This window comes from Megalops cyprinoides, chromosome 7, assembly GCF_013368585.1.
Source record: "Megalops cyprinoides isolate fMegCyp1 chromosome 7, fMegCyp1.pri, whole genome shotgun sequence".
NCBI classification, from domain to species: domain Eukaryota; kingdom Metazoa; phylum Chordata; class Actinopteri; order Elopiformes; family Megalopidae; genus Megalops; species Megalops cyprinoides.
Genome location: NC_050589.1, coordinates 23543469 through 23604416, shown reverse-complemented (window position 1 = coordinate 23604416; position 60948 = coordinate 23543469). Strand labels below are relative to the sequence as shown.

General features: G+C 41.2%; 4 protein-coding genes across 5 annotated transcripts; 2 read left to right on the top strand and 2 right to left on the bottom strand.

Annotated features, from left to right (window-relative positions):
* The first annotated feature begins 1369 nt into the window (after nt 1–1369).
* On the top strand, nt 1370–17399 carry nr2c2 (nuclear receptor subfamily 2, group C, member 2). Of its 2 annotated transcripts, XM_036534045.1 has the most exons (15): nt 1370–1535; nt 4541–4616; nt 10305–10415; nt 10695–10895; nt 11340–11445; nt 11691–11870; nt 12305–12452; nt 13307–13397; nt 13475–13608; nt 14538–14715; nt 14946–15067; nt 15165–15304; nt 15806–15943; nt 16250–16355; nt 17219–17399. In XM_036534045.1, the coding sequence occupies exons 2-15, from the start codon at nt 4566–4568 to the stop codon at nt 17391–17393; spliced, it is 1881 nt and encodes a 626-aa protein (XP_036389938.1). In that variant the 5' UTR covers nt 1370–1535; nt 4541–4565; the 3' UTR covers nt 17394–17399. The 2 variants fall into 2 exon arrangements, with proteins under 2 accessions (XP_036389938.1, XP_036389939.1); XM_036534046.1 differs by lacking the exon at nt 4541–4616.
* A 3297-nt stretch (nt 17400–20696) lies between these two features.
* On the top strand, nt 20697–24067 carry mrps25 (mitochondrial ribosomal protein S25). Its single transcript, XM_036533930.1, has 4 exons — nt 20697–20923; nt 21185–21291; nt 21620–21707; nt 22687–24067. The coding sequence occupies exons 1-4, from the start codon at nt 20790–20792 to the stop codon at nt 22874–22876; spliced, it is 519 nt and encodes a 172-aa protein (XP_036389823.1). The 5' UTR covers nt 20697–20789; the 3' UTR covers nt 22877–24067.
* A 33-nt stretch (nt 24068–24100) lies between these two features.
* Nucleotides 24101–30043, bottom strand: LOC118781372 (rabenosyn-5). The gene is made up of 11 exons (XM_036534375.1): nt 29881–30043; nt 29651–29785; nt 29214–29314; nt 28812–28857; nt 28455–28616; nt 27861–28117; nt 27485–27555; nt 27288–27374; nt 27065–27167; nt 26856–26960; nt 24101–26652 (listed from the first exon to the last, which is right to left on the bottom strand). Exons 1-11 carry the CDS (start codon nt 30041–30043, stop codon nt 25537–25539), a joined length of 2346 nt encoding a protein of 781 aa, XP_036390268.1. The 3' UTR covers nt 24101–25536.
* An 8979-nt stretch (nt 30044–39022) lies between these two features.
* trh (thyrotropin-releasing hormone) lies at nt 39023–41924 on the bottom strand. Its single transcript, XM_036533962.1, has 3 exons — nt 41737–41924; nt 41260–41467; nt 39023–40486 (listed from the first exon to the last, which is right to left on the bottom strand). The coding sequence occupies exons 2-3, from the start codon at nt 41447–41449 to the stop codon at nt 39888–39890; spliced, it is 789 nt and encodes a 262-aa protein (XP_036389855.1). The 5' UTR covers nt 41450–41467; nt 41737–41924; the 3' UTR covers nt 39023–39887.
* Nucleotides 41925–60948: the final 19024 nt, after the last annotated feature.

Genomic DNA, 60948 nt, shown 5'->3' with positions numbered 1-60948 from the left:
AATACCAGGCCATTAAATGCAGGTGTGTGGCTGCAGAGCAGAGGTTTTTGTGTTTGATTGTGCACTCAGGGCTGGTTTGGTTTTATCATTTTAAAATGATTTGATTTTTATTGTGACTTCTACTCCTGCTTATTCCATGAAGTTTTTGCCATCTTGTTTATACATTGCAGACTGAACTACAAACACCTAAGTTATGATGTAAGGAAAAACTTAAATTGGGATGCTCTTTCTAGACTGAGAAGTGTCCTTTAATAAGTATTTGTCTGATGGTCATACTAGGTTTACTCCAGTGAGAAAGACACAAGGCTGCTTTCCTAGCCTCCTCTCTGCACACACATCTAATATTGTACTTAATCCCACTTACTTGCTTTGATATAACAGATTGACATTGCAGCTGGGCAGCAAGATATGTAAAAAATGGTGTCAAACTGAGAATAAAATGCCACTGAAATGGTGTGATACCACTCTGGAAATGCAGATAATAAATCATGTATAAATACATGAATGTTGAAATCTCAAATGCACATATTTCAAAGAATGATTTGACATTTACCATCCCATTACTAACTGAGACATTTATTTTAAAAGGTTTTAACCCCCCACAATTCTGGGTATTCAACATGTATGTGAATATTCAACTGAAAATATATTTCTCAGAGCTTTTCCCAGCTAGACTGATTTCCACCATACAATATTTTTCACTTTCAGAGATGCGAGTATCCGAGAACTTTATGGGACCACTGCATTGATTTAAACTTCTGCTCAACTTTGTGTCAACTGAATGTGTCTCATCTTCCAATGAGCCACCATTCTACACCAACCATACAGCACAATCAGGAAAAAATATTCTGGTTTGAGTTAGTTCTCTCAAACTGTAACCCCAAAGGAACTTGCATCTTGTGCGTATAACTTTTATTACTTAACGTTGACATAACACTGCACAAAGCTACAAATGTTGCTATGTACAATCCAAACCTCATGCAGCACCAAAGCAAAAACAGATAGTGTTTTTTATGATTAGTTAGATCTAGGTCTAACGTTACGTCTCCCCTCGTTTGCTCAGAACCCCAGACTGCTATGCATATGCAGCGATGCATTTATCACACTTTAGTGAACGTTAACATTGACATAACTTTTCACGGTTATATATTGCAAGTCTTCGTTGTGGCCCTATTAAACATCGAAAATCGCCAGCCATGTATTTCCCTCCCCACTTATGAGAGATCTTTGCGTTCCTATTCAGAGACAGCCATTTCAATAAATTGCGTTATATGAATGCAAAAGAATAGACAGAGACATAAGTGTTGGCCAATCAGCGGCGGTCCTTCAGGTGCAGACAGCCTGACGTCAGCGCTGTCTGGCTCGCGCCGCTCGGTGCGCTAGGAAGGAGAAGGGCGCTGGAGGAGGAAGAAGAAAAAACTCCCAGCACGCTGGCGGAACGGGGTCACGAACTATGACCTTTCACAGAAGAAAAACAATAACAAATAATTTTTAAAAACACCGAGATCCAAAGGCGGCGTTGTTTATTGCAGGAGGTAAGGCTCAATTCCTCTTTCAAACCCGCTTACTATATTGAAACCCTATCGCAGCAAAGGGAGGTTAATTTCACTTTAGCTGGCTACTGGCCTGAGCGAACCCCGGCAAGTTACGGCCAAGTCTAGTTTTCAAACCCGGGCGGTGCTGTCATGTCATATTTTACGTTTCGGTTTAACTGATATTGTAGTTTAAATAAACGATTTGCCTGCGCAATCGTAATTATTTTCCACAAAGACTACATATCTTTTCGTACAGGCAGCTAGCTACGTGATCCTGGCGAAGACAAAGACGAGTAGTGGCTGCCAGTGTGGTTTGCTTACGAGCTATCGCGCAGCTGAACCCGACCCTTTTACCTTTGCCATCCGAGGGACAGGGGGTTGCTTTGCAGGGGTTGTATGCATAAACAAAAAGGCGGATGCCTACGATTCGCTTGCCAAGTTTTACAAATGGAAATAACATGACAAATCACGGGCGTCTCGTGTTTTTCAATGCATTTTAAATACATAGTTAAATGGCTGCTCGGCGTACCTTGGCTTAATGCCAGATTCTCCATTTTGTTCCTTTTTTCGGTCTTTGAATTCGTTTTAATGTCGGCAGGAATTAACCGTTGAATGGCTCAGTGCTCGACCTATCAGAGAGTTGTTTAATGGAAAATTCATAATGCTTAGAGCCAATGACAGAGCTGCCAGCGGTTCACGGAATGAATAGCTGCGTACCCTCCTATATTTCGAAAATGAACAGTTGCTCGGAAGAAAGCGATGTTGCATTTTAGCAAACTTTGTGGAGGGGGCAGCTGTCGTTTTGTTGATGCCTGGGTTTGTAGTGTATTTTTAGCAATGCATTTATTAGGAATATGGAGACATCAATTTATTGTCTTTAAACCAGCGTATTGACTCGTATGCAGTAGTGACATCCAGCTTGCCAGTCAGCTCCTGAAATCTCAATGTAACGTTAGTAGATAAATTAACTCATAAATCTAGTCTAGTTATATAGCTGTGCAAGTAGCAATGAATTGGGCAACAACATGTTTTCATTTTATAATCAGCTATTGTCTTTGTATAATGGTGTGTATGATCCAAGATGTATATGAGGAGCTGAACGGATAGCATCATTTTGTTCACTGGCAGCAGTGATGGAACCTTACTCATTCGTTTACTTTTTGTGATGAGGTGTCCAAACTCATTCGTGATTTCCTTAAAACTTACGATGACCGTGTCTCTCCCCCACCCCCCCGTATTCTTGGAAAGTGCATTCTAAGTTAAGAATAGAGCGAACGTTGATAAACACGTCTTTAAACATGTACTGCTTGAGATTCATGTGTCTCATATTAACTCAAAAGTTATACCGTTCCTATGAAACACATTTTCATGGCAGATGCTCTTAGCTGGAGTAAATTAATTATTTTTGCTTTGGATGTTACAATTTGAAGCCTTCTGCGTGATGTGCTATACTCTGTATGTATACAGTGGCATTCGAATTGATGTGGCTTTAGAATGTTGGCAAGGTACGTTTGAACATTATTACAGTACTACTGCTGAACCAAGTGTCTTGTTGCCAGCTCTGGCATTGTAAATCAGCTATACACAACTGAGATCCGGAGGACTGTGACATCTCTCCTTCTTACACTCTTTCCTTCATCCTCTATTCTTCCTCCACTCTCCCTTCCATCACCTTTGGCTGACCTTCCATTCTCCCTCCTCTTTCCCTCCTCTCAGCCCCTTGTGAAGGGTTGATTCAGTGTCTTCTGCTTCAAAAAAAAAAAAAAAAAACTCCATAGGCAACTACTGGTGGGTGCGGCCGTTCCACGCTCTTGTTTAACCTTGTATATGAGTAAGGCTCATGCTGCTGCAGTGAGAGCTTTATTGATTGTTCCGTCTGTAACCGAGAGCCCGGGGAAGATGGCTGTGGTGCAGATCGTACTGTATATTGCACAGAGAATGGGCCATATAAATAGAACGCTCAGGAAACTTGCAAGATGATCTGAAGGGGAAAGTGGCAGAGGCATTTTTGGTTAGGCCCTCTCATTATAATCAAATATTTAGAAAAGGCATCTCAAACCGCACCGGAATCAGAGATGGGAACAATTAAATTTGAGTAACGGCTCATGAACGGTGTGTATCAGATGCCAGCAGGGGTTTTGTATAAGTGATCGTAAGTCCTGAGATGCAGTAGGTCAGAGTCCAGAGGAGATTGGCATCTTCAGTTTTATTGTAACAAAAAAGCAAAGCAAACCTGTCCAGGTGTAATGGCTGCCCATTAATCAACCCCCCTGACTTTAGCCCACAGGCAACTACTCAAACGCCCTGCATTAACCCCAAAAACAATTAATCTATCTGTTAGACAACATCCGTGTAGTTAAGCAGACACAGTTTCTAATCCACAAAGACATAAAAACCTCAGTTTTACTGTGTAATTTATAGAACTCTGTTATTACTTTACAACCAAAGGAAAAAAAACAAACTCAGCATTTACCCCACCAACCTTCATTCAAGCAACTTACTGTCCTTTATTCAACTAATAATCCTGTAATGGTGGGTCTGCATTTATATATTCTACCAGTCTGTGAAACCTCTGATACTTTTTTATATATATATATATATATAATTTTTTGCCTTAGATACAGTTTTGAATGCAGGTTACACATTTCTTGTTTTTGCTCAGAGATTTAAATATGTTATATTAAAATAAATTTGCCATCATAGCATAGGTTATTTGAGATGTATGAATGCTTTATCAAATAGATGTATTACAGTTAAAAGTACTCTATTCTTAGAGTAAAGACTTGTACGCAGTTTAATGTAGGGAAATTCTTTCTTACAGTTCATGTTACAGAATCATGAGGCAGCTTTGGTAAATTTAAGGGCATATTTCATAATTGAATGACCAATTTCAAATGAAATAGAATGGAAAATAAGTGAAATATTGTTTAGAACAACATACATGAAAACAATATTTATTTATTATTTCCAATGCTGATAGAAGCTACTGGCTTCTCTCCAAACAGGTTCCACTAATGATCTTACATCACCATGGCAACCAATATGGAGGTGCTAGCTCAGCAGATAGTGGCCACAGAGCAGGTGAGTGACATGCCACCGACGTTTGGTGGCTTCACCTGACGCTCATGTCCGACAGACACTGATCGCTCAGTGTCCTTTTGCTGGCCCCGTCTTACCCGGTGACACAATGTCAAAAATAAAGCTAGAGCATCTGCCAGGTCTGTCTCCATCAGTCATCTGATTGGAATGATATCTAGGCTGCAAAGGGTAGACCCGTGCGTCGACCCTTTTGTCTCTTTCCCTCCTGCTCTGCCCTGCAGGTGGGCCATTTGTCAGTTACAGAGGTGGTTGGTAGGCTAATGATTAAGGCAGAGATATTTCCAGTTGTGGTAGCTTTCTGTGGAAATTTGCTGAGACGTCCGTTAAATTGGAGCCCTGTTTTCACAGAGCCGCATGTGTCTAACCTCATATCACATGATGCTGCTGGCGGAAAAAAAGGCTTCTTTCTATAGTGAGAGTGTAGAGAGAGAAGACAGAATGTGCATGTCTTAGCACAGTCATGTCTTCCAGAACTGGTACAATGCAGAAATGACCTGTAGGTGTATAAAGCAACCCCAAATTCCTTTGCATCCATCCTGTTATATTGACCTGTGTCATGTAAGTAAAGGTGAAGTTTAAAAAGAGTTGAGAGTGAGTGATATCTATAGGATTTTGCTGGGGTGGAACAGTCTCTACACTCAGGAGAGATTTTTGTGCTTCCCAGAACAGTGTCTTGGAGTCTGATCAGCCACTTTTTAAAGCTTATTGTGTGAATACATGCCGTAAAACAGAGAGACTTGCAAGCAGGAAATGGGTCATGTCTCATTCTTTGTGACATGGTTTTTCTACATTGATAGATGTAAAAAAAAAACATTTTGATATTTGCTGTACTTTAATTCCTTTAATTCTAAGCCTTTTGGCTTTCACAGTATTGTCAAGTGTAGTTTTACATTAAATATTAAATTGTTCTGACACACATGTTGCTGACTTTGGATCTAAAGAAAAGGAAATGAAATGTATTTCTTGTACTGGCATGGTACAATCACAGGCAATGGTAGTGAAAGCCCCTCGTCTTTGTCCAGTCCTGTTTGCAGCCTTTGATTGTCCTCCAGGCAGACGTAGCGTAATAGAGCTTCTCTGTTATCATTGATGTTTCTTGCACAGCCACTAAAGATCCCCAAGTCAATGCGGTGATGAATCAAGATGCTTTTCTAAAGGGACAGCTCTGCTGTGTGGATGCTTTGCAGTTTGTAAGGCAGAAAACTGAGAGCCAGTTCAGAGGTCCTCTGTTTGTACAGTGAGCAGAATGATTGACCAAAACTGTAAGAAGAGTTTAAACATGAAGTGCTGAAGGATGAAGGCAGGCATTCTTTTGTTTTAAAGCCCGTTTGACATGTTAAAATGAATTTACTTTGCGAAATGCTGCTATGCATACTATGTTTAAGTAGGAACATTGGATACTAAAGACTTGCAATAATTAAAAACATCTAATAACATTTTTACAGTATTTACATTATTAACTAACTAACATCCAGGTGGTTTTAATGTGTAATGTCTTGTGAACATATTTCCTGGGATAAAAGAAATATTTACACAGAGGAGAGTTATGGATATGTTTAGGCCCGGGCTAATGTATTTTGACTGCTTGTGGATATTGAGTATATGTGGTTTGTTGTTATCAGTCACAAGCTCAACAAGTACAAATAGTGTACAGTTAGCTAACTGTTAGAAGGTAGCTAACTTGCAGCCAGCAAACTTGATAAGGTAATCTAGCTAGTTAATATTAAATTGACTGTTCGTAAAGCATTACAGAACTTAGCTAACGTGGTAGAATGCATATGATTTTAATTTCGAAGTTTCATACAGAAAAGCCAGAGCTTTTAAATAGGCCAATTCATTAATTTATCTCATTGCATTTCATTAAATTAAAAAAATATAAATTTGTCACTGTTAATTAACATATTTCATTCTTCACCAACAATGATTAACCAATAATTGCTCCTCTCAGGCATCGACCAATCAACATATATATGCATAATTTACATCACTACTAGGGCCATTGGTAGTGTTTCTGTTTGGGGGAATTTGGCAGCGTTGAGGAGCAAGTAGTGATTCATCTCAGTGTATGCAAATGAGTTGTCAGCCATGGATTACCCTCTCTTTGTCTCAGCTGTAATAAGCTTGCATTTAATACTGCACTGATCTGCAGCTCCTGCCATACAGTTCTTCCTTTGAATACGAATGTTTTTTTTTTTCTTTCTTGCCAAATCAGCAGCTCCAAATAAATACGTGTGCTTAAAAATCCCTGATGAAAAACCCAGAAGACGTGAAGGGGAGACGTATTTCTTGATGGCAGTTTGGACAGATAGATCTGTGTAAGGCGAGGCTGGGTGTTGGAGGGACATCTCCTGGGAGGCAGCGTGTGCGGGCACGGCTGGCTGGGACAGGCTGGTTCCACCGCTGGTTACAGACTCCCTCTCATGAAATGAATCCCGCTGTCAGACAAAGTGCCGTGCAGCCGGGCGGAGAGAGGGGATCGTGTAGATTCCGCCTCCCTGGTTACCGGGGAGCGGCGGTGCGCTTGACCTTCAGAGGAGAGTGGGGTCACGGAAAGGGCACGTTTGAGCAGCCGTCGCCCAGCCCGAGCCGTTTGCTCCGCTCTCCCCGGAGCGCGCGCGCGCGCATGGAGACTGGGCTCCCGGTGCGGCCGATGACGGCTGTTCCGTACACCTGGGCACCTTTGTTTAGCTGTCTCTGAAAAGGAGCAGCGCACGCCAGCACAGCGGGAGACTGCGGGCGTGGTGAGTACCCCACTACCCCACGTTCTGTACGGGCCGGAGGGTCCTGGAGGCACAGCGGAGGAGCGTGTGACCAGCTGATGTCTGCAGTGGAGTCAGATGAGGGGGAGGAGGAGGAGAAAGGGGAGGCGTAGTTCAATACAGGGGCACACATGACCCCATGATCAGCCAGGATACATCTTGCTTTGTTCCACTGTCTGGGAAAAGGAAGACTTGTGTTTGCACTGGCGTGTGGTAGTGTAGAGGGAGGTGAAAACCCAGGAGTGCGTGTAGAGGGATGATTATTTCATGGGAGCTGTGTTTCTAATCTAAAGTAGGGCTCAGTGGAATTAGATGCACAAGATACGCTGGAGATGTAGGCTGTAAATAGCAATTTATATCATCAACATTGTTTTAGAGTGCTGGAAAAGCTCATTTAGGAAGCTTTTTCTTGTGAATGAAAAGTCTGTGGTGCGGGTTTGAGAATGAGGGAGTGCCAGTTTCAAGTGATTGCTGAAACACGTACTTTGTATGGTTGAGACAAAGGGAGCAGTCTTAGGGTGTCACACACTGAAATGTACTGAGAATAGGAATCATTTCAGAAGTCGGGGATCAGAATTCTTTTGTCCCTCAGCTCAGGTGCAGATGCGTTCAGAATGTTTACTTTTGTATTTACAAAGTTAGTAATGTGCTTGGAAATAATTATGATGTAAAGTTTTCACATGTTTTCATATTTTCAAATCAAATTATCAGTTTTCTGTCAGTGGTGACATGCACAATGAAATGTTATGATGGTCTAGTTTCCATGTAGTAGCCTATAGATTTAATTAGAAAATTATGTGAAAGACTGTCAAGGTGAAAATAACTAAAACTAGCTTATGACTTCAAATCTTAGCTGACTGGCATTTGGTGCTGGCAGATCTGTTTCTTTTATTTTTACAAAATTTATACCAGTTAATGTTGTGAGAAGATCATTAGGTTGTTGCAACCATAGTTTCCCATTCTCTTGTGAGTACTAAAAAGAACTGAGAAATTAAAAATAACCCTACTCACATGAGAGTTTTCCTGACACTCTTGGGTTATTTTACCTGATATGTCGACCTGAGTAACCTTGCACACCTGGTTTAATGTGTTACCCATATGGGTGTTCCTTTGGCACAGGGACAGGGATCACAACATGCGACTTTTATGACATGACACTCCAGCAGTGACTCACCCTTGTTCACAGTCTTTGCTATGTCGAGGAGCAACTTAATGCTCAATATCAAAGAGGCATTAATAAACAAATCCAACAGCGTATGATGCAGTGTGTATCCTAAGAACATTACATCATTTATTTTAAGACAGTGTTTTTTATATTTCATTGATTCTAATTTTTTTTTTTTTTTTTTTTTTTAACAAGGCAGCTTTCCTCCTTATCCATGGTCAGTGTTGAAGCTGTGTGTACACTGTGACTAAATGGCTTGTGATGAAGCCAGCTGCACTTTGCAAAACCTACTCGCAGGATCTGACTCCAGGACCGCTGAAACACAGTCAGTGATGCAGTCTCGAGGACGTCAGCATGCAAATGTTGAGAACTGCACAGTGGTGGTTTAAACAGATCATTTTACCTGAGATGTCTTGACTGGCCTCAGAAACAAAAATAAATGTCAGCTAAAATTACACCATATACTAAAAAGATGTGCATTGTTGACTGCTTTCAGTTTAGTGTTCATCCAGACATTTCGCGCAATTATGAAAAGCATACTGACCAGTTACTTTAGTTAATTTAATTGATGATATCCCTTCTCCCATCCCACTGACTTTGGCTGGCTGTTCACAGTATTTCTGCAGCTATTAAGTATTATTAAGTTGTTGGTAAGTAAGTTGGTTGAATTATTATTACAATTATTACAAAATATACTCTTAAAGGGCAAAAAAAGCTGTAACAGGTTTATCTGAATATGACAATTAAGTTTTCCCAGTCCATCTAACATTGAAATCAGTGGTTCATGGCAAGTGGTTTTGGAAGGAAAAAATAACTTTATGAGGGTTATATGAGGACATACAACAAGGTGTTATTAACCAGGTTTATCTGTATTTATTCAGTGCTAGGGTACTGAAGGGGACATTGTACATAGAGATACACAGAGTGAATGTGGGAGTAAATTCTGATTAAGAAGCACCCATAACAGTATACAGTACATACCGAAAAATTACCTTAAAATCTGCCTTGGGGCAAGTCAACAGAAATTTTATTATTTTATTCTACACTGTGCAGCGGTGCACTTGGCATTTTGAGCTCTGGATGCTCTGTTAGTGAAGGTTATTGTGATTCAAATATGCTTGTGCACTGTTCTCCATACCATCAATAACATGACGTTAGAATACATTATTTCCTCAAGGTTGGCTGCTACATTTCTCTAAATGGGTATTTGTGTGTTACCTTAACTCTGTAATGTGAAATCATTTTGGTGATTGAAATAGACATTTCTGAAAGGGGCATAGCATTTGAAAATTAAACCTAGGGCAGTTCTTTTGAAAGTTATAATTGATTTGAGAGGGAATGTGATAGAGGTGGAGTACATTACCATTTAATTATTTTATTAGTTCTTTAAAAGCGGTATATTGTGCAGTTCATAAGGACAGAAATCACATTTGCACAATCGTCACAAATAGGTTTTGTTTCCTTTGAGATACAGCATGTGTGCATTTTCAGTGTAGTGCTGGAAAGAGGTCAATGTGGTACAAGAAGCATTAGAAGAATAGTTTCCCAGATGGGTTAAACACAAAATCACCCTGTGTCTGCATGTGTATGTTGTAGGTTCGCTGCGGTGATGTGTGTATGTCACTGTGGTGTGCAGCCTGGAATGCCAGCACTGTCGCAACTGAAATTTGAACCTGCCACCACCTTGGTCCCCCAAACACTTGACCTCATTTGCTGCGTGGTGATTGGTGTTCACTGTGTTCTCAGGTCCAGACAGTGCAGGCCTCCCCCCCAGACTCCTCAGTGATGAGCGGCTCTCCGCAGCGCATCCAGATCATTTCCGCTGACTCCGCTGTCACCACTCCACAGCGCATACAGGTAACTGCCTTCTACTGCCCCCTGTTGCCTGCAGGACAAATGGGTGCCGTCCTCTGCTGCCCCCTGCTGTCACCACAGCACAGTGCATACAATTACTGTGCTTTGTTAAAGCACTCTATCACGAATAACAGTCCAATGGAGACTAACTGTTCTCAGTGGTCTCCACTTCTTACCATGAGCCATTCATGATGTGTGAAGAGGCTGATGTGCACAGAGAATGGTGGTACCTCGAAGAAGTCCTTGAATGTCGAAGCTGATGTTTCCTGTGTTTTCCCCCAGATTGTAACTGACCAGCAGACAGGTCAGAAGATCCAGATTGTCACAGCGGTGGACCCATCCAGCACTTCCAAACAGCAGTTCATCTTGGCCACCCCAGATGGGTCCAGTCCTGGCAAGGTGATCCTGGCCTCTCCAGAGACACAGAACACCAAGCAGCTTATCTTCACCACGGCCGATAGCCTCGTGCCAGGGCGGATACAGGTACTGGCGCTCAGCTCCGAAAACAGAGGTGTTATGGTTTTTAAATCAACACTTTCACTCAGTGAGGTCAGATTACACCCATAGTCATGGAATGAGCTCAATTTTTCAATGAGTCTGGCTTTAGTCCTCTTTTATTTGCTAACAATAAGTGAGTATCTATATTGCAAGTTTTGCTAGATTGAAGACATGGCAGAACACTAGAGTAATAAATACAATCTTAAAAAATTCATGGAAAAAGTTATTTTCTGGATTTGATTAGAGAGCACAGCTCAGTGATGTATTTATTCATGCAAAAATGTTTCATCTGATTTGACAGTTCCATCCTTTGAGATCGGAACAGTGTGCCCTGAGATTCCCTCGCAGCTGAGTTAGCAGAGTTCTGCTCTCGTTCACGGGGAAGTCTCGGATGACTCCCCGGTGTGCTTACCCCCCTGTCTGTCTCAGATTGTGACAGATGCTGCGTCGGTGGAGCGCCTGCTCGGCAAGGCAGGGGATGTGGGCCGGCCGCAGCCGGTGGAGTACTGCGTCGTGTGTGGCGACAAGGCCTCAGGTAGCGGTCACAGCCCCGCACACCCGACCGCCAACGGTCTCCCACAGTCCCACCCATTACACATACCTGATGGTACACAGAGCATGCACACCTTACTGCACTAGAGCTCAGAGTGTCAACCCCACAGCTCAGGTATGCAAAGCCTTATACAATACATTGCACACCTCTGACACACACACACGCACACCCGCCTGTGGTGGTGTTTGTCCGCGGTGTTAGTGTGTTTGTGTTGTGACTGGCCTCAGGGCGACACTATGGCGCCGTGAGCTGTGAGGGCTGCAAAGGCTTCTTCAAAAGGAGCGTCCGCAAGAACCTCACCTACAGCTGCCGCAGCAACCAGGACTGCATCGTCAACAAGCACCACCGCAACCGCTGCCAGTTCTGCCGTCTGCGGAAATGTCTGGAGATGGGCATGAAGATGGAGTGTGAGTCTATACACACACACACACACGGTGTTAGAAGTATATTATATGCTGTTGTCAAAGGCAACAGACAACAGTTTAAATAGTGTTATGATTAAATGTGAGATGTAAATACATTAGATGTATTATTGTTATTATAGTATTTGTACATTGGTCACCTTAATTAGTGTGCAGTTAGTTATGAAATCCTGTATTAAAAATGCTGTATTACTTAGCAACCTCAAAATATTGCTGTGGTGTCCTGACAACAAGCCTTGTGCTTTTTTCCAGTTTAATTCCTACAAAGAAGACCTACATTTATCTCATAGTGTTCGACCATACCTTATAGCGTACAGTGTTCTTTAATACTGTTTTCCATGGTATGTATGTGATTAGTGTGCTGATGGGTTGCAGCGTCCTGTAGCTTCCTGTTGGACTGACTGTCTTCTTGTTCACAGCTGTGCAGAGTGAAAGGAAGCCGATCGACTTGCCAAGAGAAAAACCTGCAAACTGCGCGGCTTCCACTGAAAAAATCTATATCAGAAAGGACTTGCGGAGCCCTCTCATTGCCACGCCCACCTTCATCACAGACAAAGATGGTTCCAGGTGAGGGCCTTCTCTGTCCTCCCACAGGCTGTGTACGGTGCCGCTCTGTCCTGTTAGGAGCCGAAACCAGGATGCAAACCAAAGCTTTGATCTGCTATACTTTAATATCGGTAGATCCTCTTCAGTCAGATGACATCAGAGCTGAGAGCATGCAGGGAGTAAGACAGCAGAGAGCATGCTGGGAATGAGGAAAAAAATGACCAGATATGTTCTTATGGGCCTGTTTGAGAGTTTATTGAAAAATTTGCCATTCTTGCCAAAACTTTGCCATTAGCTTATGGGTGAGACAGGCCAAAAAAGCCTTCGAGTGGCTGCAGTCGGGAAGCATCATTGGCAGACCAGTAAAATGTATCTGTCAATAGCTGGGAGTGATGAACAACAGAGCATGCTGGGATGGAGGGAGGAGAGTGCATCAGACTGAGAGATGCTTAAGATGCTGATAGATTGTTTTTTTGTGTTCAGAAAATCGGTAGGGATAATTGATGCTCTTCTTGGAGGTGCTGTTTGTCTGCCACAGGTCAGAGGGTATGAAGAGGGTGAACGAATAGAGGGTCTAGACGGACAGCACCCCCAAACACTGACCCTGGGCCACTTTTGGATTTGATTATAAAATGGCTGGGGTTGCATTATATCAATCTAGGTCAGTGCTTGGAGGTAATAAATTCATCTGGTGCACAGCACAGTGTATGCTGGGGGTTAAAGAGCAGAGAGAATGTTGGGAGTATGATGGATGGACCCATTTGTGGGGTCGTAGGTTCAGGCCAAGTGATTGACTGAATGGTGAGGGAAGGATGTAATTGGCAGCTAAAAGGAAGGATTGGATTTATCGGGTTTCTGTTTTTAATCCTCTCCAGGTCTAGTCTCCTTGACCCAGGAATGCTGGTCAATATTCAGCAGCCATTGATACAAGCAGACGGAACATTACTTTTAGCTACAGACTCAAAGGTATGTGATTATTCAAGTATTTTTATTATGACTTTACATTTATATTACACCTGTTAATATGAGTGTTTGCATTCCAGGCTGAATCAAGTCAAGGTGACCTGGGGACGCTAGCAAACGTGGTGACCTCTCTGGCCAACCTAAATGAGTCTCTGAACAATGGTGATACCTCAGACGTCCAGCAGGAAGAGCAGTCTGCCAGCGAGATAACACGGTATTCACCCACCCACATGTGCACAGTAGACTGTGATGCCAGTTAGCGGATTTGTGGCCCCACTGAGCCACCCCAGAGATCAACAGCCCGGCTTTTTGGTGCTCAGCAATACGGAGAAAGCGATAATGCCCCTTCAATTTACTGACCTTACACTGTACCCTGAAACTGAGATAAGTACAATCCTTATTATCAACTAATTCTCATACTCACAATATTCCAGTACGTATTTGGATTCTGGAGGTAGGCATTTTAACTTTGTGTAGTGCACTGTAATGTACACAACAGACATTCACTTTAGATAGGGTCAGTGCAATATGTGGCACAGTTTCTTCATATAGCAGTATTTACCTGAAGACCTCCGTCAGGCTGAAATCTCTAGTCGGATTGTTTATTGATACGGAATTCATCTGTTTGGCAGTTGTGTAAGAAACCTGATTCACATGACTGTGTGCCAGCGGTTGCTGTGGTTGGGTTCATGGAACAAATGCTTTGCACTATTTTGAAGGCAGGTCAGCAATCCAGTAAATTTTCCATTAATTTGACATATTACTGGCTGTTCAGTTATCTCAGCTTTTTAAAAATTTTGTAATTCCCTCTTGACCCAGCAATTATCTGCATCTCTTTGTCCATTTTGTGTAAGACCTTCAAATACTGCAAGGCTGCATCCAAGGCTCAGACTAAATATAATTGAACTTTTTAAAAAATAAAGGCCTGTTTCCTCATGATTCTCCTGAGGAATTACATCCTTGCTTACCCTGCGCACCCAGGTATACACTAAAACACTGAGTGCTTACAGACAAACAGGTTTTACAGGCATGTAATTCATTTTCTAGCTGTAAGGAGTTATGTTGAATTTCAGAAAGGGCCTGGGGTGTTATCAAGACATGCATGTTTGTGTTCTAATGCTGTGCATCTCCTCTTCCTCTCAGTGCCTTCGACACCCTGGCCAAAGCCCTTAATCCAACAGACACCAGCGCTGGACAGAACCTTGTAGAGGGTGTGGATGGGGCAGGTGGGGCCACTATACAGGTGATCAGCAGAGACCAGGCCACACCCATCATTGAAGTGGAGGGACCACTACTCACAGACACTCATGTTAGTTTTAAGGTTTGTATTCCTGTGAAACTGAGAGTGTGGTGCTTCACCTACTGAGTGATCATGCTGACCTGCCGCACAGACTCATGTCAGTTTTTAGGTTTGGTTATGCCCCCATGACAAAGACAGGGACATGCGTTTTATAACGTTTTATACAGAGGCAATGGCTGCCTTGTGGGCAAGACACAATACGTGAAAGGGCTGTTGGATGGTGACTTCACTTGTGTATGTCTCTCTGGTAGCTAACGATGCCCAGCCCCATGCCTGAGTACCTGAATGTGCACTACATCTGCGAGTCTGCGTCCCGCCTCCTCTTCCTCTCCATGCATTGGGCGCGCTCCATCCCGGCATTCCAAGCACTCGGGTAAGAACAGCTTCATCCTGGCTGCACCGTGCGATGGGTTCCGCCCCCGTTGGAACCGTGTTGAACCTGCGTGTGTGTGTGTGTGTTTGTGCTTCAGTCAGGACTGCAACACCAGTCTGGTCCGGGCCTGCTGGAATGAGCTCTTCACCCTGGGGCTGGCGCAGTGTGCTCAGGTCATGAGCCTCTCCACCATCCTGGCTGCCATCGTCAACCACCTGCAGAACAGCATACAGGACGGTACGGTTGCCATGCGCATATAATTCGCCATATCGTGTTAACTTAATTCTTTACCCCGAAGTGGACTGCGACAGTGCTGCAGTATTCTGTCTCATCATATATGCACCATATTCATAATATCTGACTCATTTTACAACTAACACACAAGATACTATGATCATTACACATCTGTTTGATCAAAGCAAGATAATTTTCTTATGTATAATTTTGCCATTGCCCTTACTTATGTATCCATGTTTATGTGCTGTAGAGTTGTTAAGCAGTATTTTTTGGGTGAAAAAGTGGGTTTGTGAAGCATGACGAATGGGTGCACACTGGTTATTGGTATAATATTGAGGTATTGTTGATGAATTCAAAATGTATGTATGTGTATATATATATGATAATCCATATTTTTTAACATCTTCATACTTTGAACATTGTAGAACTCTGTGACAGCAAATTTAATTAGATCTTTCCCTTCCGAAGTTACTAGTTCAGCATTCACCTGTTCTACTGCAGACAAGCTGTCAGGTGACCGAATCAAGCTGGTGATGGAGCACATCTGGAAGCTGCAGGAGTTCTGCAACAGCATGGCCAAGCTGGACACGGACGGCTACGAGTACGCCTACCTGAAGGCCATAGTGTTGTTCAGTCCAGGTGAGTTCGGGGTGAATGTGACTGCTTCCGGTATCGGAAAACTGCTCATGACCAGGCATGTCTGAATGTGAAGACCTGAGTCTGGAATGCACTTAACCCATTTCTAAGTCTCCATCATGGTCGCTGCATCACCCCCCCCCCCCCCCCCCCCCCCCAACCGTGCAACTTCAGTCACACACATAGTCCCTGTGGTCAGTCAAATTGGGTCATGTTCAGTTGCTGAATTTTACTTGTCACCTCTGCATGTGATTATGGCAAAGTGTCATAAGATGATGGCTGTTGACTGAAACCCACGCTACCCTGTAGATCACCCAGGACTGAGCAGTACTAGCCAAATTGAGAAGTTCCAGGAAAAAGCCCAGATGGAGCTGCAGGATTATGTTCAGAAGACCTACCCCGATGACACCTACAGGTAAGCTTTGTGGTGCCTGCTGTTGTTCTTGCATCCCTAGGGGTCACCTACAGCAGTGATGCCCACAGGTAAGGTCTACTACCCTGACAGCACATTTATGTCAGGGGGCTCAGGCAGGGGCTCAGGCGCAGACAGGAAGGCACGGTGAATAAGGAGAGTTTACTGTATCCAAACAGTATCCGAAAACGAGGTCAGAACAGGCAAAGTGAAAAAACCAGGGAAAACACGGCGAACAACAACCAGAAAACAGATACAAAAAAAATCGAGGTCAAGAGGAACAAGCAGGGTCGCAAAAATGGGCAGGCAAAACAGAACTAGGAACGGCTGTTAGCGAAACAGGAGGACTGAGGCGAACTAGCAAAAGAGCACGCAACAAACAGGGAATATATAGGGCGAGTCGGATGAGGGGATGAGATGCAGGTGTGCAGGCAGGCAGGTAATCAGGCACAGGTGGGCGGAGACAGGGCGGAGAAGCGGGCAGGGCTGGAATTCAGGGGAAAACGGTAAACATGAGCACATGGACAGTGAAAACAACAAAGCCAGCTAAGAAGCCGTCATACTGACAATTTAGTATTGTCACAATGTGATGCTCTGATAGCACCCTCAGATATTGTCATCATTTCTTATTTGAGTAGACCAAAAGTAAGACAGTAAGTCACTTCCTATCTATCAAGCAATCTATGTAAGGTTAAAATTTATTGGTGTTGACTGATTGCTCTCAGGACACATTGCCATACCTATACAGTCCCTACACCCATGTGCTCTAATGCAGATTCAGAAAGTAAGTATTGGTGTGAGAGTTTGATGGCACTGAAAGCATTCATTACCTGAGTCCCCCTGCTGTGCTCCATCTTGTCCTGCAGATTGGCCCGGATCCTGATGCGTCTCCCGGCCCTCCGTCTCATGAGCTCCAGCATCACAGAGGAGCTGTTCTTCACAGGCCTCATCGGGAACGTCCCCATCGACAGTATCATCCCTTACATCCTGAAGATGGAGACGGCCGAGTACAACAGCCAGATCACAGGATCCTCAGCATGACCCCCCCCCCCCCCCCCCACGTATAAGCATTTAGCCACTGTTTAAAGCTGGCCCTTTTTGTTTATGTTTAACTCTTACTTTTGAAATAAAAACTTGTTTTTTTGGCTTGAGGCAAAGTAGTGGAAAAAAATCTTTAGGGCTATTTACTCTTGTAACTTTTCTCTCGAAATTAGACTTTTGTCAGCTGTTGTTAAGAGCCCAGTTGACAGGATGACAGTACTCACAGAAAGATATGCATATATATAAAGTACTTCCCCACCGTTATTAAGATTCCGTTGCATGAACCGTTTCTCTCCTCATGTTGTATCCATGAAATGGAACAGTCATTTCAGTTTATGCTTTTGCTGTTTTTCTGTTTTCAGTAACACCCCAAACAATGGCAACACAAGTATTCTCCCTCTTTTAAGGCCTTTAAAAAACTTTTAATCAATCTGAGAATTTTGGTTATTGTTGGAAAAATAGGTGAGCCCAACGACTACTACTTCTGCTTCCAATAGCAATGTTAAACTGAAACGCTTTACTAGCATAGCGTAAGAATGAGATACCTTTGAATGTCCTTACTTAGAAAACATGAAATTATGTAAATGTTGTTTGTTGAATACCGATGATTGTTTTATGTGCTCTGAAGGTAACTCTTAGACTCCCTGTGTGGACTGCATGTTTAATTCTAGAAGCATAAGGATACTTGACATTCTCTGAAACCACGGGTATTCTGAATTTAGATTGTGAGCAGGTGTGCATAGTTATGTAGCTGTCATCCTGTCCTCAGTGCTGGAAATATTTACTCGTTTAACATCTGCAAACCTCAGCAGAAGCCTGGCACTTCTTACTCAGTTACAACAGTTAGGTTTAGTTATGTTTGTGAACAGAGTAAAAAATTAGTTTCAGTCCATACAATAAGATACCAGCAAGCTATCCTTTTAAACCTTCCGTAAATGCAAATAGGTAAGTACAACATGAAGAATATTTTTAACATTTAACACAGTCATTTTATCTTTGTGGATTATGTAGGATCCTAAAAGGAGGAGGACATATTTAACTTGGAACGGACAATTGTGGGTAGAGGTACTACTCCCAATTTTATAAAGTATATTATCTGTTATAATGGAGACATACTTACATAAGTTTTCAAGTGCATTTTAATTAAGACATCATTGCATTGCATTACAGTTTCCCCAAGTGTGAATTAATAATGACATTGGCATTAACTGTATACCATCCTTTTGTTCCATTCAGTATGTGCAATCTAATCCATTCATAGCACCTCTTTCTTCTGCTGCCATGACAATCAGGAGCTGTAGGAGATACATTTATGTTCTGAGAGTGTTGTATTTTTTCAGTTATTTATTTTATGTGGGGTTTATTTCTTCACAAAGGAAATGATGCAGTAATCAACTGATGACAGTTCTGAAAAGTTTGGTACAGCAGTTCTACATGTTGTGGCTTTGCTGAAAGCAGCAAAACACTGTGGGTCTTATGTGAAGGCATGCTTTTACCATTGTCATTTTTTAAAGCAAGAATTCTTGGTTTTAATGTTTCTCACTGAATTTCAGTATTGTAAATACATATTTGTGTGCTCTGTTCTTTTACAAGATACCATTTCAAACAGTGAATGCTATTAGCTTTTGCATTCTAAAATTTGTTTCTTTTAAGTGCACATTACCCTGAGTTTTTTATACTGCACGGTAAGTATTGAGACGTGATTAAAATGTGTATATATATATATATAAATATATATAAATATATAGTTTCAAAAACATTAAAATCTGAATTTGTTTTAAAACAAGTTTGTTTTTTCTCTCGAAATGAAATGCACTGTTTGTACTAGTGCGTAATTCAAGTTTGACATGGGAATAATACAAAGCCATGTCCAACCATAAAATCCACAGTTTTTGGGTAAATCAAAATTAATGTATACCTTAATTTTTAACCAGAAATGTATGTATGTCATTTGTTCTCTGGGTTTAAAACCTGCCAAGACTGTTGCGTATCACTGTTCTTTTATGTGAATTGAGCTTTGTACTGTACATGTAATTTCATTAAAATGAGTGCATGTTCTTTTTTTAATCAGAAAGTTTTATAATCTAATCAGTGTCTTCAATTCTGGAGAAAAGTGGCATTGTTGTTTTTGTATATAGAGCATCGCAGTGCATGGAATAGCTTATGCATTTTATTAAATGCTGTAAAAATGTGGAGTTACAACATTGTGGCTAAAATACTACTACTATACAGAGCAGTTTATATAATTAAATTACATAATGCAATTAAATGCCTGTTTCCTTGTCAAGTTTGCTTGGTTCTATACGAACAGGGAAAAATAAGAAGGGGTGTGATGTGGTCTATGAATTGCTTCTTGTGTAGATGGAGACATTTTTATAAAAGTTTGTATTAGAACCTAAACTTTGTTGAATGTGGACTTTATTGATCTTTTGAAGTCAGATTTTGAAAGACCTCCTTCAAAGACCTTTGCTTGTCCAAAACAGATTAAATATGGAAATTAATGATTTGTGATATAGACATCATTTATTAGTAGATGTTTATTATTATTTTCAAATATATTCTCCCTCTTAATTTTAAGTCTGATGTAATTATTGCATAATACACTTTGAGGCACCATATTTATGGGTGTCATTAGAATTTCTGATTTGAAATGAAATGATGAAAATTAGATCGAACAGTGGGTGCTAATCCTCCCAAAATTAAGTAACTTTAGTAACTTTCAGCAGCAGGCACTCCCACAAGTAATGATGTGTATAATTTTCTTCTTCACTGTTCTTCTAATGCAACAAACAGTATGTAATATAATATATTTGCTTTAGTATCTCTAAGCTCTCCCTATGTGGACATTTCAAAGGTAAGCGATTAAAGTACTTGTCATACTCAAAACAGTATAATCAGACGTGTGATTTTATGTTCGAGCGAAAGACGTAAGAATCCACTCTAATCCTCAAATGTGACAACACGCCCCCTTCCCCATTCAAACACCCCACAATCACAGGCTACTAACTCCACCCCGTTTTGAGTTGACCTAGCTTGACATTCGTCCAACCCTTCTTGCCATTACTTCCGGAAAGCCTTAGAATAAAGTCTGGTGGTTAATGTAGTTTTATTTCCAAATTCTACGTGCTGTTCGTGACGATCAGTTGTTTTGATTACATTCTAGACCTCAGAATAAAAGACAAGTAAGATTAATCGCTTATAATGAAATTATTTTCACTTAACTAGCCACAATTAAAGGTATTCTGTTTCCATGTATAATAATGGAACTACAGATACCAAGATGCCACGCGCGAGTAAGCCGTTCTCACGTTCAGTCTGCATGCACTTTTTGCGATACATTTGCTTGTCAAACGTTACTTAAATGATAGTGGTGGTAATTGAATTCTTCTGATAACCATGCCTATGAAAGGACGGTTCCCCATTCGGAGAACCCTTGAGTATCTTCAGAAAGGGGAAATCGTCTTTAAAAACAGAGTAAAGATCATGACGGTGAATTATAACACGCATGGGGAGCTAAGCGATGGAGCAAGGTCAGTGCTGCTGAAAAGCCAGCTAACTAGCCAACACTGGCAAGCATTGCGTTTTCACCAGCGTTAGATATAGTAAACTTTCAACATCATGGCTTAATAAACAACGGTAATTTCCGGTGGCCTCTGTAATACGTTTTTTTCCTGATTTGGAATGTTTGAGCAAGGTTGAGATTGACGTTGTTGTTGTCGGCTGCAACCTGTCAGTCTTGCTAATTCTTAATGTGTATTTTTTTCATTGACTTGTATCTCTTTCTGTTTTAGGAAGTTTGTGTTTTTTAATATTCCACAAATTCAATACAAAAATCCGTGGGTCCAAATCATGATGTTCAAAAACATGACTCCATCGCCATTCGTCAAGTTTTACCTTGGTATGTGTCTCCGTAGCCTCCATAATTTTACAGCGAGATGTAATGACCTACGATTTCAATTTCTATCTTTGAAGCAAGTGGGACAGGTTGCTTGCGAGCTAACATTGTAAAAAAATGTGAGTTGTAAATGAAATTGTATAGATATGACCAGCATCAGAGTTACTTGTAATTTATTGTGAAAACACATGTTATCACTTCCATAAAGTAATTAAATCTTTGCTCGTCTTTCCGAAATTTGTATTCATGCGCGTTGTGCAGTGGAGATGGATCATGTAATGATTTCCCTTTTTTACGGTGCGTGTCTGTTTTCTTTCTGTTGTACACATAGATGATGGTGAGCAAGTTTTGGTAGATGTTGAAGGAAAGGACCACAAAGAAATCAACCAGCACATCAAGAAGATTTTGGGAAAGACTGAGTAAGTGTTAGAGAAAAGGTCGCAGCAGAGATAAGAGTCAAGGGAGAACCCAGCACCTCTGTTTTATCATAATGAGGACGCCATTCTAAGGTCTCGATATGCCCTAAAGCATAACAGGTCAAAGTTGCATTATAGATATTAGCTCTTATCTAGAGAGACTTACACTGTCTACAAAGCATTCACTTTCACAGCTGGATATGTACTGATCTCATTTGGGTTAAGTCTCATGCTGAACCAGCAGCCTTAGGGATACAGGTCCTGAAACTTGCCACTGCTGAACACTGCTGCCTTACAGCAGGCTCTTCAGCATGGAGGGATTCTTTCTGTCCATTAGCTGTGTGTTCTCTTATTTAAAGGGTAAGAATTTCTGATTACCACATTGTCCTGGCAAAATTGCTGATGTTCAATGTTTCTAGGATTGGCGTTAAATTTCTCAATTTGTAAAATTCTTAAAAAAAAAAAAAAAGATTACATGCAGTCAAATCATTTGCAAACATTAATTCATTAATCAGTTTGACTAGAATAGTAATTATTTGTTTTTAATAATTTTCAAATTCCCTCACTGATAAAACGTTATATGTTACCTTACTGTTTGCAAGTTTCTGGTTAAATTGACGTTTCCCCATTCATTTGCAGCTACCACTGTTTTACAAAGGCTGTGTATCAGCTACACACAAGCTTTACAAATGATGTCTGAAAATGAACTGGCAATGCACAGATTTTGCCTTTTTTGTTTTTAGTTAAACAAAAAGGGAAACCTAAACCTTGGCTACATTACCTGTTGACAAATAGCAAGTATCTGCAAAACATGATAACACAACCAATTTATGTGGGCACTTGCCCTCAATTTTCAGCAGTGTCAGAGGCCTTACGAATAATGAAAATGATTATATAGGTGATCAGCAAACATTGTAAACAAAGGGATGTCGGATTGGATGTGTCTTTCCACATCCTCATACTGCTTCTCCCCACTTTCCAGGGAGGTGCTGAATGCTGAAGCTCAAGCTAGGATGGTGGCTTCGAATCCAGCCAACTTTGGGCCCAAGAAGTACTGCCTGAAGGAGTGCATGTGTGAGGTGGAGGGACAGGTGCCATGCCCATCATTGGTGCCTCTGCCTAAAGAGATGACAGGCAAGTTTAAGACCCAGATGAAAGCAGCCCAGGACTGAAGGAGAACAGTTGGGACTCTTGTATATACTGGACTGTACACACTGCTGCTGTTTGTTTTTGTACAATAAAGAACTGAAAAGGCCATCTGGTACTTTATGAAAGAGTTCTATCACAAGGAAACTTTCAATACCGCACATTTTTGCCCACCAGGCTTTATATTATAGATTTTGGCTCAGTGGAGTCAGTTGTGTCTCAACAATTTAAACAAATAGATTTCACAGTCTGAATCACAATCTGAATCCTAATGATTATCAATAAGAGTTGACTGAAAGCTTTACAAACTTTTGCCCCTGTCAGAACCAGGGTCATTTATGTCTTAATGGTGTAATTGTTGTGTTGGCTCTTTGGACCGCCTGGACATTACGGACATATATGTACATATGGGCTTGGCTTTGAGCAATAATTTAAATTTTTAAGAAAAGATGCATTATTTACATGTTAAGCACAAGTCAGTTTTATTAGTGCAGACTGACAACTCCTTTAGATGCAGACGGAGTACAGGCAACGCTATTGTAAGCTACATTTAAAATCATTTACATTTGTCACAAATACATAATTTCTTTTTTACAAGTTGTACTGTTGTCTTTTCAGCCACAATGGAGTAGTGTGTTTCAGTGGAACAGAAGGACAGCTTAAATGAAATATTGTTTAATATAACTAAGAAAAGCCTAAATACAACTACGATATTAGTAAAACAAAGTCTTGTTAACACATGGATAGACAAGAAAGAATTGGGGCTTGTCAATGGTATGCATAATACTGCATTACTTTAGTGTTAAATGATACATTTGCCTATGTAAGAAAAAGACATCAGACAACACCTATCAAAGTTACATCTTAAAACTAACCAACAAAAGCAGATGCTGTCGCTGCTAATACAATCCTATCTCTGACCATACAACCTCATGCACACACACAAATGGTAAGATTGTTTTATTTTATTTTTCATGTTCTCCATCACTCCCTCTTTAGCAATGTTGCCTTGGAAACAAGGGTGTATTTTTGGCTCCAGAGACGAGGTGTGGATTGTTTTGACAAATATGGAGAGTCTGTGTTTGATTGTGTTAGGAAATACGTTATGGAAAACCAGGCTCCACATATGGTGTCTGGTTACCAGTCATTGTGTAGGACATTTTAAATATTTGGATGAGGAAGAAAAAAAAGGCAAGGGGATGAGCAATTTTCTTTTGAAACTGTTGTAAAATGACAAAAGCACAGTGGCTGGGTTTCATTTTCCATTTCACGTGGCTGTTCCTTTTGGGAAAATATTTAAATTAATGTGCATTTATCTCTAATACATCTAGACATTCTGATAGCTAACTGTAAAATGTCAACTGGAACTACTATCCAATATAATAATGACCTTAACGGACCTCACATTCCCTTTATTAAACAGCTGACAGGACAGGATTAAAGCAGACCTCTAAAAAGTGCATAGTTAGTTAGCTGCTCATAGGGCAAACTGAATTTATTGTAGCTGTTAAGCCAGGTAGTTCCATAAACTAGGCCTGACAATCACCCAGTTGGCTGCATGTTTATATTTGTCCATGGCTGCTTCCTTCAGAAAAGTCAATCAGCAATAAGTCACTTTGCCACTTTAAACTGGACGTCTTTAAATGGAAGCAATAGAACAATAAAATGTCAGTTTAAAGCAAATAAGTGTTGTATAAATTAGTATTTTCGTGTTAGGTACTTTCAAGAGATGATTACTTGCTTCAAAAGACAGGTCATGCTCTTCCCTCCTGCATGTCTTATTTGACAAAAAAAGTGGTAATGGCCAAGATTGACTCTTTTGGGGTGCATTCAGGAGGAAGGGGAGATGCACGTCGGTCAGACGGAGCTGTTCTGTACCAGGTGACACTTCAATATAGCAGGGTGGCATCACACAGAATACGGATGCAACCTCTTGGAACATTGAGAATCTGGCTGACATCCACTGTCAGTCACGCATGCAGAAGCTATTCAAGAAGCCAGACTGAACTGCAGTCTCATGGTGGTACTCAGCAGCCGCAGGAGTTCAGCTGTTCCACTTTGTGGCGTATGCTGTGGAGTCAGCACTGGTGGGGGAGAATTGTGGGAAGTCCCAAAGGGTGAATGACCTCAATGTTTCTGCTGATTTCTGATATAATCATTCACGTGAAATAAATGATCTGTAAACCCCCAGCAGTCATAAAATAAGGACTGGATTCTATTTTTAAGTGCAACTGGCAAGCATTTTTAACAAGGCTTGTTTGTTTCTCCTAAGCCTTTGAACTTGTTCTTGTAATGCAGAAAAAAATGCCATAACACACTACATTTGTTCAGTCAATGGCTCGATGTCCATCAGATAACATAGGGCTTGTTGTATGAAGTAGTTGTCTATTCACAGGACTGAAGCTGGGCAAGACACTGCAGCTCATACATAAGGCTTTCCACCAATACTTGACACATCACAGGACTTTACAAGCTTCATTTCCTCTTCCTGTGACTGTGTGGAACAGGAGATAACATTTACTCCTACCAGTATTGTGCTTCTCTGTGAAAACATCTAAATCTGAAAGACCAGCACTTGCTCTTAATGACAACTACAGTACATGTTTTTCTGTAAATTCCAATACAGGTAACAACAAGAAACAATCAAGCCAAAAGCAACTGTCCATAAAAGTGTTATCACATACAATCATTGTGTCTTTTTCCTCTGCTCCTGAAGGGTGCGCTGTAGTTCCCGCAGGTTCTCGGAGAGCAGCTCCACCTCGTCCGTGCGGCCGCTGAGCTTGGCGTCGAAGATGTACGCCCGAATGTTATCGATCTGCTGGAGCAGCAGCTCCTCCTCGATGATGTCCTCGTCCGTGGGGCCATCGTCCTCCTCAAAAGGGTTGGTGGAGGCCCCCGGGGGGGTGGCCGACGCTGTGGCGTTGGAAGTCTCAATGAAAGGGTTGCCTGCGTCCTCATCATCCTCGAAAGGGTTGCCAGTCCCTGCGACCTCTCCTTGGCCTGTCGTGCACTCCTCCTCCACCTCCCCTTCCTCTTCATCTTCAAAGGGGTTGTACTCCTTTTTGCCGTTGGACACGTCTTTCTGAGAGTTCTCTTTCAGTATCTCTTCTGCGAAGGGGTTAAAGGGATCATCCTCGATGGGGGTGGAGTCACTTTCCTCGAAGGGATTTAGGGAGGTAGCTGGGGTGCTGTTTTGTTCTTCCACGGTATTAGGCTGCGGCTCCTGCCGTCGCTGCTGAGGGGGCGTTGCTTCTCGGCTCGGCAGGTGGTGGAACGCTTTCATGGACTGGGTTTTCGAGAGAGGGCTGATCTTGGCTGTGGTGGCCCCCAGGCTTCCTCTGTCGTACTCTTCCCCACGCTGGATGGTCTGCGCCTCCCGGAAATCCAGGGAGCGCGTGCGGGTGTGCATGGTGGCCCTCTGCTGCTCCTCCCTCTCCTGCAGGAGGTGCAGCTGCTCCTGCTGGAGGCTCTCCTCCTCCGCCATCTTCTTGGACAGCTGGATGGCCAGCGAGGTCTGCTGCTGGTCGTACTCGTCCTGCAGCTGCCGCAGGTTCTCCTCCAGCATGGCCACCTCGTCGGTGCGCCGGGCGGCGCGGGCCTGCTGGAGGAAGGACTGGATGTTCTCGATCTGCTGCAGCAGAGGGTCCTGGACCTCGCTGGTGTGCAGCACGTTGGAGGAGGGCAGCCAGCCGCCGGCTTTAGTCATCGTCGGTCTGGGGGGCTGGCTGGTCTCTCCGTTGGTGTTGGCTAGTGAGCGGGACTTCTCTATTTCCGATCTTCTCTTCTGTGCCTCCAGCGCAGCCTGTTGGACAGGAGACATGCTAAAACTGTGCGCCTGCCTTGCCAATTTGCTCATCTAAAAAGGCTCTACTAAGACCTCATTCTGACCTTTCATCTGTTGAAAAAAACTTGGCTTAAGATGCCTGAGAAGTCATACAAATAAAAACACAAAAGTACATGATTTTTTCGTTCTAGACTGAAAGTTCTCAGCAATGTCCCTCTCACCTGTCTCTCCTGCTGCAGCCTCTTCTCCTGCTCTTGCTTCCTCTTTTCCTTCAGCTCTTCGTATTTCTCCTTAGTTGGCAGCGACATCAATCCTAGTAGTTTTTCCTGAAACAGAAGTTATGGCTCAGACAGAGATGATGATAGTAGCACATTGCCTGAACAGTGATTACAAGTCATTTACCACAGCAGAAGTTCAGCTGCACTCTTACCTGTACAAAAAGTGTGGCTGTGTATCTGACCATCTTCTGCAGTTGTAGAGTCTTTGGGTGGGGTGGGGGATCGTCTTTTATGCCCAGGGTGAGAATCTTCTTACTGTGCGCCAGCACAAAGAATGCATTTCATTGATCAAAATTTCACTCAGCATATTGCGCCTTCATGTATATATAGTGAAACCAAAGGGTAAAATGTCTGCGAGAAACAGCAAGAAGGTACCTCAGTGCATCAATCAGTTCATAGTATTTCTGAACTTCTATTCTCAAGCCACCAGCATGTTCTAGATTGTAGGTGGTCTCTCCAGCACTGCAAGGGAATTACATAAAGGCGATTAAGGACACCCACACATACTACTAGTGAGGCAAATCTGCTGAACACTTTTTAGAACAACCTGTCTTCAATGAGAAAGACCTTACTTCAAAGACTCAGCCATTTTTATATACTCTGGGGCCTTCTGGTCCACCTTCTCCATGCAGGTTCTTAGCCTCTGGGGATGAAAGAAATAAGCAGTGAATATGTCGAATTCAGGTTGAGCATGTGAAGCGGCAGTGTAGCATGATGGTAAGGAGCAGGGCTTGTACAGGTTGTTCGTTCAATTCTCCTGCTGGTTCACTGCTGCTGTACCCTTGAGCAAGGTACTTAACCCAGCATTGCTTCCTTAAATATCCTGCCGTATAAATGGATAAAACTGTAACCTATGCAAGTTGCTCTGGATAAGAGCATCTGCTAAATGACAGCGATGTTATAATGTAAAGTAAGACACGCTGGGCAGGACACATCTAGGCGCGGCACCTCGTAGAGCTTGACGATGTCCGGCACGTGGTCCTTCTCCTCCAGCTTCTGCTGCCGCTTCAGCAGGGTGTCCATGCAGTGGCGGCAGCAGCGCACACGGTCGTCATCCTTCTCCTCCAGCATGGAGCTGACGCTGCTCAGGCTGCTGATGCTGCCGCGGCGCGAGCCCGGTCCGCTGCCCCCTGCTGACGAGGACTGGGACTGGCCCGGGCTGCCCGGGGCACACAGCGCCTCCCTGGTGCCGCTCGTCAGCTTATCTGCATTCAGCAAACGGAGCCAGAGAAAGGCCACCATTAAGCTCTGAAGCTGTGGGTGTTGAAAGTTTTTCTTTGACATTTTGCACTCACTTGCACTGGCTGTTTTCGTTAATGACTACAAATTCAGCGAAGCTTTAAAAGAACTCGCTATATTGCCTGGGTGTTAATTTGACTACGGTCATGCAAGTTTTATGATTGCTTTTCAAAGGTCAAAAGTAAGCTAACTAAACTATGCTTTCATTTGAAGTGTGTTTTGAGCATTGGTGATTCAAACATTAATATAATCAAACTAATGTAAAGGTTAGAACCTTTACACTGTGTGCGATGCCATACTTACGTGCCAGGGGGAGGGGCACAAACTCCATGCACTTCCTGCACATGATGGACCCACAGAGACGGCAGTGGTGCCGCCGGTTGCGAATGTTGAACTTGTTCCCACAGTCTGGGCAAAATGGCACATCGGAGTCGCTCACCCATGAAACAACGGACTTCTCAATGGCTAAGAAAACACATTACAAGAAAACTTTATACTGATGCAAATACTGCGCTTATTTGTGATCAACATTCATTTGAAATTCAGTTTTAATTAATTATGGATACAATTTTCAAAGGATTTTTTAAATTACATATTTAAAATATGAAAATGCAGGAGTGATTAAAGTCTTGTGGACCTCTACATAAATCTCTGAATCACCTCTAATCTTGGCAGCATCCGTGGCGGTTCTGTCAAATGATGTAAGCTGAAAAAGAGTAGGAAATGTAAGTGATTGATATTGATATGTGCTATTTCCATACTTACAGATTGCAAAAGCATATGTTGCAATACATGAAAAAAATTATTCTATATCTACATTGTTATTTTTAATTTAGCCCTTATCCGAGTTCAAATATCTGTTCTGGATTATACCGTTTCCTTGCAACAGTAAAGAAAACTGTTTTCAACAGGTATTTAGCTTTTAAACAGTTCAGTAAACACAGATGTGATACAATACACATCTTGAAGACATTCAACAGCTCCACCAAAGCTACATGTGGGCTTTACTCTCAGAGCCAAAGACTTAAACAAATCATAATGTGTTTATCTGGTCTCACTCACCTTCTCTAATCTGATGATTAATTTATTGACCTCAATGACGTAATGGTCAATCCTTGCTGCTCTGTATTTCTTGAAAGTGTCAAGATGACTTCTTGTTGCTCCTAGAAATATACGATAACATGCTACATCAGTGTGAAGTACTTCTCTGCATCTAAGGCAGCCTGTAAACATTCAGACCACTAGGGAACTGGAGGCACTTCAGATGAGATACTTCAAAAATCCTATAACATAATAACCGTATTTGACTTTGAATTACAATAATGTCAACAGCACTTCACCATTCCAATTACATGAAGCTAAGCGATGTTTTCAAATACCCTCTTCTTTGTTCAGTGAGTAAGTGCAGAGAGCTTGTGCTGAATAAGCTTGGGCAGAATAAGCGCTCCTTCTCATGCAGAGAGAGGACATGGAGGAGCTCAGAGCACACCCACTCTCACCTAGTTCTTGGGGCTCCCACATGTAGGGGTCCACCCCCCCATAGTAAAAGGACTCGTAGCTCCCACCATCAGTGCGATCTTCCCCATCCCGCTTCAGGAGCTTGTCCTTGGCTTTCTTGGCCTTCTGCACTAGGCCTGCCAAAGAGAGAGCGTCGCTATCATTTGTTTCTTTGGATGAGTTACCTTACGGACTATAAAAACAACCAAAGACAGCTGCTGCATTAGCTCACTTTTTATCTGGCCCTTGACATGGCGGTCCTCGCCGGCATGCTCCTCCTCGTAGTGGTCCTGGAGCTGATAGAAGGACTGCAGGTCCTTCAGGCACAGTGGGCACAAGAAGCCCTCCTTCACCTCCCCCGGGCCCTCGAAAGGAGGGGGGTAGCTGGAGGCCATGCACAGAGCTGCTGGGCTTCACCTGGGGATGGGGAGGGGAGGGGGGGGGGGGGGGGGTATTTCAGGGTCCTGGTGGCAGGCAGCAGCAGAGCCAGGGCAGTCCGTCACGCTGGGCTACCCTGGGGATGTGTCCCTCCCCTCACCCACTCCATAGCACCACAGGACCCCCTGAAATACACACAGGAGCAGGGAACATGAAAAGAAATGGCTCCACTGAGAGCAGAACACACACTATCAATGTGTGTTTTCAGGCTTCCATCTGATAACATGCATGTTATGGTATGAGGAACCTAAATGAATGCTCTGCAGATGAAAGCTGCATGCTAACTATTACTATCACAGGAACCTGCTAGAGACCTAAATGCTGGAATGCCTTGCAATACAAATCTTAGCTGTTTTGGCTAAGCATACAAACCGATAAGCTGGGAGGGGATTGTAAACATGCTGTCAAAGAATAAAGAGGGCTGTCAAATGGGCTCGGTCAGATAAGGCGCTCCCGTCGAGCGTAGGATGAGCCCAGTCATGCCAGCTGAAAGCGGCTTTTTTTCTCCAGGTCAGCAAGGTTTCATCTCAACCCTCACAGCTACCCTGAGACACATCAGGCACCCATGAGCTCCTCAGATGTCAGTGGAGACATGCTTGTCCTCCAGTCAGTGTTTTCTCCATTGCTGTTGACTGTGGGACTCATAGTGTGAAGAACGGTGGTGAGACAAGTCTAATCCATGATTGCTAACCCCAAAAAGGGGTGCAAAGAGGAGAAAAAGTAAAAGACATAATATCCTTGGACAATGAATACCACCAGGGAGACTTAACTGCACTCATAACAGGAGGACTGTGGACCACTAGCTTTGAGGATTACATAACACAGAGTAGCATACAAATATCTTTTGCAACTGATCCTTTCCTTTGCTGGGTGTTTTTGTGCCTTTGGTTGCTGGCTGGTACAGTGTGTCCCTACAGGTCATGGAATGTTACAGTATGACCGTGTTAAGATACTATACATCTGTTCCTCAATATGAACAATACTGAAAATTCTTTGTAAAAGCTCAAGCAAATACTGACAACTGCCCTTGAGTATGCAACTGCACTGCAGTGAGTCAGTTCCAGTTCATTAATGCAAAGGTGCAAAATGAATGAAAAATTAACCTTCAAAGCAAAAGTGGAAATAGTGGCCATTCAACAATACGATTCATTGCAGTAGGGACAACCACATATCATTTCAGACTTATCAGAATGTATTAGAATAGTCTGATAATGTGGTGGCTCTCATTCTTATGACCTTCATTTTTTTCCCCCCTGAACAAGAGTCCCAAACAGAGCAAATGACAGGGCTCACTGCAATGTGCTGGTGTGACAAGAAAGATTCAGTCATTCACTGCAGACAAACCAGCCTCAATGGAGACACACACAGCATTCAAGGTGATTAAAATATCTGTCAACATAAGCTGCATGTTTAAATTTGTATTCCTGACAATGATGGCACCAGCAAATGATAGAAAACATTCTTTTTGGTTTTATATGTTCCTACTTGTAGTGAAGACAAATGTAACCAAAACTCCACATATCACTGTTTTTAAGGGGAAAAAATAAAAACAATCATTAATAAATATGCACAGAGTGTCTGTTAAAGTGTACTTGTGAATGGTCTCACATCCAGCCAGAGTGAATCCTGCCCTGATCACATTCCTCAAAATAGTCAACTGTATCTGAGTGGAGTACACACAAACAACATGCACATAGCCTATATAAGCCATTTTCATTTCTACTAATGTGTTATCCAAATATTCTATAGCTCCAAAGATCTAACCAAACTTAAATTTTCCTCCACAAACACTGGTAACTGGAGTTAGTGCACCTCAGCAATAAGACAAATACATTCAAGGACGTACATATACAGGGACACATAGCAACGATGTAAGAATAAATCGCGCAGTGGCTTCTTAACACTGCAATGACAATCTTACATTTCTAATCCTGTCTTACTGTCCTATTACCTAAATGCTGTATTAACATCAAAGAATACATCAAGGAGGTTTTTTTTTATCGGCGCGTCACAAAACACTTAATTTGCGACGAAACTACAGTTTAATCTCAGATCACAGTGTTATTGCATGAGAAACCTTAAATATTTAACATTAGGAGTGATTCCAAGTAGCAGGTAATCTGTAATTGCTGAGCAAAGCATGAAACCATTTAGGAAACTTCTACAAATCATGTTTAGCAGACCCTGAAAACAGTCTAAATTACATCAACTCTGACATCTTTATATTAAGACTTGTAGAAAGTACACATAGCCGTATGTTACTGCTGACAGCCATCTCTTGATACACAATTTCACATATTTACTACACAAGTTCAGTGAAAGATAAAACCTCGATAATAAATCTACACTCAAACCAAAAGAAAATGTAACTCCTTCCCATTCCATCGATTAGTCAAAGTAAAAGACAGAGCCGGCTTGAAGAAGACTTCAGTGGTTACTTTCGAAAACCCACAACTGTTCTAAAAAAAGCTGTCTGCTAGTAAATTTTCCAAACCGACTACACCCTTTGACTTTGCGGAGTTCAACGGTTTATCTAAAGCTAGCAAACTAGCTATCTGAGACTACATGCTGTAGCAACCTCATGATACCTACCTTCCACGCTAACTAACGTTTCCATGTTGTATCGATGAAAAGTATGACAGCAGTCAATGATGCGTTTTATAGAAATCCACTTTAAACAGCCAATCCATAGCCATCGGGTCAGTCAGCTAGCTGGCTAGCAGGCTAGTTGATTGTCCAACAAAACAATGCAGCAACGCAGCTAGCTAGCTTTTGCTAGATAGCAAGTGAGCTGTAATGGCTTACTGACGTTAGGCTAAAGATGAAAGCACTGTATTCATCTGGTAAATAACACACAATATTTTGTTTACAGAAAGAATAAAGAGGGCTGCAAACAGGTCTAGAAATACTTACAGCACACTTGTTTGCAACACTTTTGACAGCTTATGATCTCCTGTATCGCAGAACAAGCTCCCTGCGCGGGTGAAAGGTTACCAGCCCTGCCCAGTCACATGACATGTCATGTGACTGTTTTAATTTCATACCGGAAGAGAAGTGGAACAAACAGCACCAGAGGCAATGCGGAAACTAAGCGTTCCACTGACTCCGGTCAAAAGCGGTGATGAGTTCAGTGATATCGAGACATTTGATGCAATCATAGAAGGTACATAACGCCGAATTCCCATTTATGTCAAAGTAAATACACTGTATGTTTTCATGTGAGAACTATGGACGTTTCCCCGACATGTCTGAGCAGAGAAAGTATTCCAAGGAGCGATTAATAGATCTTGTCAGTACATATCGAGAACGTTGCTTCAGTTTTTAGTCTCTTCGTTTTGTTGTACACGTGAGACTGCTAATATGTTTCTCTTTTATTTGCTTCCCAGGTAAATGTATCGGTACCAGCTAACCTGCCATTAAAACGAACATTGAAATTGTGAATATATCTCAATATATTCTGCATTGAATTCTGCCTATATGTTTTCAAAGAGGACAATGCTGAATGGTTCTTGGGTATGGGAGCCAACTGGTGAAAATGGTCATGTTGTTTAAAACTGGCCGTACTCAAAGCAACTGGTTAACATTCGCACCACGAAACAAGAATTCATACCTCTATAAAAGCATATTTACCATTTATTTACTAAGATAATGTATAGCCAGGTCTCTTGTATGCAGTACGATTTTAATGGATCGATATCGAAGCCTGCTATAGAGAATGCTCACCACATGGTGGAGCTGCCAACCGAAGATTCTTCCCTTCTCGAACTTGTGCATTTTATAAATTTACTTAAAAGGAGGGTCGTTATTGTGTTTCCTTTTCAAAGTCATTAGTTGGTCTCTGAAGCTCACTACCACGTTCTGCCAAAAAACCCTAAATTCTATGGAAACGTTTTTTGAAGTATACTCATATTTTCTTGAAACTTGGTACATATTTAGCATGTCAGATTTACTGTTCAGGCCAGAATTAAGTATTTAACGGAAATAATTTCCCTCAATTCTGTCTGTCTGTCTCAGCTTTTATGAAATTACAACTGTACAGTATTTCTGAAGTTTGTGTCTGAATCTTTCACAGGGACAAATGAGCTCTTCGGGACATTATTTTCATTAGATGTCTATTTTTTTAAGTTGTTGCACAGATCCTGTTTCTGTCTTGTAGCAGATATCACGGGATGCATTGGATATATTTGTCATCCATATGCATTGGATGACAAAAACCTTTATATTATGAACTTTTTACATACTAAGAACACAATTTGTAAAAAAAAAAAAAAATCCATGTAAATATTTTGATTTAGCAATTTGACATAAGAGATTAAAAATGTAAGATTGCCAAAGCACAGGAAAATCAAATTTGGTAAGGAATCGCTGCAAAAAATTCTTAATTTTGGCAATAAGCATTCAGCCGACTTGTCCTTCAGGCATCTCCTGGAATACCATATTTACTCACTCCTCAGTATTTACTCAGCAGCACTTCAGCCTGCTCCACATCAGTTTTATCAATATAATTACAGTTTGAATTCTTACAGTTGTATAGGAAAAATACAGAGAAAAAAAACTTGTCAGAGGTCACAGATGAAGTTTTTTTTTTCAGATGATCTTTTTGTGGATGAGTGAACAGAGTGGAGAGAATGTCAACATGGAAATAGATGGCAATGGCTCTTTCATGGAAAGTTTTCAAATTTCAGGTCCGATGGGAAAACAATGTTTTTTTCCCCCTATATGTTCTATTCAGGGATTACAGCATGGTGTGAGCCTGATGGTCATAAATAACAACCGATGACTAATGTTTGTCAGGAGCTGTTTTTTTTTTCTCATCAGTTGAAGATATTGACCAGTGCTATAGTTCGGTTATATTGCTATAAATAGTGACTTCTAGAACAGACTACATTGGTAGCCATTATGACTTCATGGTGCAGCTTGGATAAAGGTGGTTATGAATATGGTTTTGTTGTATAGACATTTGTGCATTTTGTGTATTCCATTTGATCTCATTATGTGAGAATGGGTCTGGTCTGGAGAGGGATTCATTATTGGGGAGAGGAAATGCTCCTTGGGGAAGGAACTGAAGCTTGGCACATGATCAGGTACATATATGGATGCCCATTAGAGGAGACGGTGTGTGATGAGTGAGTGAAGTGAATGTGGGCTTTATCATGCTCCACACCGCTGAGCCTGAGCTGCCCTATTTGTTGCTAATCAGGCGCTTAGTGGGGGTCTTTGTTTTTGCATTTTACAACAACTGAAACGGAAAGAATGAGATATTGACTGAATATGTGTTTTTTAGTCATGCCTCGGCAGTACTTCATGAGAAAACGGAAGCCATCTGGGGCTGGATTGCTCATCACATCGTGGGTAGAGAGGGAAAGATTTATTAATCCTGATCTGCTACATTGCGTGATGATTAGAAGGCCAAGATTAGACAGCCAAACAGGCACTTTGGATACCAAAGGTCACCCCCAACTCTATATGATAGGTGTTATGGAATCTCTAATGATCACAAGGGATCAGGTTGATGGTAGAATTTTCTGCAACACAGTACCTCCATCATTGCACTTGGACAGTGGTTTCCTATTTGGACACTGATATTCCTATTCCTATTTCCTATATTAATCCTCTAGAGGGAGGATTGCCTCTTGGTTCACCATTGGTTCTTCAAGCAGCATCCTGCTTTTCCAGAACAACTACAACTACTTCCAGAACAACTTTCTAAGCACCAATCAAACCTAGCCCTACCTTACTTTCAAATATTTGGCAGGAGATCTAGGGTGGTACAGCTTCTGACTATTGCATTGCATTTTAAAGGTAATATATGATAGTTTAAAGGGATTTTTTCAGTCCCAAACTGATTCGATTTTCCTCTGAACATGCTCCTTGTTCAAGAAACAAATTACAAGATGTTAATATCATAGGGACAGCATATTGATTACTCTGATTCTTATATGATAGGCCTGTCATCAAATGACTTAACATAAGTTAGAAATACATCAGTTAGGACATACTGTAGTATTGTAGAACTTTTACCATTGAAAGTCATTAGAAAATTAATCTGCCCTCAAAGTTGCAAAGATACAAAGCTACATTAACTTGAGCGAATATGTTATTTACAAATAATAAGGTGATAGCTCTTTCCCAAGACAGTTGAATAAAATAATTGATTTGTGCAGAAAGGAAAGGCTGCTCAACAAATCTTGCAGAGCTGGTTCATGCTGGGAATTGGCAAGATGTTTTTATGGTGCAGCTTTATATCTGTCTGACGTTTTTAATGTGCAGCGATGCAGGGTGATGTGACAGGGACTGATAGATGAGTTTGCTGTCCTCAGGCAGTACCACCATTCCATTGCAGCAAACCTCTTGTTTTATGAGGAAGGGTGTCAAAGGGAGTTTCATCACAAACTCTGAATCTACTTGAAGTGAGTGGTATTTTAGAAAGAATGTATGAGTAATATTGGGGTTGATGAAGCCTCAGAGAACAAACTTCCTTTATAACAAAGTTTTATACAACACTCTCCAGATTTATTCCTATTCTGGAATACTATTGGAATACAATTTATTATTTGTGAACAATATGACTTTTCTCTGTGCAGTGTACTACAGTGCTCTGTACTGAGAGCTGGGTCATTTTTTAAGCTGAAAACCATTATCATATATGTACATTTTCTTTGATATGACATGTTTTTCTTTCTGTTTAATCAGGGGTAAGAATAAATATGGCAATATACAGATGTGAGCATTCACACACAGTTGGTGAGATAAGGAGAGAGATTTGATGATCTTACTGTGTTTACATGGAGTTGTCCTTGTTACTAATGGTGATCATGGGTAGAATGGGTTGAGTGTAGTCCTTCAACACTAGAGGAAAAACTACTCTGCTTCCAGCATGAAGGCCAAAGTTAACATGTCTGTTGCACAAAATTAATCATACTTTTTGAGATGAAAACCATGAAGCAGATTTTAAGGATATGCAATGTGCCTTGATCTTTGAAGCCATGTTGCAACAGACTGCTGAGTTCAGCCAGGACCTTTGAAGAATGGGTATGTTGAACTCTTATTTGTTTTCCATGTTTCTGTTACAAGGTTTCTGAGTCTATGTGTGTTCATGTGTTTGAGTGTGTGTGATTGAGAATATTTACTGGAGACAACCACCCTGAAAGTACAAGCTTCTTTTGTAAGCAACGTCCCCTAATGTTTTGAGGGTTCACATTCACTGTTCAGACCTCACTGGCTCCACTCCATTAGTGCGCTGTGGGTCCTGAGGACCATACTAGCCAATATGTGATTCTGTATTACTGAGGCTGAAAGAGGTCTCCATTTGTGGGAGGCAGATAAATATGCAGACCTGAGCTCTCTTAAGAGTTCTCTGTCTGGCTGATCTGCAGTGCACACACTCCATGTTTTATCAGGAGAGAGGGCCACGACCTCCAAAACATTTCCCAACTTCTAATAAAGCAATCAATATGCATCAGGACCTCTGTTCAATTAAGTCTTTCCAAACAGAGAAATACTGATTTAACACAGTCCAAATAATGTCCTATAATATCAATCTCAACTTATAAAATTATTGAATGAGCAAAGGGCTGAGTTAATGAATCAACACATTTCCATATCCGGTTTGGTGTCAGTCATAATATAGCTACTGCAGATCTGTAGGTTGGAAGAAATTAATTCCTCATTTCTACATTTATGGTATAGTATCTGAATTTCTCATCTGTTTTCTGAAACTGAAGGCAGTAGTGCTTTAATTTAAGGGTTGGAAGAGCAAATATTTTTTTCCAATATTCCTCACTAGAACCAGGCATCATTTCCCAGATTGCTTTGTATATAATTTCCAGGGGAAACAGACAGAGCAAATCATTTATCCGTAGGCTGCAAAGCAGTGCCAAGCATCCTCTTGAATCATAATGTTAACTCTCTTTTGGTCTCTCATAAAACACCTAGAAATCAATAGCAAGTGAATTTCTCAAAACCCAGACCTATAGCTCTTTAATCTCCTGAGCCACAAAGCCTGGATTTCATGGTTATATAATTCACCAGAGGTCCTTGAAAAGTTTCTTGACAGATTTGACTTGATAAGTGTTCTCACATTTGACCAAAATCAAACACACACAAGTTTCGTTGTTATATAAGTTCCGTAAAAGCATAACCCCGAGATGCTGTTTTTGCTGTCAGCTTGATTTTTTAAAAAAATTTCTTTTAACAAATAGGCATGAATCCATCATAATAAATGTATAACCTTACTGCAGTGAACTAGAGGTGCAGAGGTGAATTTCTACTGCATTTGAATTGTTACAAAAGCTGTCTTAACCAATTAAAGTGTTATCATAAGAAGTGTGCTACCATAAGAAGCTGTGTTTTGCTCTTGTGTTTATATAATTAAGACTGGGATACTTGGCATGCAAGGATTGATTCAGTGAATCCTAAGGAAAATGCCATGTGTTCACAGCCTATCAATATACTACAGGTAATTAAGTGTGGGGAAAGCCTAACTGACACAAACAGTGCTAAATATTGGCTTGCATAATTGAGGAAGCAGAAGGAAATTTCTATAATTGCCTTGTTAGTACAGATACATTGATTATTCATTTCCCTACAGAAGGCCTGTAATTGGAAAAGGTCAAAGGTGAAAAAAAATACTTTACACTAGTGTAATAATTTCTAGGTGGCTGCACACATTATATGTTGCTTTTTAGGCCATCTTTGAAAGGTCAGAGTACTAACTACATGTGAATCGAATGTTGCTTTTCAATGCTGTGAACGTTACCCCTCTGTATGCATTTCATTTTATTGCACATTACTTCAAAAGTTTGATATCATTTACAAAACAAGCTATATATTCACTAATAGACCATCATTTACAGAATAAACATTTAAATCTCATAATCTCATGCAAGGATATACCTGTAGAAAAATACTTCCAGGACCATTTTTATTTTGCTGGGAATATTGTTCATTTGTATTTTACATAGGACTTGACGGTTAAAACCATATGACAGATGAGCTACAGATAACGTTGGTCAGTATAAATCTAAGACATATGTTATTCCAACCGAGGCCACATGCGATAATCAAGCTTCACTGACAAAACTGCACACTAGTGAAAACATACAACAGATAAATAGTTTCTTCGATGACTGTCTGCATTGCAGACATCTTCAGATTTGATGGAGGTGGTGAATGAAAAAGTTAACTTTTCAAGCGACGTTATTTAGACATCCTGTTCTAATGATAATAACAGACGTAACCCAGAAAATGGACACGTAAGTCACTGTGAATATGGGCTTACGCCCTTTAGAGTCGAAACTTGTGTGCTGATGGCATTTTCTTTGCACAATTGGATTGTGGCTTCTGCGATGCTTAATGAAATAACGAACAATAATAGTACAATCAGATATACAAAGAGTTTCAGACTATCTCGAGGGATCACACAATGTCCTGTTGTCCGTACGTTGCCCATTTAACAGAACTACAGCCACAATGTTAAAGTGAAATAAAATAATAATATAACAACTTGTCTTCAAGATAACGACGTTAGCGAAGTACTGTATGGCCATGCACAATTATTGGCGCAACAGTACAACATGCTTTGAATTGTGTGGGGCTGTATCTGTTAACGTTTTTGTTGTAAGCATCTCTACCAGCGGGTAAGCAGTTTGTCAAAGAAACTACCTTAACTCAAGTGGCCCGCAAGAAAGGGCAATAAATACATTAATTAATAAACAATAATTAAATAATCTTTATTATAGTGATTGAGATATTGAGATTCGGGTCTTTACATTAGTGTAATTTATTAACCCCTCGGTGCGTTTATTCCTGTTCTGTCAAATCTTCATCGAAAGCGAACCTTTTGCCTGGATGTTGTCTCTTCTCTTCAGCTCGACTCTTCGTCGCGTTGTCCAGCAGCTCGAGCAACAAGCTAGCTTTGCTGCAGCTCACGGGATCCTTGATGTCACAGGGGGCGCTGAAGGTGTAATCGGGGCTTGTGTTATCCAAAAACCGTTTTCCTGGGTGCTGACGCTTCTCCAAGTCCGGCAGCTCACCTGAGTCCGTTTCCTCCCCCAGCTCGCGCCTGCCCGGATGCTGACGTTTGTCGTACATCAGGTAACGTTTACCTGGGTGCTGCCTTTTGGAAAGCTCTATCAGGTACGCCGTCTGAGAGCCAGAGCTGTCTGGTAACTGGTCCAGTGCGGTACGCTTACCCGGGTGCTGCCTCCTTTGCAGCTCCACGAAACTGTCCATCTCATCCTCCCGCTTTCCAGGATGCTGCCTTTTCTGGAGATCGGAGTAATCCTGGTCCTCGCCCTCCTCTCGTTTTCCTGGATGTTGCCGCTTTTCTATATCTTCTTGATATCTCTTTCCCGGATGCTGCCTTTTAGAGACCCACTCCTGTTGAGAGGAGAATAGTTCTAAAAAGAATGAAAATTAATGTGAATACGCTGAACACAAGGGAGAAACCAGAAGACGTTTGTCAGAACTAAGCATTTTGAAAATCTTGTTTTCAGTATATTTGACATGTGATACCACTTTATAAATCATTCATAATTTTAAACTCATTGTTTCATAGACTAGAGGCTGACAGAATGCATTTTTGCAACATTTGATTCAGCTTCCCATGTTGTCCAAATGTCCAAAAAACTAATGGGATTAGAATTTATCAATCCGATTAAAATGACAACTCTGAGTAACTGGGAATATTTGCGGATAAACTGAGCCAAATATTTTATTTACCGTTATGCAATGTAATGTATTTCGCTTTTAAAACGTTTCTATTGGAAATTTCCTCGCAACTTTCACAACTTTGTCTGGACCAATGAACACACATTTTTACTTTAATTAAGATGATGTCAGACGGTGGATTAATTGGCCTATTGCACGCGCACTGAAGTGCTATTTGCATGTTGTCTGAGTTAAGTAATTTGGTACTATATTCCCTGATATGAATTGAGAACATATTACAGAGCGAAGGAAATCATTGTTAATGTCTCAATAGTCTTCAGAAAAGTGCAAAACGTAGGCTAGTCCATTTTTAATATTTAGATGGCTACCGTCTTAAATTCAAAGCTAATTTAATGTATGTTTAGACTAACTTCAAAGTAACTTTCCAGGTCCACACCTCTATCCACCTCTAAGCATAAAAAATAATAAAAATAATAAGTTAAAGTCGTGGACGAGAACATACCATTCCCACTGTCATCGTCCCCTATCTTCTTCAGTATAGATCTGAGTAAAAGACTGTCCGCTCTCTGTAGCATTTCATCCAAAGCCACTCTGTTCTCCATGTTCTCCTCATCAGGGATGCTCTGTCCTAGATTCATGGTGAGGTTGCAAACCGTCAAAGACACGAGGAGGATCAGGTAAGCGGGCTTCATGGCGAGGTGGGTAAATAGCTGAAGAAAGATAAAACTTTAGATAGAATCACGCTGTATTATAACAAACAAGGTATGGATAAATAGAAGCAATCATGATAGATCCACTTGTAAGTGCATATTATTTTAAACGGCTTTTTAAAAATTAAAATATTTCTTAGTACAGTGCATTTGGGATATGATTTTATAATTATAACGTTTTAAAATGTTCTAAAGCTGCTCTTTGGTTTTATTAGATGTAATAAATATCAAGATAAAAAATATGGAAATAAAACACAGATCAAACTTACCTTTAAAATGCTCAACTTGGTGAAGTGCAGCTGTATTTGCGCACCTTTCTAAAATGACTAATATTTCAGTAATATTTTGCGATGGCTGCAAAGAAAGTTTGCTGTTTGGTGCTGAGTGCAGAATCACGGGCGCTGCCCTGTCCAGATCGGGTTTGAAGTTAGATGCCGATATGTAGCTTCTCTTCATTTATAGTTGCGGCACATCACCGTCATGCCAACGATCCCGTAGTAATTTGGGTGGCATCTTCGTTTCATTGATGTCACGCTTTCGCAGGCTGAATGCGTGTCGTTTCCCCCATATACTATAGATGTCGCTGTTCGGCCTCTATTTCCACGAGAAATGTTTGTCAGAAATTTGTTTGATGGCGCAACTTAATTCAGAATTGAAACCACACACTTGAGGATACGAAGAAAGGGAAATATACTCAACCCGTTTGTAAAATAGTTTCAGTAAGTGAGATTTTTTTTGTTTAGATATTGAGATCTTGATAAATAAATAACCCATATAACACCATATTAGCACCGCAGGGATCTCAGTAACTGGATTTGTTACTGGCGTGCCTTTATTGCGAACGGAACGTTTTGTTTATGACGAATAGAAGTTATATTTTTACCTGGCAGTCAAAGACATTCAAATATAATATATTTGCTTTGGGAAACAAATCAAGATGCTCAACGGAGTGCAGGTAGATGCAGCTGATCCACACACTGCCACTATTTTCATAAAAGCTTGTGATATAATCCGTAGGCTACTGTGAACGTCCATCTGAGTAGGAGTAAATACTCCTGAGTAGGAGTAAATAAACAAACTAAGTACTCCACGTCTTAGTGAATAGGAGTCAATGTATGGCTAACACAAATCAGCTTTAGAGTGTTCTGGATTTATAAAAACCTTGTTTTAATTTTGAGGGAAAAACTGGATTCATTACATCCCAGAAGCCTTTTGATTACTGCAAGAAGATTCCTTACAGTCAATCCAATCATTTCAAGACCACTTTAAAGATGGCTCTGTGATAAAATAATTCATTGTCTAAGTGTGCTATCATGTTTAATACAGCAAGTCACCACTACCCAGTCTCCATGCATGTTAAAACATCTCACCTCAAAACCCACGGGTTCAGTCTATAGTATGACCTGGAGAGAATTAAACCAGGAGATATGTTTTATTTCTGTATGTGTGCTGTATAACATTTTATGGCATTTGTGTGTGTGTGTGTGTGTGTGTGATGATCTGATTGCTGAGTTACTGTGATCCTAACTTGTGCACTTTGGCCATATCAACCGTAATATTAATGTTGCTGTTTGTGAGAGTGATGCCTACTGGAGATGTGCCTTTCAATAAAATAAATAAATAAATAAATAAATAAATAAAATAGTATTGAAATATTGCCACTGCCTGTTAGGATTCAATTCACACCAGTGAACAAGGTATTTGAAGGCTTGTTCAGTTTCCATTCAATAACCAATTTAACGGCATATGCCAGTGGATACTGACATATGCTGTTAAACTGGTGTGCTGTAAAACTGGTGAAATGAAATACCAGCATTTGTTTTCTAGAGCATTCACATCAAAGCAATGGCAGGTAATTGATGTGAGGTTGTTTCCATTTTGTATGGAATGGTGCAATGTTGACAGAACTTGAAAAGTGTTAAAGAAAGTGTAAAAATCCTGTCTTTGTTATTACTGTGTGTATATTGAGATACATTGTACCCCAATATCACCAGGCATAAATCTACCAACCAGTCAGATTGAAAACAGATCCAATGATCTCTTGATCTCATTCATGGAGTAAAATTACAGGAAAAATGAGTAGGGTCATGCCTGCCAGAGAGTTAATTGATTAGATTTCTCGGTGGGAGGTGAATGACATCTATAAAGGAACTGACAGAAATATATGTCTTGACATTCACGTTTGTACAGAGGTTTTGATAAGGTCAAACCATAAATGAAATAAATGATTTATTTCTGTATCACTGATATATAATTAAGTATACCTAAATACATCAAGTATACCAAAACATAATTATACCAAAGTTGAAAAAAATCCTGCACTTAGGGATTCTTGCTAAACTACATGAATGCATTTTGACACATTTTACATGTGTAATATTTTGAACATTTCCTCTTCTGCATCATTGTATCCTATTTAAAACTGAAAAGTATGAAGTGGTGGGTTTGTTTTTTGGTACATTCTATATATTCTATTCGGCTTTGTCAGCTAAAATAGTGATATTCTGGTTGCATAAAAAGTGGATATACAATGGTAATTTTCTCCATTTCGCTGATGTTAACTCCACTCCAGGTACATTCTGCTCCCGAATACTAATCCAGGATTAGCTTACTTTACATCATTTTCCAGCAATCCTGTGTTTCCCCTCAGTGGTCTATCCTCAGATGCAAATTAAAAATATTAAAACTCTCCCAGTGGCCTGCTGTCTGAATTCATGTGTCAGCACTAGTGACCAGATGACCAGCATGATTTGGCAGTGTGATACTGAGAAAGAAACATATGTTTCAAACTTGTGTGGCTCCAAACTGGCATGAGGAATAGACTGTGTATGATGAAATTATAAGACTTGCATTAGCATGTAACAATGGTATGTGATATGATTTGAATGATATGATTGCTACGATGTCATAGAAACACTGCAAGAATATCATATGCTCACCAGGTCTGTACTGGAATCGTTGGTCTCACCATGTCTTACTATAATGCACACATTAAGGCAGTCTGAGCTACATGATGCAAAGACTCCGGGACATCAGTGAGTGTTATTTTATCAATATTCATGCACGTAAATCACCCTGAGGGGAGACGGATGCTGGGGTGAGTGAGAAGAGAGATGCGCCTGGATATCAAAGTATCGAAGGTCTCTCTGTTCCCAGCCTCCCCAATGCACATTGTCTCATCCCTCATTTATCCTCATGCATCCCTCCCCCCACAAATTATTTAAACTCTATCATTTACCCACTCTGTGGGGCACTGTGCTGAATTTCACGTAGTGGAAAAGATGTGATCACAGCTGTTGTGTTTATGTTGTATGCAGATTTTCTCAGCTTTTGTGCTTAATCCTTCATTTATGACTCCCATTTGTAAAGACAGGTAATTTTGATAAAAATCTGTGATTAATTACATTAATTATCAAAGTAAATGTCAGCAGCCCCTCTTAGAATGCTGGGTTCCCCTGTGAAGAAGAATATGGTTGTTGTCGCGTTGAACAAGAGTAGCGCCAGGAATGCAATTAAAACCTGTGGAGCTTTGACCTGCAAGAGACAGGCTATCAGCAGCCTGCTGTTACAGAGGGTCAGGATTTCAGAAACCATAATTAAGGAACATCAAGAGCTACTACACTCAGGGACCAATTAAACACACTTCCTTAGCCAGGAAAAAGTTGCAGTTTGTTGATTTTCATTGAGCAAATATCAAATTGTAGTATAAACAAGGATATGAAACTGCTTTGTTATCCAGTAAATACTTCTTATCTGTTGGAAGTAAAAAAAATCAAAGATTCTAATGAGCACGATAATGAATTCATGAGTACATGGAATTATGGGAGTGTCTGTATGCTGGTATCTCCTTCATTTCTATTTCACCCACTAATAAAAATAGCTACGAGCACCACTTATTCAACTGCCATGCAGAGCAGAGGCTATCTTTGCAACAAGCAGCTGGGGTTAGCTTTCACGCCATCTCTTTATGTATAGTTGATCCATAACCCTACAACTTTTCTGTCAACTTCCCAAGCTCCCTGCCTGTCTTCTGTGTCACACATTAGGCCCGCCTCCATACTGCAGTTGATGGTGATTTCTCCAGCCCCACCTCTCAACTGGTGACAGCCCACATTTGCCTCACAAGCCCCACCTCCCTGTTGCATCTTATGTTCACCTCACAATCCCTGTTTTCGCTCCTTGCTGTTCTTCACATCTGCTGCTTTTTGTCTTCAGCCTCTTAAAATTTATCCAGCAGACTTGGGGACCTTGTTTGAGGTCTAGGTGAGTCACAACCATCCCCTGTCTACTGTGACGTCAGCACTACAGAGGTGGGCTGGGCTAATGGTTGTTAGCAGCAGAGATGGGAACAAAATCTTACCCAGTGAGTCATCCAGGCTTTGACATAGCTTCCATGTTCCTGGATTTCTTTATTCCCTCATATCCCTCTCTTTCATCAATCGCCCTATGGGAAAAATAAACACTCACACAGTTTTAGCACCCAGCACCTTCATCATTCTTACAAAGACTTGTCCTGTTACACAATACTTACTCATGATCAGCTACAGCTTTTCTCCTCCTCTCAAACTGTAATGCAATTTTTGGTGTCTATTTATTCAACTCTTTATCATGGGGATATGTGCTATGTAATTGCCACACAGTGCTCCAGAACATTATTCTTCTGCTCGTTGGGAATGCATTTGAAAGGCATTTGAAAGTTTATCTCTTTATAAAAATAAAATAAAATAAATAGCTGTTGGTGCTGAGGAGATGCGTGAATGCAGCTGCTCCTAGAATACAAAGTGATAGAACAGATACTCTCTCAAAGAACCTGACTCGTGTCTTGGATCTTTTTCTAGGAAGCACTCTGCCAGTATAAGTGATCGGAGTCTGTGGGTGCAGACACCAGGTTATAATTAAATGCATACTGTTGTTTTTCCCCGCAAACAACAAAGTACAGGCTTAAGAACAGACCCGCCAAATCAAGGAAATCATAACAATTAGTCAGCAGGTTTTTTGTGCTAATTTAAAGGACTATTAAGTGGTAGCCTTATCAAACAGACAGTAATGATGCTCCACATATTGTTTTAGGCATGTCAAAGTAAAAGTAATGGAACAATTCATTACAGTGTTGAAAACTAAAATGTAGATTCTTATTTAGTACAGCAAGATATTTAAATGAAATTTAGTTCTGTTTGTTCATTGACTCATTGATTCAGTTCCATTCTGAACTGAATAAGTTCATAAGAATAAGTGAATAACTGATTTCCATTTATTGGACATGATAGAGCATTTCTAGATAGAGACAACAGTATATGTACTGTCAGTAATGATTAGAGGTGCAATTATTGCTGACTCTTTTTTACAGTGTCAATCACTATGATTCACACCCTTAGTGTGTCTTTCTAAGTAATTGGCACTGTGGAGAAAGCAGACAGAATTATGGAATTCAGACATAAAGGCTGAACAAGAATGCTAACACAAAATCAACTGAAAAAGAGACCACACTATATGTTTCTAATACAATGAAATAACATGTGCTGTATTGTGGCTGTGCTGCTTTGTACGTTCACTACCGTTTCCCACCTTTTTGCACGAGAGTTGCCTTTACAACCAAATGCTTAGTGTCACTGGTTACAGAGTCCTCTCTATTACGCAAGAACACCAGGGTTCTGTGTGGTACAGGTGAGGAATGAACTGCAGCTAGACAAACAGCCAGCCTTATGAAGGGTCTTGCAGTGGCCACTGCCACCATAATCCTTAAACCACTCAGCCATGTTTCTCCCACTGCCCCTCTGGCCATGTCACTGCCACTACCACTGTGCGTGTGTGTGTGTGTATGTGTGTGTGTGTGTGTATGTGTGTGTATGTGTATTTGGCTATGCCCGCCAGCTGATAGCAGAAATTGTCTGACACCTGACTGCTGCTGAGGAGGTGTGGGGAAGTCACTGGGAGCTTCGGGGGTCTGTGGAGGAGTCAAGTCCACTGAGGTGAGTTTGTGCTGCATCTACAGAGTGAACACTCTTCTCTCTCAGTCCAGATGCCTAGGTAAAAGAGTGCATATTCAATAAAGCTAGACCAGTGAGGATACCCATACTGATCTCAGTCAGCAGTCTGAGGCAATAATTCACGTGAAATGCAGAAAAGGATATTGTTACATTTCATGCTATCCATGCCACAACAAGCTACACAACTTACAATTCCATACAGAAAACAAAAAAGACAAGAATTTTTTTAAGACAAAAATTCCCAACACGTGTTCAGCTGTTGCAGTTGTTGCAGTGTTTTTAATGCAGTATACTTATCTTTTATTGTTAAGCTTTGATTTATTAGAATTATTCGTCTCTTTAACAGATAGAGACCAGCTCCCACCAAACTTTGCCTTTTTTGAAAGGCAGTGAACCTAGTCTGATGCATGTTGTCTTTAAGGCTTCAAGTGTCCTGCTGTAATGATCGAGGTGAATAAACCATCTTTTGAATGAACAGGAGTTGATGAGACAGAACGGATGCTGTGCCGAGTGAATCAGTACACTATTTTGTTTTGTACAGAGGAATTTTGGCTCAAGCAGAGTGCAGTTGTTTGGACTTCTTGCATCAGCTTTGTATTCTATTTGGTTGTAGTGAAGCTTCTTATGAAAGGATATCAGCCTCACCTGCAAGCAAGAAGTAACATTCTCTATCTAGTCATTGGTATCTACATGGTTGGAGTTTTAATTTAAAGTGCAGCTTTAACTGATAGAATTTTCATTCAGCTGTCCTGGGGACACACAGTCTTGAAAAACTGCAGTAAAATCGTTTCACATTTAAAGTACTGAAATCCACATGTACAAAGAAATGAATGGGAAAGGAGAGGAAACACCGCTTTGTGAAATGTAAAAAAAAGGGTGTTATCTTTTTGCTGGGAGGCAGATGAAATGTTTTGTGACAACGCTGGAGAAAAGTGATTGAATTAAAGCACAGAATGACACTTCCTGCTCCCTCATTTGACAGGGTGCTGATGAGGTCAGTGGTCACGTCTGCAGCTGCCTGGCATGAGTGACATTCTGAGGGCGGGGTCAGGTCCCAGTCAGTGACTTTGACGGGTGAGCACATCCTGCCACCGGCTCAGAAGTGTTTGGAAAACTCTGATGTTGCATATGTTGCTTTACAAGTGACAAACCGCAGTGTGCTCAGACCTGAAGTCCAGACCTGATGTGTGGTTAAGTGGAGTTAATGAGAATAAGTGAAGTGCGTGAGCCAGGTTAAAAGGATTTACATGAAATTGACTGAAAATGACAGTTTTGATTTTGAACAGGGGAAGGCTACAACAACAAATGGGGGTTCCCCAAAGTACGCAAAAGGTTTGCCAAACCTTCTAAATGTTATAATAGATCCTCATATACCAATTTGCCAATTTTTAGGAGAGATTACAAATTTATCCTTTTGGAGGAAAGACTATTTGAACAAAAAGGGTGCTCAGTCAGTTGGGATAAAAGTGTGCCTTAGATCAGTGTGTGGTGCCCACAACATCCTGAGAGGATATACTTTAACTAGTAAGGCCTGGGATTTGATTGGAATAATTTGGATTTTAATTACCTGGAAACTTTAACTGGAAATATCTATTTACTCCTCTGTATGAAGCTGCACTTCCACAAAGGTGTTAACTTAAATTACCTATGCAAATATCTGGTATAAATAGACAAGAAGTAAAGAAAAGTAACCTATCAACAAGGGAGTTGACTCAGCAGCTAAATCATTTAATGTAACCTTTTGCAACTTTATTTTTTCTTAAGGGTGTTTCAGAAGTAATGAGATTTGGAGCCCAGGCCTCGAAAAGTTACTTTATGTTCACCTCCTGTTTTCAACCCCTAGTGTGCAGAAAGCCTTAAATGGTTTTAAAAAACCCAAACATGTTTATCACCACCTGCGTCTAGTTTTCTCTGACGTCAGAGCCTGGAATTACCTGCACGCACTCTTGCTGTGTGCTCAGACCCAGGACTGTGAGCCGGAACCAGGAGCAATCAATCTGCAGGCCTCTGTATGTCTTAGGGAGGATGTTGTCTGTGATGAAGGAAATCAATAAAGCTGAAGCGTGTGTGCAATGTGCTGCTTTTATCCCTGCGATGTAGCCCTGCATCTGGGGCACGGTGGGCGGTGAATGTGGTCTGTAAAGTGGCAAAGTGGCGCTCTACATATTTAGTCACTTCTTTCTGTAACAGCTTTTTACTGATGGTGTACAAACTAAGGGGAGAAAAAAATGCTTCAAGCTCTAAGTTTATTTTTGTCTGTATTATGCATCTCTATATCTTAGGTTTACAGTTATACAATTGATTGAAACAGAAGACTTTGCCAAATTCACTGACTTGTCCACCAGCCGGTGTTACGCCTGATACCAGGTCTGTGAGAAGACTTCGATGTTATGAGGCATCTGTAGCGTGCCACAAGTGGGTGTGTTGTTTTGCATAGAGTACAACAAAAGTGTTTGAAGGATTGAAATGTTGACACCTGGCATCTGTTGCCGTTCTTCACCATAGGAACAATTTGCAACACAACCCTTGGAGAAATGATAAAGGGAAAAAAATGGGAAGAGTGATAATTTTGACAGGCCCTAGAAGGAAGAGAGTACAAATATTTTTTTAAGTGCTAGGGGTTGGTTGACTTTTTCAGGTTGTGAATTCGTAGCTATTTTCCTTTGAAAATCTTGGAAGGATCTGTGTTATATTTAGGGCGCAGTTATAGCTCTCCCAAAGCCCCTCAGAGGGTCTGCTCGACCTTAGAAGTGTGAATGCGAAAAAGACATCATAGAAGACATAACCTTGCAGGTGCCTGGAGCTCAGGGGATCAATGAAGAGAAAATGTTGAGCGCTCCCTGAGGGTTCCATCCTCCTCGCTCTCCTTTAACTGTGATTCTAGGCCCTATGGCAACATACACCTTCGGTGGGAAAGCTAAAGAGCCTCCCATCCAGTTCACTGCTGATGTGAACAACACCCATCACTACGACCCGTACAGATGCTTTGCTCATATCAGGTGTCTCTCCAACACAGATGCTCGATTTACTCTTACACCCTAGTCAACCAAATATAGCACTAATTCTAAGATCGCCAGTTTTCTCCAGCGTCTTACTTCATCGTTACTCTATGTAACCACAACACTGAGCAGCTACAATTTCAATTTTCATTACGGTGTAATTTTCAATGCAGTGTTTATTTTGAACATCAATAAAATATAAATGTTTCTCTATTTGTGCAGTGTACAGTATTGTTAATGCCATGACAACAGATGACTGATTCTTGTCATTATGTTACCTTTTATCTGATTTTTTTGTGTCAGCTAAATTCTTACTTTTTATCCTGTGATCTGTGGCTGTCTTATGAATGAAAATAAGAACCTGTTGTCAGGTAGCACACCTAGTTACGTCAAGGTTAAATGAAAGTAAAAGGTTAGACAGATGAAGATCTTAGCATGTGTGTTGGTATAGCAGGTCTTATCTGTACTTTTATCTCATTTGGACACTGCAGGTCTGTGGATTTTACACAGGTCTAAATTTTCTCTGAATGTTTTTTTTTTCTCTTTAACTGCTGTTGGGCTCCTCTGGCTGAGCTCCACTGCTTTCGTTTGATTAGGCCTTGGAGTTTCTTTGGAACTAATGCAGAACAATCGAGTAAAACTGGAGCTTTGCCTCATTTTTTATAATTCATTTTGTGTAGATAGAGGAGATTTGCACACTGGTCTATCTAAAACACTCTTCTAGTCTGCTGATGTGACAGTGCTGGAATCATTCATGAGCTATACCCATTATTTTCCAATTACCTGGGAGACAACTATTTTTCTTCAAATAGAATTTGCTAGATTGATGCTCCCCCGCATCTCACTACAGTGCTGTGAAACAAATTCACATGGAGTACGGTGACTCAACGCAGAATCTCCCAGGATCGTTCTCATAATATATTTGACTGCCTACTGCAAATGATCAGAAATTTATTTGATCTTTCATAGGCAATGTCTAAGATTTACCTGATCATAAAACTTTCGAAATACAGGCCAAATTGCTTTATTGAGCTGAAGTTTGAATACTTGAGAAGTCAAAGAACATTCTGTGTGTGTTTGCTGGAATACCCCATATCTGTAGCCTGCCCAGAGGATAGGTGCATTGAACTCAGTGTGAGCTGGATACCATACCTGCACTTTAAAGGTAAGTCTTTCGAATGTTCAGACTATATGTGGGGAGATGTTTGGGATTATCCAGATCAGATGACCGAGAGTGTGGAAATGTTCGGGCAAGATGGGTCAGGATGTCCGAAAGTCAACACTAGACAGACGAGAGGTAAAGCTAATATGCCAGTCACAGCGAGTTGGTGGTCAAAGCAAGCCATGAAGTAATGTAACAATAGAAGTGGCCTGCAGCATTAACATCAATGTTTACAGTAAGCTTGTAATGATTGTCAGCTCTGTAATCTACCCCCTGCGCTCATGGCCTGTCATCCAATAGGGCTCAGAGACACCTGCGCTAAACAGAGCCATGTCAGGCTGTCAGATAAGGCCAGGGGGCCAGCCATGATTAAACTCGAACCGTATCACAGCAGGACTAGTCTTCAGCCCGGGAGCAAGTGCTTACAGGAGCATCTAGTCTGTCATCCAGCCGGCCATGGTGACATGACCACAGAGTGTGTGAATAAACCTGCCGGCAGGGTGTCACGACTATGAGAGCCTGCTGTGTTCTCCTCTGATTGGTTTCCCTGAAGCGCCTGCAGGAGTTACAGAGACTTCACTAAGGAGGAATCACTCTCCATTCCTTACATTGAAAGCCCTTTTCCTGCACTGTTGAACCAAGAGAGTTCCAGTGAAAGTAGGTCATTGTGAGTATTCATTGATGCTAAGACCATCCGCTGACTGATTCAGATTCCGTTTTTAGGTGTCTGTAGAATAGCTGCAACAATGAATCAAACCACATTTCACATAGCGTTGTCATCAATAATTACGCCTATAGCAAAAGAGAGCAGACATCTTTTGTAGCTATAAGCAAAAAAAAAATGCTTGAACCCCACATTGCACTGAACCTACAAAAAGAATGAAAGTAGGATTCAGATTAACCCAGCAAGTCATTCTGGTGATAAGGACCTTGTCACAGACTGGGATATACAATGAAATTTCATGGCTCCTCCTTCGGCTGTAGTAGACACCAGTCTCCCAATTTAGCCATGTGCTAATTAACTAGCTCTGTCTGCAAATCAGCTTTAATTGCTGGCTCCACCTTCATCTGTTCCAGAGTACAGCCACTGTTGCTATCCACTCGCTAACCGATGAACTGAGAGGGCTGTCTAACTGGAGATTCCATTGTTGGGAACCTGCTAGCTAACTCAAAATTCACTGGTTCAGATATCCCCAGCCAGCAACTGCTAGCTGGTTCAGCTCTGTTGGCTTTCTCAACAGAGTAGTCATTTTCTCCCTCATCAAGTTTATGGATGCAACATTGGACCCACTGTGTGAACAGGAGCTAAGGGTCCTCTGTTACCTGATATGTCAATCTTCCAACTTATTGTGACAGCATGTGACTTGCATTATGGAGCACCAGTGGCAGCTTGGGCTCCATCTCTAACACAGCAAAAGAGCACACTTGTCGGGGGTTTGTCCTGGACTTTTAAACCATGACCGTTTATCTGACTTTGGAGAGATGCCAGGCTTCTAAAAGGCTAACTTGTGCACTTTTGTTCCAACTCTGAACTTTGATGACAACTGTGCCTCCTCAGCCTGATGGCTGCAGCAGAGCAGGTGGTCCTTCTGAGAATCTTGTTCATGTGATCAGTCTAGCACTGTCACCTGTCTCTGGGTCCACTAGGAGGCCAGACTGTCAGGGAGTCTGTGTCCGAGAGGCTATGAAGAGTCCCAAATTGGTGCCAATATGAGGATAACATCTCAGTAGGGGCCCCTCTGGTTTCAGTGTTGCAACAGCTTGCAGCACCCAACTCCCCTCTGTCTGGCTGGGGTACAGTTCATGGAGACAAGGGGTTCAGTGCCTGCTGGCAGACTCCCTGGACTTCAGAACACATTAATGTTCTGGGGTGGAGGATGATGGTCACATTCTGTGGTGGTGATGAATCACTGTCTGCATAGTAACCATGTGCTAATGAGAACAGACAGCACATTGGATACAGCTTGTGGCTGTATCCAGAGGGGGAACTGCAATCCCTTCTCCTGTAGAAGGTGGCCCACAACCTGCATGTGTGGATGCACACAGACCTGTTATCATTGTATGCAGGTGAGCCAGGCGGGCTGGGGAGATGTGGCTTCATGCTTTCCAGTTATGTCATAGGATCAGACTGTCATTGTCCTGTGTTGCCCTGTGTTGCCCCTGTTCTCTTAAGAAATATTTGATGGGGGATGGTCACCAACAACTCTCAATGGGCTCACGACAGCAATCAACACTGTTCGTAAAGCTATCTGCTGGGGATAGCTGTTTAATCAGATAGCTTCTCAAGGGGACTCTGGCTCAGGCCTCAGGGGGGCCAAATACCTCCCTGCATTGACCTGAAACAGGTACAAAAAGCTCCGATGTGTGTCCTCTCTGAGCCCCTAGATTCTGTTGAGCTGAAGTGGGCTTCACTGAAAACTGTTTTTGTCTTGGCCATAACGTCACATAATGTCACCAGATCACAAGCATATTCTGTTTGTGAAGAGTGTTGCAGAGGGTCGCCTGATGCCATGGGGGTGCAATTACATCCAAACCCAGCATTTTTCACTAAAGAGCTGCCCCCACTCCACCTTAATCAATTTATCAAGCTGCATGACTTCTGCCCTCTACCACTGGCTCAGGGAAGGGACCAGAGATTGTCTCTCCCGTGTGCTGTTTGGTCTTTGAGAGTCTACCTGGAAAAAGCAGAGCGTCAAAGTGTGGCAGATCAGCTGTTAGTCTTCTATATGACTGACCTGATGGACCAGGTGCTGCTCCAAAGCCTGACTACACACTTAGAAAACTACAGCCTGTGCATAAATTAAGTTATGTATTCACCCATTTTTGTTTCAGCACTCTCGACCTTTCTAAACAAAATGAGGAGAAGCACATTCATTGGTGGTGGTGCCAACTTCCTGCCGGAGGGCTGACAGGCCATAGCAGTGAGTCAGGAGTGTGGGCCCACAGCAGCGGAACACCCAACCTCGCCTTCCTCCCTCCCATTGTAGCCCAATGCTGAGGAACATCACAGCTGACAGCAGCGTGCACCACGGCTGAGACCTATTACCATGTTTCTCAGCACCTTCTAAACCTCTCTCAAAGACACTTAGTCATTGCTGCTTTCCAAGCCTTGCCCCCGCAGTTTATTTTTGCAGACGTTTTCACAGCTTGTAACTGATTTCTTAATATTTGCTTGGTTTGAAGCTAATTCAATTCTTTTTTAACACCACTAATTTACATGATGCATCATGATCTTTTTTTGTCAGTAAGCATTTGTAAGTATGTGAGTTCAGGGTCTTGACTGAGGAGCAATTAAAGTCTCCACAGGAATCAATTTGACTTGATTGTGTCAAATAGAACTGTCACCTCCATGAGTGACACAAATATATTGTTTCTATCATGTTGCTGATGCCCTGAACAAATCCGGTGATTGCAACATAATCATGTCATGAGGACATGTATTCTGTATTCAGTGTAGAATGTCCCAGTGAAATAAAGCATCAATCTGTAATTTTATTGTATTTTATTCCCTGACCATCATTTTACACACATACATAAAACTTTCCAAACCACATCATCACATCAGTATATCAAGGCGAAAAAATGGAGATAGAGAAAAACAGGACAGGTGGGGCAGAGGTGCAGAGTTGGGAAAAAGGAGACATTCCTGGAGCAAATTGTTTTTTAATCAATACCCATACAGTGTATCTTGATTTAAGGAATTATCTGGGTTTAGACCCTCTGCTTAATAATAACATCTGATCCCACAATGTGTTGGTCGGGCCTAGCCCTTGTCCGGAGTTGTTCTATGGAGTAACCTCTTTTGGTGCAGTTAACTGGCAAACAGGTCAGTGTTCTGTGGCAGTCGATGTGTTTGCTCAATGAAACAGTGTGTCAGAGGGAGAAGTTAACTGATCTTCGATTGGGACTGTGTGAACTGAAGTGTGAGCGGTTTGTTATGGAGCAGCCTGCTGCTGCCCCTTTAATCAATAACAGATGCTAGGCTATCACGGGGCTTGAACAGTATGCACCGCCATGAGGTGTGGTTCACACCAAGAACCCAGAGCTGCCTGTACAAAGGGAACCTGAGCAAGAAGTATAAATAAGATGTGTTGTGTGCTTTGTTCCGTCAAAGATGGTTTATCTGAGTGCTACCTGGTTACAGACATCACTGATAAGCCATAATCATAGTGTATGGGACAAATGGACAAGCCACTGTGTATATACCACTATACTTTCTATACATTATTTTTCTTCCTTATGCTGTCCTTAAATATACACCAACCTCAGTATACACAGCATACAAAAAAGATGATCTGAAATAAACCTATTCTGATTATTCAAAGTAATATTCAAAATACAGTAAGCATATACATACATACATATGTATATATAGTGACTCAAAATCTATATCATTTTTTTTCTTTCTTTGTTTTGTATGCCTAAATAAAGCTCTGTGATTGGATTACCCCCCACTTGTCATATGACCAAACTGTTCCTTATGACAGTGATGACACTTAAACATGTACCTCAAGGGTCATCCTTTAGATATTTCTTCATAAAAGTATCAATTACACTCTCTCAGTGAGGATGTTGTGTCCCTCTCTGGGATGACATTGTGTCCCAGGTCCCCCTGCTCGCACTTTTGGGGCAAACTTAGTCAAGCATGCACCTAAAGGGACATCCTTCAGCTAATTTTCATAAATGTGTCTATTACATTCCCTCGGGGAAGATGTGGTGTCCTGGGGGCCCCTCTTCACTTTTGGGACAATCCTGGTCCATTCTTCACACCAGAGGGAACCCCTCTAGTCCCAGAGGGAGCGGTCCTACCATTGTATGTCCTGAAAGCTGCAGCCTGCACATAGACAGGGAGGAATTTTAATTGAATTTGGATGGATTAATCAGGAAGGAAAAATGTTTTGAAGTTACACACCTAAAGGGTGATGGATCCATTGTTACAGTCTGAATGAATGTGCTCATCTTTCCAATCCATTGTTCTGTAGACACCAGGCTGGTCAGCTTCACTTAACCCTCAACAGACATCTCCTTTCCAGTTAAGTCATTGCTAAAAGATTAAGAATGACAGGCTTTTACCCAACCTAATTTTAGCAGGACCAAAATGAAAACATACAACCCAGATTTTGTATCTGATCATTGTTATGAAATACTTGAAAGGTCAAGTATGGAAAGGTTAATGGACAAGGTTTTCCAGAACGGATGATATTCAGTTGAAACAAAATCAGCAGACTTTAATGGAGATGTATTCATTGTGCCATAGCTTCCCATACACTATTATTAGGCATAGAACAACATTGCAAGTGTCTCTTTTAGTGCATCTCAGGGTTTGTAAAAAAGTGCTGTCTGTTTTAGAAGAAAATAAATTATATGTATTGGGTTTGTCTCTGATATACTATACCTATGCTTATGATATATCATTTTCAGAATCTAACTGCCAGTAATCTCCTCCTAATCACAGCGTAGCACCCAAATTATTAGTTGGATCTCAGACCATCACTGCTTCCTCTCCAAGGGAAAAAAAAGAACATCCGTTAATGCCTCTTGAATCTCAGGCTATAAGTTGTTCTCATTATCTTCAGCTTACTGCCACAGATGTTATGCCACAGATTTATGACCAAGCCACTCTTGACCACTCCCATTCAAGAATGTCAACAACAAGCCTGCCGATCTGGACACTTGTAACTTCAACAATGGCAAAGACAGAAATTTCCATGTGGGGAATGCACCAAACTGACCACATGGTTACTGCATATTTTGACCTGGTTTAGAATGTCACAGGAATTGCCAGGGAATCTGAGAAAAAATGAGACACCAAGTACAGCACCTTTGGAATGTGGTCTATTAGTTCTTACATGAATACACACCTGAACTTACACAGAATCTGTTACTACAGAAAGGTCACACATAATCACCAAGAGGGAGCTAGTGAAAAATGAGTTGTTATGGCTGTTAAAAGATTTTTTCACCTTTACAAGAGGTATACACAAGCCACCTGTTTATCTGAATATGTCCATAAAGCAAAATTACTCAAGCTGCAGTCATTGCTTTTACATTTCTTATAAATGTACATCTGACAATGACTGTAGAACCCCTCGCTCCACTGAATGAATGGTTGTGATTTGGAGGAAGCAGAAACAATCTCTCTTGAAGATGAGCTATTTAGTACAGGAGCTGGTGTTCATGGGCTTGATTGATCCAAAGCTTTTCCTTGTACTATAGAATTCTCTGAATATGAGCCTTTTGAAAAGAAGGCGTTAGAGAAAGTTATTGGTGTGAGGAGGATGAGAAGACAAAAGCTGGACAGATGGGATTGCATCTGGCAGCTGCCTTAACATAATCATACAATTAGTGTACATTCAGGCCATTGTGCCTTTTGTTCAACAGTACACAGCATTTGAACAGACCTGCTCATTTTAATGTAAAATTACCCTTAGATCAGATCCAGTCATCAAAAGATTGCTTTAAGTATTGAACACTGCTGCTTTTGGACTTTCCTCTCTGTCTTGCTCTCTCTCTCTCTCTCTCTCTCTCTCTCTCTGTCTCTCTCGCTGTCTCTCACACACACACACACACACACTTCTCAGATTATTAGTTTTCTTTGGTGGAATATTTCACTTAGTTACATTGATGCCATTAATCTCTGTCTTGTTTGATATTCTTGATGTAATGTATTGTAATCTCTGGTTTTATCAAGGAACCTACCTCATAATGGCACATCATAGTCAGCTCAAAGGAGTCCAAATTTGACTTTGCGTTTTGAATGTTTGAAAGCAAGACAGATAGATTGATAAAGGGACAATGGAGTGTATTCTTAAGTCTTCTTAATGTCACTTTGCTCCTCATCAAAATCCTTTCTTATGACATTCATGTCAAATATGCCAGAGGAACTTAAAATAAATAAAAATTTAAGGAGGAATTTAAGGAGGATCGTGTTTTGTGCTGTTGTTTGTCATTGAGTGTTATCATATTCATATGAATGCAACAAAAATCCATGTTTGACATAAGGAAACAACATAGGCTTATTTTCTGTGGTTCCGCATTAGCCACATACAAACAGAAAGAGAATATACAATACACAGTGGGGAAGTGTCAGTTTCATTCATTCTTCCACTTTCTTTCATTCCTCCAAGTTTCATTCTAGCCCAAAGGCCTAAATTTTTATGTGCACCTATAGTGTTTTCAAAGTGGTTAAAAATGCATATGTAGTCTAATCTAAGCAACACATTAACTTTTTAATTTCCCTCCCCCAGGTTCTAGACTGTGGCAATACAATGAAAAACACAGCAGTTTTAATTAAAACTAAAAAAAATTTAAACTTCATTCATTGCATGTTTTTTATATTACTGAGAATGTGAAAGTGGACCTTCCAGTTCCAGCTGCTGTTTGATTCAAGGATCTATATGTTTCCATTTCAGCCTTTAAAATGGAGTACAACCTCCAACATTAGATTCACATCACTCAGTTTGGAGATCAGAAGACTAGAAAAACTTGCCGATTGGAATGACAGTGCTCTTACCATTCACAGAAATGTGCGGTTCCCTTGGTGTATCTGTTTCACTCTTCTTTAAGTATAAGAATGTGCTTCGAATGGCACCTTTTAAAACAGCCTAGGTCTGTGTTTATGTGAGTGATGGGTGGAGAAGGCCACCTGAGTGATTACCGGAGGGTGTCATCTCTCTCAGAAAGGGTAAGGTACTCCCCAGAGCCCGCTGTTCCTGGGCCCCTGCCTATCTCAATGTTCTGATTAAAAAATAGAAATCAATTTGAAATGTAATTTCGGCTGGTGTCCGCGACGGCCATCGCCCTGGCTGCCGAGAGGTTCTCAGTCCTACATGAGATAATGGCTTTCTGATCAGCTCCAGTGTTTTGAATGGAGAGTGTATTAGGACTCAATCAGCGTCTGTGTCATACGTCATTTACCAATGTGATTGACGTGCCATCAACAATCTGCCAATCGAAAGCGCGCTGGTTTCAGATCGAGGACCATCAGAGTGGTAAGCTCTAGTGATTAAAGGCCTGAGTTAGGCAGTTTACCAAGATGACAGTTACCCTTTTACTGTCTGGGACTGAATGGCCTTTTCTCAGCAGTTCAAGTTATTTCATCAAGTCAGAAAATAAATCCCTCCAATCCTCTTTTTCTGAGGGTTGATTGTTCTGAAGTGCCATTTCAGTTGTTTTCAGCAACTGGAGGTCAGAATGCAGTTTTTATATAACACAGACAATGGCAACTCCAGCAAAGCTGGAATTTTCCAACATAAATGTCTTGAAATACAGAAGACAAGTGTAGACCCAGCGAATGTGCCATGTTTTGGTGACCCACCGAAATAACACACAGTATTGCAGAGACCTGAGTAAAAGGCCACTCTTGCTCACAGTGTTACCTGCAGAAATAATTCAGATCTATTGTGATCTGTGTAAATCTCTCACCAGGTGTTTTGGTATGACAAACTTTGGCACGGTTGTTGGACTCTGAAGGAGAGCGGTGCAGCTACAGTACTGTAAGTGCTCGTGACTGCCCCCCACACAGTGGGCCCCCTCTCTCTGTTCACCAAGCACGGGCTAATTACCCCCTTTGAACAGTTCCAGTATGAGCAATGCACAGCAGAGGGGGGCAATTATCCTAATTATCATTTCAGCAAGGCGTGGAGACGATCCTTAGCCACTCCAGTTATTGTAATGCTGACAGGAATTCAGGGTGACTCAGAAGCAAAGCCTCCCCCCTGCAGAGAGGATGCCATTGCCATGGGACCCGAGCCAAGACCCACAGGGCCACACTCATCGCCATTGGAGGTTAGATGTTGAAGTTGCATTTCTACAACAGATACAGAAGTGTCACATGCAGTTTTATACAGTATTTGTATGTATTTTGTCAATTGCAAAAATGCACTGAATCTGAATATGCTGAAGCAGTGTGGTGCAGTGGTTAAGAAACTGGTTTTACATTAGGCTTTAATGTAAACCATGTAAATCACCTTGGATAATAATAATAAAAACATAAATAATAATAATAATAAGAAGAAGAATAATAATAATGAGCTTGTGATACAGGTATCACTTGTCTGTTGCTCTTTATTTTCAAATCCAAGGATACATACAAGACCAGGAGACGCTTGACAGGGGTGTAGTACTGGCAAATATATCATTTTAACTGGCAAAAACTGTGCTGTAGTACAAATACAAAATCATCTACAGTCTAGACAAAGAGGAGCATAACACCTCTACCATTAATAGCTCACGCAAGTGCTGAAAAATACTCATTTAAGAGTTCAATTTTCAAAAAGTCCAGCCTCCTCCTCTCTTAATATCTTCTGTGGTCATGATATCTGCATAGTTGCC

Excerpts from the sequence above, each read along its gene's own strand:
- mrps25 (XM_036533930.1), top strand. The coding sequence starts at position 20,790 with ATGCCTATGAAAGGACGGTTCCCCATTCGGAGAACCCTTGAGTATCTT. Across the intron at positions 20,924-21,184 it reads GAGCTAAGCGATGGAGCAAG|GAAGTTTGTGTTTTTTAATA; the intron begins GTCAGTGCTGCT and ends TTTCTGTTTTAG. Across the intron at positions 21,292-21,619 it reads ATTCGTCAAGTTTTACCTTG|ATGATGGTGAGCAAGTTTTG; the intron begins GTATGTGTCTCC and ends TTGTACACATAG.
- trh (XM_036533962.1), bottom strand. The coding sequence starts at position 41,449 with ATGAAGCCCGCTTACCTGATCCTCCTCGTGTCTTTGACGGTTTGCAAC. Across the intron at positions 40,487-41,259 it reads GGACGATGACAGTGGGAATG|AACTATTCTCCTCTCAACAG; the intron begins GTATGTTCTCGT and ends CATTCTTTTTAG.
- nr2c2 (XM_036534045.1), top strand. The coding sequence starts at position 4,566 with ATGGCAACCAATATGGAGGTGCTAGCTCAGCAGATAGTGGCCACAGAG. Across the intron at positions 13,609-14,537 it reads TCTGCCAGCGAGATAACACG|TGCCTTCGACACCCTGGCCA; the intron begins GTATTCACCCAC and ends TCTTCCTCTCAG. Across the intron at positions 14,716-14,945 it reads ACACTCATGTTAGTTTTAAG|CTAACGATGCCCAGCCCCAT; the intron begins GTTTGTATTCCT and ends TCTCTCTGGTAG.
- LOC118781372 (XM_036534375.1), bottom strand. The coding sequence starts at position 30,043 with ATGGCCTCCAGCTACCCCCCTCCTTTCGAGGGCCCGGGGGAGGTGAAG. Across the intron at positions 28,858-29,213 it reads TAATCATCAGATTAGAGAAG|CTTACATCATTTGACAGAAC; the intron begins GTGAGTGAGACC and ends ACTCTTTTTCAG. Across the intron at positions 28,617-28,811 it reads GGATGCTGCCAAGATTAGAG|CCATTGAGAAGTCCGTTGTT; the intron begins GTGATTCAGAGA and ends GTGTTTTCTTAG.